At 41.1% G+C, this 72,089-nt stretch overlaps 1 long non-coding RNA gene across 1 annotated transcript; it reads right to left on the bottom strand.

The window, feature by feature from the left end:
* Positions 1–33,142: 33,142 nt before the first annotated feature.
* On the bottom strand, positions 33,143–37,710 carry LOC118914188 (uncharacterized). Its single transcript, XR_008994308.1, has 4 exons — positions 37,396–37,710; positions 35,183–35,312; positions 34,457–34,543; positions 33,143–33,255 (listed from the first exon to the last, which is right to left on the bottom strand). It is a non-coding gene; the product is annotated as an uncharacterized LOC118914188 (long non-coding RNA).
* Positions 37,711–72,089: the final 34,379 nt, after the last annotated feature.

The following is a 72,089-nucleotide window of genomic DNA, read 5'->3' as shown; positions in this document are numbered from 1 at the left end:
GTCTGATAGAACAGAAAATGTAACCATAAAAAAAAAAAACCCAGAATAGAAATCATCTGACTGCTGAGTACCCTGCCGGGCTGCCTGAGGCAATTACACATTTCCATTGAGTTATTTTATGATCAGGCCAGTATGTTATTGAAATATTATCTCTTTAGCCTTTCTCATTCTGATAAGAAATGACAGGCTCTCAGAACAGTAATACATACAGGGCACAAAATAGGGAGCTGTGAACAAAATTCAGCTTGGGTAAAGCACATTGGCTTTGGAGAATTTGCATTAAAAGCGACCATCCTTGGGTTGTATTTTCAAATCAGGCACAGGACACATTCTGATGTCCACTTTAATGGTGGTGAGAATGTGGAGCCTCTGTTGATGATTTAGTTTAGACCAATTATGGAACAACATTAAAGCAAAGTCTTTGTTGTTTTTAGCAACGTCATTTAAGATACAATTTCTTTAGCAAATAATGAAATGCTGTAACATTTCAAATGCACAGGTAACAGTTACAATCAAGTTTGAAGGGCCATTCATGGAAAGGGAGTAGGGAGACATAACTAAGGATACAACATTTCAAGTGAAATATTGGGGAGGTAGTCTGATTTAGAAATATCTTGGAGATGATATGCAATATACTTAGGTTTGTTACCTTAGTTACAAAGCTTTCACAGGACGTGAGGTGATCTTATCAGGGTTTATCTATTGATTCTTTATTGTTGTTTAACATGTAAGCTGTTTCATCCATACAATATCGGAATGTACATATTTATAGATATGTAAGGTAGAGTGTGGCTCTTGCTCTGGGTGCCAGGAGAACTGGGTTCTATTCTCCATTCTGCATTGATTAGCCATGCTACCTTGAATAAGCTGGGACTCTAGGGGTCTCAGCCTTGAACCCTATTAAATAAGGAAGTTGAACAATGTAATTTCTAGTGTTCTTTCCTATGCATCTTTCATTCTCTATCAGTAACATTTTCCCTCTATGTTCTCTTCTGCCATCTAGATACATATAATCACATTTTTGGTATGCTATTATATGTGATTTTGCATAATTGCCACTTCATTTATTTTAAGACATTTTGAACTTCTGACAAATGACATTTAAGGGGACGTAAATTTAGGTTCTCAATTATTATCATCATTTTGGGGTTGTATATACTGACCTTCCACAAATCGGAAGTTAGCATTGTCCTCTGTTCAGGCTAGGCACTGGGAACTTAGGGGATTCATGACTGTTTTGCTTTCTCTTCTTTTCACTTATTCTTTCTTTCTTTTATTTTTTTCAGAGCATTAATGTAGAAGCAGATGTTGTCTCCCTCCTCACAAATGCTGCACAGTGAATCATCTTAGCCTCTCTGTAAAATTTTAACTTAATGGAGTCCTGGCATTTCTGATGAGATGAGGAACTTAATTTTATAGAACAACCTATTGAACAAGCTGTTCTTGGACATTCCCATCTCAACTAAATGTTAAAAGTATTAAAATTCACATTAGCACAAGAGGAAATTTTGCATGGGTAATCCTTTAATACAGTGTTTTATGGCTCTATTAGCTGCACAGCAGCTGGTGACATGATGAATTTAATCCATTAAAAAATTCAGTAAGAGGTTTAAAAGTCAGCTTTTTAAAACATTATCTTGCTGCAAGGAAAGAGAACTTCTCCTCAGGGCCGGAATTGGGGTGGCTTCACACTGTGGCAGGTATGGGAAATGCACCTGCATGCCCAGTTTTCATCTGCACAAGATTAGCACCCAGAGAGGATTAGAGTGGTAGGAACTCAGGAAGGATCTGGGACTCTTGACTGCGGCTGACTCACATTTTCCACTTTCACCTTGCTTTTCAGAGAAGGTTTTACATGGATAGTAAATGAGGCTGTTGTTTTTAAATGGGTTAAGTATTTTTGTGTCCGTGGATGTATTAACATGAAATCAGAAATACCATGAGCCTTAAATAGAGAATCTGTGGCATCTTACTACACTGACGGACAGTGACTGCAATGGGGTGTGGGTGGGGACTTGATAATATAGGTAAATGTAGTAAACACATTGTTTTCATGTGAAACCTTCATAAGAGTGTGCATCAGTAATACCTTAAAAAAAAAAGAAATACCATGTGCCTTTAGTTATGTAATTATTTACCTAAAGAGGTAAGTAAGAAAAGATTTCAGACCTTTGATATAAATTAGCTTCTCCGAAGTCATTTGGGTACCAAAGCTTTGGTACCTGAGGGAACTATCACCTTGAAGAAAGGTTCCGGGTCTGCCTGTCAGTGGAGCACTGGGAAGGGTCCTGGGCCCCGGGCAGCGAGGTTGCCTCCCATTCCGTCTGGAATGGCCTGATGGTGCTTGCTGTCCTGTCTGAACCACTCCCCTGAACACTCTTCATTTTTCTTTCCAAATTGTGACTTGTTTTCCCTAAAGGAAAAACATCCCTGACATCGTCCACCCCCACCAACCGAGTTTGTGCCTTACTCTGTTGAAGTAATTATTCTCAAAGTCAGGAGAAATTCTTTGTGACAAATACGTATTTCTGAGCAGAGACCATAACAGATCACCTTGGATTGAACTGCCTACCATCTGTGAAATAGTTTGTTACTATATTCAACCCTCATGCATTGAAAACTGGTAGCTTAGCTTAGGAGCAGTTTTTACCTAAACAACTCATTTCTAAAATTCCCAGGTTCACATAAATAACTCATTTATATAAGTGCCAGGTTCGTGTTTATCCCCTCAGGTTTTCCTCTCACTTAGCAGCGTTTGCTGTAGGAGGGGACTTGCTAGTTCTTGCGGCACAGCTACTTTGGATCATAACCACAGACCTCAAATCCACATCATCCTTCCTGCACGAGATCCCTAATGGTCCCTGCGGTTTAAACAAACCTCTAGGTTGAAAATGGCAACAGCTATTGTATTCTTGAGTATGAACATTGGTTTGTTTTTCTTCCAACATGAAAGGCTTTATCTTTCTCAAAGTGCATTGGTTAGGTTGACATGAAAGGCTCTTCCTTCTGTTCCATGGGAGGAGGCCTGGGCATTCTGAGACGGTTATTTTCCATACCTTTCCCTCCCCACTCCCAAATGCTACCCAGAATTTACTTTTTAATGGGAAGTTCAATGTATTTAGAGAACAGTTGAACTTGAGAGCTGATTGCTGTTAGCTTGAGTGAAATCTGCTTTGATAATATCTAATCCTGTGTTGGAGGTTCACCCAGTGCCTTTACAAAGGCGCCTTTCACCCGTGTGCAGTAATGGGTTCCATTTTCCGATCTACATGGTTCCTTATGAGTGATCCTGTTGTGAGAAGGGTTGTGCATCTGAGTGCTTGACTAATGATACTGCCTTTTTTTTCTTTTAATAAAACACAAACTGCACTGAAATGATTTCCTTATTGAAAAAAAAATGCACAACTGAAATCCAGTCACTAGCCATTATTAAACCATGCACATTTCCATGTATATACTATTTCCACAAGCAAGAGAAATGCTGGGTGACGTTTCAGATTTTATAGTCAAGGATGAAGCAAAAGCTGAATAATCAGACCTTCTCAGCCAGCATAAGTATTTGGATGGGATTTGGGAGGTTGATACCATTTCCAGAGAATTTAAAAATGGGATCAATTTGTGTCTGATGGTTTGATCAACTCCAAGGATAGTTGAACAGCCACTGCAGGATAATACAGCTTTGGTCAAAATGGGCTACTTGATGTGTAATTGGCTGATCCTAGCTTCTGAGAAAAAGCCCTCAGCCAGTCCTGTGTTTTCTCCACTTTGCAGTGGAAAGCTGTGCATGGAGCCATCTCTTCCCTGGGCATATGAAAGAGCTGCAGACAGCCTTTGTTTTGTCTCATAGGTTGCTTATTTCTTCCCTATTAGCTTAAAAATCCATCAATACCGAACTCAAAATTTTACACAGCAATTACTAAAAAAATAGCCCAAACCAGCAAATTTTAGTCATTTAGAGACTGCCTGCTTTGCATACCCAGTGCAACCTCAGCCTCATCCAACAGTTGTGAACTACCGATAAGACAGGGCCTTAAAGTTATGCTCAAGCCGCTCTGCCCACTGAGCCCTCTCCCCGCAGAGTCGCTGAGTGTCCTCCCCGAGACAGGCCGGCCCATGTTCTCCCAGGAACCCCCTGTTCTCAGCCCCTTCCGAGCGGGGACCCCCATGCTGTGAGGCTCTTCCCAGCATGCGACCCCACCCAAGCACCACCTTTAGAAATCCACGTGTTACTGCCTCCCGTGGTCGTGTCGTTTTCCTTGATCAGCCCTCAGATTCCTCAGATCCCTGACCTCCTCTCGTCTCTCTTCCTCTTCGTCTTCTTTCTCCTTCACAATCAAGGAAGCATCCTTGTTAGCTGTGAGCTGAGAGGAGGAAGAAGAACGGCTGCCAGAGTCTACACAACCTGGACGCTGTTGTTGAACACATGCCCACTGGTCCTCTCTGGACAGGTTGCCAAAGGGAGCTCCTTCTGGGTAAGACATGGTCTCGTCACCTGCAAGCTTCAGTCTCTCTGGGTAGAAAAGAGAACAAATTCGTGGCTCCTCCTCCTGACCCATGTTCCTATAATTCAGAAGCTGGTTTCTTTTTCTGCTCCCTATCTGCTAACATCCACTCCCTTATTCTTTAGTTTTGTGGATTCTGATTGACTCCCTCCGGCAGGGCACCACTGTGGGCACTGGGACGCAGCAGAGAATAAAGCAAAGATCGGAACTAGACTGACATGTAGGGGACCTTCCAACCAGACAGGAAGGGAGCTGAGGGAAATCCCGCTTTTTCAAGCACCAGTAAATTGCAGGGAAGGGGAGAAGAGAGAGTCAGGAGGAGCGTGCAGGGGGTCGGAGGCAAGGCCCCTTCTTCCCGCCACTCTCTGGCCTGAGATGGGGGGCAGAGGGCCCTGCAGAGCCACCAGTTCTCTCGGGAGAAGTCTGAGGAAGCGGGGCCTCGTGGCCTGCTCCTTCAGGGGGGTGTGGGAGAGCCTGCAGTTCCCTACGGACATATGACGGCAATCCTCAGCTGAATTCCCAGTGATTTCAGAAAGTGTTCAGGGTTAAAATAGGGCTCTGTGGACACACTGTTTAGAAAGCCCTGCACACTGCACAATCCTCTAAGATAACACTTACCGAAGTTTCTGCACTCAGATCAACTGCACATCCTGTGGAAATGGGGGCCTGCGTGGGGCCTGTTCTGCATTTCTAACCAGCACCCAAGGGACATGGGGCTGCTGGCTTGTGAACCATGTTTTGGGAAACGAAGCTTATGAGGTCCTTTCTGCCTATTAGTTTATTAAAGGCACTAAAAAATTCCCCACTAATTCACTCAATTGGATTTGACTAACATGGTCATGTACAGAATCATCCCGTTACAGAGGACCTGTGAGAGCTTTTGGAGTGCAGTTTAGGAGACATCACCTATTAGCCTCATGGAATTTCACTGCATTATCAATCAAGAATCCTATTTACTGTATGTGAGTGTGTGTGCATTGGAGTGTGTAAGTGAGCCATGAGTCTGTGTGGCAGGTTGCAGTTTGCACAGATATCCACAGCGTTATTTCCCATCCTCCATGGGAACCTCTCAGAACCTTGTGACTCCTCTTCAAGAGGCAGAGTCCGTGTTTCCTCCTCTCCAATGGAACCTGTGCCTGTGTGACGGTCCCGATGAGGAGCGCTTGGCAGGAGTGTGCTTGTGAGGTCATAAGAAGTGATACAGCTTCTCCCTGCTCTCTCTGAGGACTTTTGCTTGGAGCCTTCCGACACCATTGAGAAGTCTGGTTGCCCTGAGGCCAACTGGGGCAGAGTCCCTATGGAGAGATGAGAAAGAGGGAGAGAGAGGGAGGGACAGAGAGATGCCAAGGGCCCCAGCTGTTCCAGCACCCAGCTGTTTGAAGCTCCTCAGCCCAGGCACTAAACGTGAGTCAAAGGTTCTAAGATGACTCAGTCAGACCTCAGTTCCAGCCACAGATTGATTGCAACTGTACGCAAGACCTCAAAGTCAAGCTGAGCTCAGGTAGCGCCCCAGATTTGTAAGCAAACAAGTGATTGTTAGTGTTTTAGCTACTGTTTTGGAGTGGTTTCATGTAGCCATAGATGTCTGTAAGAGTCGGAATAATAAAAATGAATCAAAAGGAGGACTTCTTATTTTAGAGTCACTTAGGGCCAAAGAAAAACTTGATACAATCTTTGAGCTGAGATTAAAAAATAAATGAACCATTAGAATTTTCCTTCTATGGTGTTCTCACTGTCTGTAGTTAGTATCCGAAATTCGAGCACCCTGTCTCCTCACACCCTCCCAGGGATAAGGGTGCATTCCATAATGCCAGATGACACTTCTGAGAAATAAGCAGACACCCATTACAATGAATGACTGTCACAACTTTTCATGCTTATTTGTTATTAACGACAGAGAATGCGAAGGTGCAATTCAAATAGTTTGTTATTGTTATACGTTTGTAGCAATATATTACAGTTTACGCTTTGGCTTGGAAGTTGATTACAAGTTTTATGAGATTGAGTGCCTGTTATTGGCAATCTTGATGTTTTCTTTTTCCCTGTAACATGTCACAGACAATTGATTTATATGTAGTCAATGATTTTTTTTATATTATATCATTTCAATAAAAAAATTAAAGAAGAAAGCATGTGATATGGAGTAGGGAAAGGATAATGAAGGTTGCATCAGTCATTTGGAGGGATTTTAAAGTACATTAATAATATATGTGTTCTCTATGGAATCCTTTCTAAGAACACTTTATATTCCTTGCAGGAGACAAAACAACAAGTCATCAGAGGCTTTTTATAAACACAGGTGGTGCTTATTAACTGAGAAATAAAAATTTTACATTCCTGATGATTAGCCTAGACAAGTTTTCATGCTCCTGCACTTTTGGAAAATGGCTTTTATTTTCTTTCCTAGTTTTCTTCTCAATTCTGATTACTTTCATTCTATATGAACAGCTTGAGCTAGTAGTGGTGCAGTGATACCTAAAATATCTCTGATAGATTTTTGGGAGAAGGCGTTAGCAATCTACTTTACAAGGATCATCATAATAAACTATGGGACTATACAAATTTTAACAGACGTGGCCGTGAAACTTCCATGCACATAAAGACTTCACATGGGAACAGAGACTCAGTATTTACATCTACAAATAATTGGCTAAAAAGGGAAAAATCCAATTGCCTCTCTTATCTGTTGTTGCTGTATATTGTTGATGTGATTATTCTTAAAACTGCCTGACTTGGCTGGTTATTTTGTAATTGTTTCAAAACTATCGGATCACAGACTCAAAAAAGATACAAAAGCAAAATTAAGAAGATTCTGTGAAACAGCAGGGACAAATGAAAAAGGAGACTGTGGCAGAAGTTTTTTAAAGAAGAGACAATGGATCTCAGAAAAATTGAAGATGTAAAATCTGTAGTGTGAGAAGTTGTGAATTCAAACTTCTGCAGGACAGGAGAGGTAATTAGGACAATTAACTGGAGCAATTAGAGGGTATTTGGTTTGAAGATCTGTGACATTAGAGCAGCTTGGAGCAGAGGTTAAGCAACCTTAACACACGTCACAGAGATGATTTATGGAATGATCTTGGGATGCAGGAGCCCCTGTCTATGAACAAATTGCAACTCACAATTCATTGTATCAATTCAGTTTCTAGCTCAGAGTGCTGTAGAGATATATGAGCATGGATTGGTGAGTATGAGGTGAGCAGATTAACAAAAATTATTTAGATAAGTATGTAAGAGTGAGTCTTTGATCTATCGATCTATATCTATCATCTCTCTCTCTCTCTTTCTCTCATCTATCTATCCATCCATCCCATCTGTAATTTAACACTATAAACAACCTAAGATGATGGCATAGAAGAGAGTAATCTGAAGCCATTAATTATTAATTGTGAGATGAGATGGTAGCTAGAGGAAAATGAACCAATAAAAAAGTAAATGTATGCATCAAAGCAGACAGAGTGCAAATAAATGAGAGGCAGAAGACTTGATTATTGGTCCTGGCCACCAGAGGACATCTGCTAGGGTGGGATGCTTCACAGGCAGATGAGAAGAAAGGAACCTCCACTCACTGCAAAGAATTTAGCAACAGATACCAAAGAAGAAGCTTCTGGAAAGTTATCACTTCCTGCACTATGGTTGTATATAATGGACTGGACTCTCCCAAATGAGGGGTTCAAAACACAGCATAAGTGAATCCAATCTGGACAGATCTCAGACCCCTTTCACCTGAGCATTCCTTGAGGAGCACCCCTACCGTCTGCTCGTCTGCTCCCTTGCCTGGAAGCTGGTTAGACCTCCTACCAGCTGTGTGTGAGCCTTCCTTGCCTGATGCTAAGTGAGCCAAGAACTGGGGAACAGTAAAGGAAGGAACAATAAATGCCCACTGAGGAAGCCCTGGGCCTCCTGGTTTTTAGTTTCTTATCAACTGTATTTGGGACTTAAATAGTTACTCAAAGGAAAGTTAATGAAACTTAATTTGGGTTTTTAGATTTAGAAACAAGGCAATGCAGAATGTTTAAATAAGACAATTTTACCTCTTAGTGAAAGAGTTCTGGCTGAAGTGGTGGCCCAGGAAAGTAAATGTATCAGAGCATAATGATGGGTAGGACTTCTTCTTTCCTCTGAGTATTTACTGAGCACATACTGTATGTCCAGCACCTGTTAGTCTTGCTCTGGGAATGAAGAAGAATGCAAGTACTATTCTGAAAAACAAAACTAAACAAAAAAAAAACAGGCAGCAGTAGTTGATGATATTGGCTATATGCTTGTACTCAGCAGGTGGAATGGTAAATATTAGTATAAAGTGCCTCAAAATTAACACCTAGGATTTATTTGTTTTTTTTTTGAGAACAAAGGTTGGAATGCCTGTCTATTTGAGATGAGTGTGAACAGGCACTGAGGAATATAGAAAAAAGAAAGAACAAGGAGTGGAATGTGGTGAGGAAGAAGAAAAGAAAAAAAGGTATATCTATTACACAAACAGACAGATGAGTGTCTCAAAATGTCCTCTGCAGACTTCTGATAGTCCCTGGTGGTTCACAAGATGCCCACAGGCAAATGGCAGTTTCAAGCAAAAAGTGATTAAATTATTTTATTCATATTCTTTACCCAAATTGGAAAGACTGTCATAATCACATAAATCCCATTACATTCTAAATAATTGCTACATTATTAAAGGCAGCATATGCTTTAAAGGGCTGTGTTGGTTGGGTATTCATGTAAAAGAAGAGTTTTTTGGGGGGGGTTATATATTTTCATATTACTTGAATCTTTGTCTTCAGTAAAATGCCCACCTTCATTGGGACCATTAAGTTGCATGACATCCCCAATTTATAAATACCACACCCACAAAAATGTTCAAAAGTTATTAATTGGGTAATGGTAGAGTAGTTCCTATCAGATCAGTCCTTCCACAAATAATGACTATAATCTTGGGGCAAAATATAAAAAGCAACTACTTGAAGGCACTGGAGACCAAATGAAAGCAGGCCAATAGTATTAGAAGCTAGATCAAGAGATGATGCCGAATGTCTCATTAAGGCTTTAGCTTGGCGGCAAATCCCAGTCTGTGCAGTGTGGGGTTATGAAAACTATCATCTTTTTGGTGTAAGGAGCCATAGGACAAAATTTCAGGTCCAGAGCACCTGGAAACTGAGGTGGGAAATCTCTGAAAGAATGGAGCCAGAGAAGAGGGGGGTGGGGCTCAAAATCAGGGTAAAATCTCTATCCACATCTCTAGATAACTCCTGAACAGCACATCTGAAGTGTAGACTTTGAGCAGCCCAATCAAAGCTAAAAGAACCAACCCAAGGTTTCAAAGTGTTGGCATTTGAATTCAGCTAGGTTAACTATCTGCTTAAAAATATGTATTTTAGAGAAATGAACAGCATTTATATTTTCTATAATATAGCATTCTTAATGTTCAGGATGCAATCTAAAACAGCTAGGTGAAGAAAAATGAAATGAAATTTATAAGCAACAAAGGAATCAATGGACAGTGATCTTGAAATGTTCCAGATGCTGTTATTAGGAGACAAAAATTTTGAAACAGTATAATTGTACTCGAAGGTGTAGAGGAAAATATGATCAAGATGAGTGAAAATGTAGGAAATTTCAGCAGAAAATTACAAACTATAAAAAAGAGAACCAAATGGGAATTCTATAACTTAAAAGCACAATGTCCAAAATTTAAAAAATTCTGGATATGACACAAAAGTTCATGACCTTGAGGACTGAGCTACTGAAATTATTCAGTTTGTAGGACAGAGGTAACAATTTAAACAGAAATGAATAGAACCATACAAAACTGTGAAAAATATCAAAATGTCTAATAGACATGCCATTTGAGTCCCAGAAGGAAAGAAGAAGGAGAATTGGCATAAAAAGTATTCTCAGTTGTCACAATATAAAGCAGAAATATCTAAGCCAGCCAGAGAAAAATGACACTTTACATACAAGGGAACAATATTCTGGATAATCACTGATTTTTCATCAGAAACTCTGGAGGCCGGAGGGAATGGAATAACTTCTTCAACGGGCTGAAAGAAAAGCAAAAACTATCAACCCCAAGTTCTATATTCAGTGAAAATATCTTTTTAAATGAAGGCAAAGGAAAAACATTTTCAAATGAAAAACAATCAAGGGAATTTGTCAATAGCAGACATGCACTAGAAACGGTCATGGAGTTCTTCTGACTCAAAGGAAATAATACCAGATGGAAACTCTTGTTTTTAGGAAAGAATGGAAAGCTTTAGAGATGGTGAATATCAGGGTGAATATGAAATAAATTTTCCTTCCTTATTTTCTTTTAAACCATATAGATCTATTTAGGGCAATTATTATCACACTGGCTTGTGAGGGGTATATATTGCATCTAAGTGTAATACATATGTCAACTGTAGTATAGAAATGGACAGAGGTACAGTATTAATTGTAAAAAGACTGTGAAAAATTAAGAGTGTATTATGATCCCTTTATCACCCACTAAAAATAATGCAAATTAGTAAATGTTAAAAGCCAATAGATAGATTAAAATATTCAAAGAATCCAAAATAAGCCAGAGAAAATTGGGACCCTAAAATAAAGAAGACAAACAGAAAATAAATAATGAAATGCTAGACCTATTCAATCATATCAACAAATACACTAAATATTAATGGACTGAAGACTTTAATTAAAAGGCAGAGATGATCAGACTGGATAATAAGCAAGACTTAACTATGTGGCATAAAAAAAAATGTGCTATAAATATAAAGACATAGACAGGTCAAAAGTAAATGGATAGAAAAATATATCCTATACAAATAGCAACCATAAAAAAAAAAGGAGTGGAATTAATACCAGATAAAACAGAATTCAAGACAAAGAACATTAGCAGTGATGAAGACATTTTATAATGATAAAGGAACCTGTTTGGAAGTGACAATGATCATAAATGTGTGTAAGCCTAACAACAGTATCAAAATACATATTATATTAACTAAGTATTAACAAAATATATTAATAAAAGTGGATACAATTAAAAGGAACAAATAGTCAATGCCACAACTATAGCTTGATATTTTAATATGCCTTTCTTAGAAATTGATTGAGTAAACAAAAAAAATAAATAGAGACATAAAGTATCAGAACAACACTATCAACCATCCTGACCTAAATGATATTAGAGAATACTACACCTAACAAGTGCAGAATACTCATTATTTTTGAGTACATGATATGTTCACCAATATCACATAAAGGTCAGCGTATGCTGTGCAATACAAATCTCAATATATTTAAAAGGACTGGAACCAGACACAGTACATTCTGTGATCACAGAATGAAATTACATTAAAAATACATTTTAATTACACTAAAAATAAAAAGCCCAAGATATCTATGAAAACTCTGAATATATGGAAATTAACTCACTTCTAAATAATTTAAGGGTCAAAGAAGAAATTAGAAAATATTTTGAAGTGAATAATAAAGTACAACGCATCAAAATTTGTCAGCTACAATTAAAGCAGGTTTAGAGGAAAATTTAGAGCTTTAAATAGTTGTGTTAAACTTTCTATGAAAGTCAAAGGAACCAAAAGCCAAAATAATTTTTTGAAAGAAAAAAAACCTGGAAGACTTTACTTTCTGACTTTAAGACTTACCATAAAGCTACAATAATTAAGACAACATGATATTTGCAAAAGGAGAGACAAATATCTGAATGGAACAGAATGGGATCCAGAAACAGACCCATGCATCTAGCTGGAGTTCATAAAGGAGCTCTCTGTGGTATTTCATATGTCCTCAAGTACAAAATTATGTTAGGGTAAAAAATTTAAAGATAGGATAAAAAAGTTGAATCATCTGAATAATAACATGCTAGAATAGATATATTGCATGGGTGGAAGAAGTCTACAAAACAGCTATCTAAACAATGTATTTGTTTTGAAATGTAAATTTTCCTAAAGATTAATCTGCAATACTTTCTTTAAGAAAACCCTAGATATTACAACTGAGAATACATCTTTTAATGTGTGATGAGTATGCATTTAACTTCTAAAATCATATGAATACACATTTAAAAAATTAAGACCCAACAAATCACTTGGGAAATGCATTCCTAAATAAAACTGAAAGCAAGTCTATAACTATATGTTGTTGTAGATTCTGCTGATGTGCACCCCTAGCCCCTTGGCCCTGGTCTACATTCACTTGCAGCTGAGGTGAACAATATCCATGGATAGTGAACGTTTCCTACCTTGAACTATTATGGCTTTGTATTTTTTTGCTTGAAGGATTTCTCCATTGTGCTTATCTCACAGGCTGGAATTACTGAGGATTTATTACCCCTAGGAGTTTCTGTGGATACATGCCCCAGTTTCCTCTTTTCTTAGTGAGAAATTACCAGGATGTGTTATAAACACTTGTTCAGAGATGGAGCTCCAGTTGTCCATAGCACTAAACCACTTACTAACTTGCTCATTATTGATCTTTCTCTTACCCAAATCTTATTCAGTACTTATCCAAGTATTCAAGGTTATTCAGGTTATTTAGGGTCTGCTTTCCAGGAAATCGAAACTATAACACACACTGTCTTAATATAAAGGAGACCAGTACATTTCAAAAGTTACAGGAGGTGACTAATACATTCTGAACAAATTATTAAAAAAATACATGATGAACAAAATTTTCAAAAAACAAAGGAAAATATAAGAATTAAGTAATTCATTTAAAAAGTTAGAAAATAACTAACATACCTAAAAAATATAGAGATGAGAAAGTTAAACAGATAAAAACACATGCATAAAATAAAATTTGTTAGAAAGTAAATGAATAAAATTAATTAGTCTAGGAGTATAGTGTTCTTTGGAAAAAATAAAAACGCAGAAAATGTCTAGAAATTCTGATAAATAATAACAACAAAACAAAATGAGAAAATACAAAGAGAATGATTACTACATCATATGAGGAAAAAAAATAATTTAAAGAGAATGCTGTGTACATTCATGCTAACAATTTGAAAATCTTGGCAAAATGAATGATTTTTAAGGAAAATATGGATGATAACAATTAACTCAAGAAATAGCTGAATGTAATCATGGAAGGAATTAAAAATGTTTTTGAAGAATCACTTTAAAAATGCTCTAGGGCCAGATTACTTTGACACAATTTTTTTCAAAGTTTTTCAAACTTTCAAAACATGGCTCATTCCTGTGTTACACAAGTCATTTCTAAGCATAGATAGGAAGCTTTACAATTCCTTTCATACAAAGAGTGTAAATTTGATGGCAAACTTGAAAAAGATTAAAAAAAGAGAAAAACCACGGAATAATTTTTCTTCTGAATATTCCTAAGATAATGAAAAATATCTACAATCAAAAGGCAATAGTTTACTAGGCAGTAAAGAGCTAGAGGCATTGTCACTAAAATTAAGAACAGAACATGGATGTATGCTATTACCGCTATCAATTGATGCTGTCTTGAAAGTTACAGCTATTAAGAATGAGACAAAAAAAAAAGTGTACAATAGGTAATATGTTTGTTACTGAGAAAAAAAAAACCCACACTATTGTCTGTAGATGGCATGGCTATCTTTCTAGAAATTGCAAGACATCAGTTGAAAAACTGTTAAGACTAATAAGGTTAGACGGTTGATTAATTAGATTAATGGCTCTGGTAACAAAGAGACTTAATATAATAATATAATAGATTAAATAAAATAGAACTTCCTTCTCTTCTCTCACAGTAGTCCAGAGATTATTGGTCAAGAAGATTAGAACTGCTCTGCTCTTTGTGGTGATTAACAGACCCAGGTTTCTTCTGTCCTGCTGTCCAATAGTCCTCTGAAACAGGTGTTGGCAAACATTTCCTGTAATGGGCCAGAAGACATATGATTTAGGTTTTGAAGGCACATGGAGTATCTGTGATACTTTTCTCTTCCCTCCCTTCCTTCCTTCCTCCCTCCCTCCCTCCCTCCCTCCCTCCTTCCCTCCTTCCCTCCTTCCCTCCTTCCCTCCTTCCCTCCTTCCCTCCTTCCCTCCTTCCCTCCTTCCCTCCTTCCCTCCTTCCCTCCTTCCTTCCTTCCTTCCTTCCTTCCTTCCTTCCTTCCTTCCTTCCTTCCTTCCTTCCTTCCCAGCCATTAAAAAATTTAAAACCACTCTCAGCTCAAGGGCCATACAAAATCAGGCCACAGGTCAGATTTGCTTTACAGGCCATGGCTTGCCAACTCCTGCTTTGTAACATTGTTCACTTCTTCATGGTTAAAGACAAGTCATCTCAAATTTGTGTTCAGGAGAAAAATACAAAGATATTTTGGAGATAACATGGATGTTGCACATATCACTTGCAATCATATTCCACTGGCCAAAGCTTGTCATCTGCCCACACACAGCTGCAAGGGAGGATGGGAAATCTGGTAGCCATGTGGCCAAGAAAAAGAGAAGAATATATTTGGATGGGACAACATAAGTTTGACACACTGTTAAAGTAAGAACTTAAAAAAAAAAATCAATATTTCCTGAATATTAGTAATCACCAATTAGAAAATATAATAGAAAATGCATCTTAATAGCAAAATGTCTTTTTTGCTACCTAGAAAATTTGAACTAAAAATGTTCAGGATCTTCCTAAAGAGGATTAAAAATATATATATACTGAAGAGAGTAAAATTTTATGAATCAAAGGAAAGCTGAAACTCGGATTTAATAATCTGAGCATCAATTTTATTATAAAGCGAAGCCAATAGTATGTACTTTGTAAGGGTTTATTAAGGTCAGAATTTGTCTGGCACTACTTCTCTACTGTTCTACAAACTCTTGGAGTAAAAGACTTCATCTAACAAGCGATGTTACAGCCAACGTTCCTAGGATGGGCATGTCACTTGCGATTGTAGCACATGCTGCCTGCGGTTACTGAGATGGTGTAGGGCACAAGGAGAACAGGTAAGTTGTCAGGACCTTCTCTTGCTGTGCTACAGAATTTCATGCAGCAGTTTATCTAAGAGACAGCTGTCAGTTTGGCGGAAAGCTGTTCTTAATTTTAGTTTATTTGTAGCTACATAACATTGGGAACAGTACTTAATTTCTCTGTGCCTCTATTTTCTTATCGGTAATAATTGAGATAATGTTGATGATAACATATAATAATCAGCAAGGAGCTCATGATACATTAAATCATTTAACTCTTCACACAAACCTTAGAGGAAGGTACCAGCATCATCCTCACCATCGTCATCTTCATGGTTATTAATTGCATTTTGTAGATGAGAAAATAAAGAGGAAAAGATTTCCATAACTTGCCAAAAGTCACAAGTTATTTGATGTGGACATCAGGACCAGTATTCAGGACACCCTTCACACTCACAGTACTATTTACATAAGGGTATGCAGTCAAAAAACAACTGCTACAGCTGGATTAGAATAGATGGATAGGTATATGGGTGCTCACATTACAGAGGCAGTAAATAAAAGCTGGACATTATGATCTAGGTGGCGAGTCTTGTACAACCTTTATTTAAATAAAGGGTTGTTTAAAGGCCCGATGCATTCTTGAGGTTAGGGGCTATGTTTTGTTTGCAAAGCACTTAGAACAGTGCTTGACATGTGGTAAACATGTAATAAAGGAGGCTGTAGTGTACTAGTTCACATTGTAACTGAAGGGTTACAACGTTACAGAGTGCCTAACTCGTTATCAGCCACTCAATAAATATTTATTGAGTGACTGAATGCTTCGATAAAACCTCTGATCTTCAAATGTCTTTATATTCCTGGGTTTTCCTGGAATTATGATTTTAAGACAGTGAAAGATACTCCATAGGGAAAAGTCTGGTCGCAATAAATCGGTGTTTGTCTATTACACAATCTTTCCTACTTAAATTTGGTTTAGAACTGATGAGTTGGTAAGGGAATGGTAACAGCCTGGAATAGAGGAAGTGAAACCCTAATTCACTTTGAAATCAACAAACATTGGTTGAGTGTTTAGAAGCAGTAACGAATTATTTTCCAGAATTCTGGTTAGTGTGTTTTAGTACAGATGAGCATGGGAACCAGTTTTACACAATCCAGTGAAATTGCTTTACTTTGTTTTATTGAGGGAGACAAAATTATTTGCTGGGCAAAAATAAAACCACTGAAGACAACAGACATGTTTATAGATGGTGCTTTCCTGCAGCATTTTGTTTGATAGTATACATGGTGCCTGGATTTCAGGGAATTTGGACTGATTTTCAGCAGTTTGCTGTACCATTTAAGGTGCTCTTATTTATAGTTATATATAGTTTACTAATCATTTGGAAATGGGGTGTACATGAAAGAGAGAAGTCATCCTACTTTATCAGCTCTTGGAGAGATGAATGCTTTAAGATAAGAGAAATAATAGTGGGGGGAGCAGGGGCTGGGAAAACAATCTTGCACTTTCCATATTAGCTGCCAGTATCATCCCCAAATAGCTATTTGAGACCTCAATTTATTGAACCTAATGGAGATGAGAAATGGAATGGTGAGACTGATAATGATTATAATATGGAGTGTTGCCGAGGTCATGTGCATGGTTAATTCCCTTCCAAAGGGACAGAAGAAAGAAGGAGAGCGAGAAGGGTGGGTGCAGCCACCCAGACCCTCACTTTCATGCTAACTGGGAACTGTTTCTAATGAATGTCCCTGCCTCCATCAAGGGCATTTCTTCCATTTAACTAGCACGCGGGAAGCAGACATTGCTCAAGTACAAGGGTTCAGTTTGCAGTGAGCCACAAATCACATTTCATTTATCAGGCCCTACAGATGACAGGATATCATCGAATCCCTGGAGAGCCATATTCATTAAAAAGAAATCTTAAGTAATTACAACAATTAATTGGCTTGAAACAGTTTCTGGTGGATAAGGTTTACATAATTCATTTGCCAGACAAAACAAGCTTGATCAAGTCCAGGAACATGCTATTTCGGAGCGTCCCTCTATCCGAGGCTGTGCGGTCTCCAAAAGGGGCTTATCAACAGGAGCTTTTTCTCCTCCATGTTTTTCTTTTTTTGGAAATGAAAGAGTAATTTACAAATTATAAAATGGGAAACTGAAAGGATCTGACACACTCTATTTTGGGTCAGTAGCACTTTATGCACCATTGTTACTAAAGTGATGAGTGAAAATGAAAATGGGTTGTTTTAATTAAGAACTCTCTGAGTTTGTAGTTTTGAGAAGGAATAGCTGGAAGGCAAGAGCTTCCAAAAATCTAAGCAATCATTTAGACAAGACAAGGCCCATCTTAGAACTCCATTATCCTCAAAGTAACTTGCATGCAAAATTATTCTTGTCAAATTAATATCTGGTCAACATTTTCAGTGATTCGGTCATAAATTCTTTACTCTTAAGTTTTTAAAATGTGGGGATTGTGGTTGAATTTGGAAAGGGTTATCCCTGGAGACCTAGCAAATAACTTCTTGTATGTGCTGTGAAATATGATTTCCCAACCACCTAGTAACACCTGGTAACATAATATAACCGTATTAGCAGGTTTTTCCTCAATCAGTACCTATTTTTGGAGAAATGATTTAGAGAAATGCACATAACAAGAAGCCACCCTCTAATACAGTTCTGATATACCTCGGGGTGGTAGGAGAAGGGATGATACTAACTCTTAGGAAAACAAGGAAAAACCATATGCAGTAGAATTTTTGAGATTGCTCTAGTTTATATCATGGCCCCAGGGAGTTACTGAGGCTCTCAGGACTTACAGGGGCGAAAGGTGGGGCAGGTACATCAAGAGTGATAAGGTTTGGTTCTCCCAAATCAAGCTGCAGATTGGCTGCCGCAGTATGCTTTGGGAAACTTCTTGAGCGTAATAAATACAGGGTGCAGGACTGACATGCAGAATCAGAACCTCTGGGGGTGAGGCCTGGGCCTCTGCTGTTTTTACAGGCATCCCAAACATGATGACTATTGGTGAGATTCAGAATATTGAAAAACCTGTAGAATGAATTGATTTACTGGCATGTTTTGAAATTATTCTCCCTTCTGTGTAAGTCAGTGTTCTCCCCAAAAAACAGAACCGACAGTCTATATATCTATATCTATACTGACATAGACGTATTTCTTTCTCATGAGGAACCAAGGCTGAGAAGTTCCATGATCTGCCATCTGCAAACTGGAGACCCAGAGAAGCCAGTGGTATAATTATAATTCCGTCCAAATCGGAAAGCCTGAGAACCAGGGGAGCCACTGGTATAAATCCCAGGTCAGGATCAGGAGAAGATGAGATGAGTTGCCCCTATTCAGTGATGCCAAACAAAAACACCAGGGATAAATTCCCTCCGCTTTTTGTTCTGCTGAAGCCCTCAAGACACTGGGTGATGCCCACTTACACTGGGCAGGGCAATCTTTACTGAGTCCAGTGATTCAAATGGTCTCTTTTGGAAACATGCTTCCAGACACGCCCGGAAACAACGTTTAATCTGGCCCCGGAAGCCAGTCAGGCTGACACAGAAAACCACCCATCGTACTCTCCGGCATTTGCCTTCCCTTCCTTACTCACGCCACTTGTGGGGAGTCACGCATTTCTGGGTCCTAGCATTTGGGAGAGAAGTTGCAATGTTATGTATTTCATCTGCCCGCCAAGCCTTATCGAACACTGGATACCGCCTATAAACTGTTCCCAGAGCTGCAGCTGCAAAATGAATGATCTTTCCCAAAATGTGTATTTTCTTGGATTTCTTCACGGATGGATAGATTTTTATTTTGTTCCTGTATTTTTTAGGTCTGTAATTTTCATTTGCTTAAAAAGACACTTCTATTTCTTTGTTGAGATTTTCTTTTTTGTTTGTTTTAACAGAATTTCTAAGTGATTGCTGAAGTGTTTTTAGGATGGCTGATTTACAATCCCTTCCAGATCCTTCCAACATTGGGTTCATCTGACGCTGGTGTTGGTTGGTATCTTTTCTCATTTACGTTGTGACTTCTTGGTATGACAGGTAATTTGCTATTGTCTCCCGGGCACTTCGGCTCTTCCAGTAAGGGCTTCTGAGCCTCACTGAAATCTTGCAGGTTAGCAGGCAGCCATCCTTCTGGTCAGTTGCTAAGTCCGGCCCTGATTTGGTAGGCTCTACTTCCAATGGCTGTTTCATTTCCTGAGCCATTGCGGCGTTTTTTGTTTGCTTGGTTCATCCTCTGCCAAGGGGGCGCTCGTTGGTCCCTGCTGGTGCTGCCTGAGGGCTGAAGGGGTTTCCCAAGGTGGGTCTTCTCCCGCAGCTCCAGCCTCCGGAAGGGAGGGGAGTCCCTGCGGGCAGGGGGGGAGCCGTCCCTCTGTCGGCAGCTGGTACTTCTCAGCAGGGAGAGGCATCTCCAGCCCCACCTGGAAGGTGAACACACCTTCTGGTGGCTCAGCCTCCTTGCCATGGTGCTGATTTTCCTCTTGCTCTTGGAGGGGATGCCTGCTCATTTCAGGGGGAGGAATGAGCCTACCTGGCTTCTCTTTTTTGGGTCTGAGAAACACTGGGCCTCAGATGCCTTCTTCTGCTGTGGGACATAGGACACCCTGACCTGATGCCCTCCAGATCCCGGGTCCCAAACCGGGTGGTTTCCATCTCACTACTTGTTGGAGCTCTCCGTTGCTTGCCTCTTGTGCTATTTCCAGAATTTATAGTTGTACTCGGCCTGGAGGAGCAGGGAGAAATGGGTCTGTGTTATGAATAGGTTTTAAAAAATAATATCCCATGGAAATAACCATGAATAGAATTCTAAAAACAATTTCAAGTCAAAGTTTTTTGTTAAGTCCCCAAAAAGTCATTTTAGATAATTTTCTGTGCTGCCATTTAAATGACATAAGATGTATTGATAAATTCATGATTTGTTAATTACATTTCTATTTGAAATCATATAGCAGAAATACCACAGGGTTTGCAGACCTCTATAATCTGGAAAGAGGAAACAGAAAAAGAAATACAGTGCTCTGTTTTCAATTTCAGATTATATATCAGACAAAATTAATGCTCTCATTTAGTACCTTTTCCCCTTTTGTTATCTTTGAATGGATAATTGAGACAGAGGCAATTTTCATAGTTCAATGTCAAAAGTTATCCAGAAGGCCTAGGCCAGGGGTTCAACCAAAGCTGGCTGATCAACAGAATTGTCTAGAGAGTTCTAAAAAGTCCCAGACTCCAGTCCCACTCCCTGAAAAGTTTAAGTCAGTGGGATGAAGCTCTTGAATGTATATATTTTTCTAAGTTCCCAAGTAACTACAGGTGATTGGCCATATTTTGTAACTATATCTAACTAAGAAATTGGTACATTACCAAAATGTGATAGAATCTAGAAAATAAGGCCCTTTACCCAGGGTAACACTTTGTGCAGGGGAGTCAAAAATAAAACTGAAATATTAGCTTTGCAATGATTTTGGCCAGCACATTTTAAAAGGGAAAAACCAGAACCTATTGAGGAGCATGACAGGGTTACTTTACATAAGGTGTAAGATATCTAGCATGTGAGAAGAATGACTGAAATGGCATAATTGACTTGGTGAAGTAGAGCCTTGGAGACAATGTGATAATTGCCTCCAAATATTTAAAGGACTGTTGTGAAGAGGAATTAGACTTACAGTGTTTTGGATTAGGAACCTGTCTCTTCAGTAGACAACCCAGATGACTCTGAGGGAGACCATCCCTGAGCAGGAGCCATGGCAGCACTCCTGGCCATGGGAAGGACCACCAGGCCTTTATGAAATGGTCTAGGTGCTTGAGGATGAAGAGCTGCAGGGACGAATTCAACAAGGAGCCACCCAGGATGGAAAAGGAAGGAAGGGACAGAGGGAGGGAGTGAGGGAAGGATGGAAGGACAGAGGCTGGAAGGGAAGGGTAGAGAAGGACAGAAGGAGGGGCAAGGCAGGGATGCTTTGGGTCTGGAGGGCCCATTTCTGATTAAATGCTATTGTATGACTTTCTGCTATAAAGCTCAGCAATCTGAGAAACAAAGCAGAGAAAATGAAATTACATGAACTTGAAATCGCAAAAGAGTGAAGCAGATAGAGTCAAGAGTCAAGGGGTAGAGGAAATTTTGGCTGTTGCTAAGAGCAGGTTAAAATGTAGGATCTTGGCAAAACAGGAGGCAGGTGGACTCAGGAGACCAACAGACCTGGAAAAGGGAGTAAGACCAGTGGTCTAGAGGTACCGACAAGGTGGGGGGAAGGATAGAAATGGTGAGGAGGTAGAGCAGATTCTAGATCTGGAGCATTACCACTCTTCGTGGTCTATGAGCTGAGCAGAAAGCAGCGTCCACATTTGGAGCCAGCAGGGGAGCAGGTGCTTTGCCTATAGCAATGGTTCTCAAACAGGAGTCTGTGTCAGAACCACCCGCAGGGCCTGTTGAAACCCAGGGTGCTGGTCCCCATTCCCAGAGTCTGGTTGGGTCGGTCTGGGAGGGACCCAGGGTTTGTTTCTCTATGAGTCCAGGGGTGAGGCTAATGTTCCGGTCCTGGGGCCACACTTTGAGAGACACTGACCTAGGAAAAGCCAACCTGAATGAGCTGGGCTGCCATAAATTTAATACCCTTGGAGAGGTGAGGATATGAGGAACTCATCCACCGTGGAGGGTTCCAGAGGGTGGAGTAAACATGGCTGGACTGACTGGGAGCCTGCACTGTGATAAGCTGCACCCAGGTAAGATTTGGGGCTCTGCTATATGCCCCGGCCGGCGGGGAGTTCAACAAGGGCTCGAGGGGAAGTTAACCTGGATGAGAGACAAACCAGACACAAAGAAGGAGACCAAGTCGAAAGTCTGATCAAGGTCTCAAAGTTTATTCTTACAAGGTAGATTATATAGGAGCTAGGAGGGGGAAACAGCCCCAGCTGAAGTGGCAAGGATTATCTGGGTTGCTAGGATACCTAACTGAAGAATGTTCTCTGGAAAAGATCACCGGTGGGGGATTACTGAGAAAAGACAGAATGTTTTACTAAGGAGGAGATGTTATCACGGCAGCTGCTTAATCTCTATCCCAGCGGTCTAATCGCAAGCTGGGTCAATTGATCTTTCGTAAACGGGGCAGGCTTGAGAAACTAGAGGCCTAGGCGAAAAGGGCGGGACCATTGTTTCTATGGCCCACGGCTCCCGGCACCTATATGGTTGGGGGTGAGCTGGAGGGTTTCCAGAGAGCTTTCAATGTCCACACAGGCACTTCACACTTACTCATCACTCAGTGACTTCTCTTCATGCACATCTAACTTTGTTGATGCCAGGGGCAGCTTATTTCACTGTGTCTGAAAGGGATTTTGGTTCATATCCATATCGAGTACAATTGGCGTCCTCACAAAGAATAGACAGTTTGGCAGCAGAGGGCGTTAGTCTCAAACCTGATGGTATTGAGAACATTACAGACTTCCTTAAAGGCTTTCGGTGATTTCCCGTAGCCCATAGGGAAAATCCAGAGTTCATAATATTACATCTGAGGCTCTTCACAACGGCTTTGGAGCACCTTCTCCATGAGCGTCTTCTTCCTCATTCTCTAGAATTTTGTCCCAAAAGATGTGTCTGATTCTCTTGCATGCTTTGTGCCTTCTCCAGCATCAACACATGCTCTTGGGTTTTTTGGAAAGTTTTTCCTCTTGCTTTATTAGCTACCTTCTAGTATCTTAATTCTCTTAATATTCACTTCAATATTTCTTCTGGATAAACTTTCCTGATCATCAAACTGGAGCACCTTTCTCCTCCCTTCTCTCAGTTGTAATTCCTTGTTCAGTATCTGTTTTCCATTTTCTACCAGCAACTCCAGAATGGCAGAGGGTTGACCCACTTGCCTAGGCTGCTCTGGAGTTTTCTAACTCCAAATCCCTTGTCCCAGGAACAACTCAGGATGGTTGTCCCCAAGCCCTGTTCACACCAAACTACCGGATCCAGCATTGTGACCGGCACTTATTATGTGCTCAAAATATTTGCATGAAACTGAATTTGAGTAAGGGCTTAATATGGGCACAAGGGGGGATCATCCTTCACTTTCAATAGCCTTACCTTAACAAACATTAGTTGAGGAAGGAGAAAAGACAGTTGAAAGTCACTGTTCAAAATGATTCTTAACTTTCACTCTGATAATCAGTAGGTGGATTTAAGATTATAATGTGTGAGGCTGGCCTGCTGAATGCGGGAGGGTTCATCCATGCATTCATTCATGTGGCAGACCGTATCTCTTTTTTATGCCTACCCTCAAATACTCCCACCTCTCTACCAGGTTCACTGGTAAATTATATTATATTATATTTAAATTAATTATATTGTATTAATTAATTATATTATATATATATATCTGTTAGCTACTAATCTGAAGTGGGAAAGGCAGATTAGCACTGAGCGCCAGGGTGAAGAGCTGTAGACATGAGGACTTCTAGGGTGGCCTGGCTTAGGCTGTGATGATATCTTATTTCTGTTTCGATATCCCTTTTTCCTCCATAATCCCCAGGGACAGGAGTCTCTCTCTCTCTCTCTCTCTCTCTCTCTCTCTCTCTCTAAGTAAATGTATAATCCGTGCCCTTGAAGAAATAAAGTGGTTTACAAGGAACAAAATATCCTGAGTCACGCTCAAGTAAACAAACTCTGTAACTCATCTCTGAAGTCTTTTGTAATTTTAAACAGACTCTGCAATGCTTTGAACGGTTGAGGAGTATTTACTAACAGTGTGTTTAAGAGCCAGCATCAAGGATTTCAGTCTTCCAAACAAGAAAATTAGAAAGCATGTCTTGTTCCCACTGAGACAGAGCAAGGGCAAAGGCTATTAGGACATCTCATCTGGATTATTGAAAACACCCTAACAGGCTTCTGCAGGTCAGAAGAAGGGGGGCCACTGCAGCTTGGCGTGGGAACAGCTGGGTGGCGGCAGCTCGCAGACAGGTACGTGGTGATCTTGTCACTGCTCAGGAGGAAGGGGATGAAAGTGAATAAAAAAGGAAATGGAAATTCTTCTTCTCAGACCCACAATTCCTGCTTTACTCTCAATGCATGTCTCTTTTAAACTTTGAGGGGAAAAATGGAGAAAAGAAGGTGGAAAGAGAGTCTGGAGAAGAAATGGGGTAAGATGCTCAAGAGTGAGTTTCACCTGCTTCGCACCAAATCCTTATAGAGTAGGAGCATATTTCCCATTATGTCTCTCATCTCCAAGGGTGATGATGAGGGAAGCTGGGGTGATCCTCGAAACGTTCTTGACCCTGACAGTCATCTCAAGATAGGTGTTTCTGCACCAGATGAACTGGAGGTGGAGAGTGGAATCCATCAACCTAAATCCATCAGTACTTATTCTGGTTTACCTGTTGCTGTGGCACAAATGACCCTAAACTTTAGTTGCTTAAAACAACAACCACTTCATTAACTCTCATGATTTTGTGGGTCAGGAATTCTGGCAGGGTTCAGTTGGATGATTCTTCCGTCCAGCAAGGCATCAACTGGTTACTTGGTGATGTGTTTCAGTTGCCAGGTGGGCTGATCCAGAGGATCCCAGACAGTTTCATTCACAGGTCTGGTGCATTGGTGGGTGTAGTGGGCTAAATAATGGTCCCCCAAAGATTCAGGTCCTAATCCCTGGAACCTGTGAATATCACCTTATATGGCAAAAGTCACTTTGTGCAGATGTTATTAAATTAAGAATCTTGAGATAGAGAGATTATGTAGGTGAGCCCGAAATGTAATCAGAAAGGTCCTTATTTGACAACAGAAAGAAGTCTATGTGATGACTGAAGCTACAACTTGCATTGCTGGCTTTGAAGCTGGAGAAAGGGGGCCCTGAATCAAAGAACACATTCAACGTGGCTCTAGAATCTGGAGAAGGCAGGGAAACATTCTCTTCCAGAGCCACCAGAGGGAATGAGGACCTCCTGACACCTCGATTTTAGCCCTGTGAAAGTGATTTTGGATCTGACCTCCAGAATTGTAAGAAAATGAATGTGTGTTGCCTTCAGCTGCCACGTTCGGTACAGCAGCCGTAGGACCTAACACAGCGGGTGTGGTTGGAAGCCTGGACGGAACCCAGATGTTGAAAAATGCCTGCTGCATGGGAGCTGGGCACCAGACTTCTAACCGGGAAGTGCAGGGCTCTCAGAAAGAGGGTTGCAAGAGAGGATGGAAGCTTCCAGGCTCTTAAGCCTTGGGCAAAGCTATCATAGAGCCTGCCCTATCACAGAGCCTGCCCAGATTCAAGGGGAGGAGACCTAGACCCACCTCTCCATGGGAGGAGCATCAGAGACTGTGACGATCTTTTTACTTGAAGAAAGAATAATTTGAAGACTCATGTCCTGCTGATTGTGGATCAACAACATCACATTCTTATGCTTATTCAATCTGCTATCAAAATCCTAGTTCTGTGATGGAAAAACCATTTATCAGTTTGATACAAAAAAAGCGATAGAAGTTCTTTTATATTCCTTATGGGATCTGAATCACATTTGCTTGTCTTCCTAAAAGAGGTCAAGAAAGCAAGTGGGCTTTTCACATGACATTCATTCATTCATTTATAGTCTTTCTGCATAATCTGCTTGAGCAACTGTGACTAATAATGTAGAAGGTGCTGTGGAAAAACTGACAAATCTTCATTGAAGAACTGGTTTCAATGAGAAGAGCTTGGAATTCTCTCTTCTCTGATCTGAGCATAAGGGCTTTGAAGAACCATACAGAATATACAGCAGCTTCTCAGAAAATATTACTGTCACCTCCACTTCCGACCCAGGCTGTCATATGGACAAATGTTCAGAGTACTCCAGGCATTTTGCCATATGTGATTTCTTTTGATTTTCCTACTATCTTATCTCTCAGCTTATTATTTCCAACAATAGGAAACTGAGGCTGAGAAGACTTGCCTAGCTAAGTAAATGCTTAAGCCAAGATGCTGGGCTGGCATTCTCCTTTCTTGCAGCTGAGAGAAGGTTCCTGGGGATGAGCGCATGATACAAGTGGACAGGGAGGTGGGTTCCTCACATACTTCTTCTGCCATTTTCTCACCACTGCAAAAGCATGCTGATCTCATACAACTGGCCACCTTGATAGGTGTTCATGCGTTTGAGCACATCTGGAGTAAAGATAGATCTGAGCTGGGGTCTTTGCATCAGCTCCATGAAAAGCACTCTGGCTGATGTCTTGAGGCTCTTTGGAGGACCCGTCTGTATTTGCTGCTGCAGTGGGGAACAATTCAGACAGGACAATAGGGACCCGGATTTAGGCCGTTAATCCAAGCTGGCTGGACTCCCCGTGCAGGTAGAAGCTCCTTTGCCTTCCAGGGTATATCTGGGTACAAACAGAAGCCCATGAAAAGTGCTATAATTAGCACCTCTCTACACAATCTTGAGGCTTTTAAGAAATCATAAACAATAAGAGCAGTAATAAAGATGAAACTCCTCACACGACACATAGAGACCTCTGGGGTAAAGGACTATTTGGGTCACAAACTTATGAGACTACTTTTCTCATACGGGAATGATGGCTGGACATCCAGGACTCTTAACCAAGTTCAAGCTCACTTTGTAGTGGGACGGGTTCCCAGGGTCCTGGCTGGCTTTTATAGTCACAATCCACTTCTACTTTTCATTAAGAACACTTCTACTGTTCTCAGCCCTTTATTTATAGTCTTTTTTTTTTTTTTACTTAAAAGATGTATTTCCTCCAATGACCCTTCCAAGGAAAGGGTCACAAAATTCTCCTCCCTCTAATGACCCACGTTACAGATGGCTGCTGAGCACTGAAGACAAAATGAGAGAAGTTTTGTACAAATCAGGTGGAGTCTGAGTTATCCTCATCATAGTTTAGCATCAGTTTTATTACTATAACTTAAGATTCAGGAACAACTCGGGTGTTAAAGTTCAAACTCCAATGTTATGGACTTCATAAAGCAACATGGCAAACAGACTACAGGGTGGTATTTTGGTCTTGCCCCCAAACCAAGAAAATGGAAGAGAAGATATATTTTGAAAGTTACTAGATGCGGGAAACATTGTCCCCAGAGGGGGACTGGAAAAGACCATGTATTCACTTGGATTGGGTTCAGTTGCATGTGACAGAAAACTCAAAATGGTGGTGTCTTATACAAGAGAGTTGTTACTTTTTCTCTCTCCTTGAAGAAGTCAGGACACCTTGGGAATGCAGCTCCATAATTGTCAGGGATCCAGCTTGTGCATTCACATTGAACCACCATCCTTGGTCTGATGTCCCCTTGCTATAGGAGTGCTTCCTGAATCCAGCCAATGTGGCTGCATTTTGTCCACCAGGAGGGATAAGGAAGAAGGACAAAAGCACAAAGGATGTGAATCAGCTCTTTTAAGGGGCTTCCTAGAAGTTTTTACACGTACCACCACTTCCATGTGTAGCAAAAGAACTTCATCTGGGTGAGTCTCTACTCTGGGTGAACATGTGCCCAGATGAAACTCAGCGTCTCCATTACTAAGGAAGACAGGGAAAACCAGTGGGTAGAATACTGGCAGTGGTGGCACATGCCACATCTCTAAGGGATAAAAACATGAAGATCACAAAATGAGAATGTCCTGATTTCCAGTTGGATTTCAGTGTATGATACAAACACATTCACTTCCTTGTGTCATGGCCTCCCTTTCCAAAATCACATTAAAATCAATTTCAATACCTGTATCATGAAACTGCTTTTCCCAAAAGTCTTTCTCTGGAAACATTAAGATGGATCTTATGTTCATTCACGTCTTTTATTCAGGCAAAGATGGTAAATATCTTATTGATAGTACCTCAGTCCTGTGAAGTACATAATATCCTCATGGTTCAGAAAGGTTAGGTAGCTTGTTGAGGCCCAGAGACAGGTTTGAAATCCTATTTGGCCTCAAAACCCATGTTCTCACTGTTTCAAAATATTTCATGCTTCCTCAAAACATACCAAACTTTTGGGATTTAGGAAATAAAATAACCTTGATGCATGGGCCTTTTTCCATGTCTCCTGTACAAGAACACTGTTCAGTGGTAGACAGAAGTAATTGAAAACTGAGGAAGATGGTGTTTTTGAAGTATAAAGAAAAATTGCAGTGACATGCTGGCCCAGGCTGTCCTGGTCAGAGACTTCCATAATGTGACATAATGAAAGCAGTAACTAAGTCTCCCGGGTCCTTCCAGCAGCACTGTGTTCCTTTCACAACAGTCACATGCCAGGTCCCAGCTAAATTTGTGATATGGCCTGGTGGACAGCCAGTGTAAACTATCCAAACAGAATTTCTGTGCATCCAAACACTACAGCAGATTTCTAAACGCAGAAGAGATGTGAGAAGTAAACTTGGACCATTTATATCTGTTGTAAACTGAAGGGGAAACAGTCTCCCAGTAGCAACAGTTTGATTTGGCATTAGAAGAACGGGGTTTTTAAAGATGATACTTGAAGAAATAGGGCAAAGGTGGTTAAGGACAGTGTTGGAATCCAAAAGTCTCCTAGAAACAAGTGTCATCTTTTATTAGCATCCTAATTTAATCAGATATCCAAATGGATAAGCCTTAAATTCAGGGGATGCCTAACAGCATTTTGCTTCCAGATTTCATCTCAAGAGTAGAGTTGAGTATTGTCATGACAGCTAGGTCTTCTGGAGCTATCTCTAGACACCCGAATAACTCTCTGGCACACAGCCATTTCTGTTGGCGGGGATGGAGGCTTCACAACAGGTTGTAGGTTTGAGCTGAAAATGGTGGTGTGGTTTAAAAGATTGAGGTCTTGAACTTCATGGTTTTAGTAGAAGTGCAGTCAAAGTCAATGCTACTTTCTACCACAGAAGAGAAGAAAGTCAGTTGCATCCAGGTATATTGTGGGAAAATGGATAAAGCCATCAGTGTCCCACTAAAGTCTGAACACTGGGTGAAATTAACCTCTGACTCCTGTAAGGCAGAGAAAGATAGAGAAATCATCTCTTCTCACATCAGTGATTTATTCTCATTAATACTTTGGGACTTGCTGTCAGGTATAATCATAGGACATACAAAATACATCTCCTGCATATTATGGAGTTTAACATTTAAATAGATTTGAATACCGGTTTCTGAATCACAGTCAAGAATCATTAAGCATTTATTGCTGCTTATTTCCTGTTTCTTGAGCTATGATGTTGGATGATTTTCCACTGAGGAAGGATGCTTCCTTTTTCCTTCAGCTTTATTGAGGTATGATTTGATTGACAAATAAAAATTGCATACATATAAAGGGTACAATGCGAGGATTTGGTATACATACACATTGTGAAGTTATGGCCGCAATCAGCTAATGAACATACCCATCACCTGGCATAGTGAAGTTTTTTTCTTTTTGTGGTGAGAATGCTTGAAATCTATTCTTTTAGCAATTTCACCTATATTTTTTCTGTAATAATTGTGTAAGTCAGGGTTCCTCAGGGAAAAAGAACCACTAGGGTACACACACATATACACAGGATACATATACTCATATACAGATATATATATATATATATATATGAGGAGATGTGTTATGAGAAGTTGGCTCATGCACTCATGGAGATGTCTCACAATATGCCATCTGCAAACTGGAGAACTGGAAACTGGTGGTATACTTTGGCCCATGTCTGACGGCCTGAGAACCAGTGGGTATCTGGAATAAGTACCAGAGTAGGAAGGCCAAGAACCAGGAGCCCTGGTGGCCAGGGGCAGGAGAAAATAGATATCCCAGCTCAAAAAGGGAGTGAATTCACCTTTCCTCCACCCTTCTGTTCCATTCTGGCCCCCAGAGGATTGGATGATGTCCACCCACATTGGGGAGAGTGATCTCTTCACTCAGTCTACAGAATCAAATGCTCATCTCTTCCACAAACACTTTCACAGACACATCCAGAAATAATGTTTTGCCCATTACCTGGACATCCCTTAGGTCAGTCAAGTACACACATAAAATTATAGTCACCATACTGTACATCAGGTTTCCAGAACTTATTTCTCTTATAACTGAAAGTTTGTAGCCTTTGACCAACATCTCTCCCTTTCTCCCATCCCAGCGCCTGGTAATCACCATTCTACTCTGTTTCTTTGAATTCAGTGTTTTAAGATTTCACATGTAAATGAGACTGTACAGTATTTGTCTTTCTGTGTTTGGCTGATTTCACTTAGCATGATGTCCTCCAGGTTCATCCATGTTGTCACAAATAGCAGGATTTCCTTTTTTAAGGCTGAGTAGTATTCTATATATATATATCACATTTTCTTTATCCATTTATCTGTCAATGGACACCTAGGCTGTTTCCATATCTCCATTACATTGAAAGATACTGTCATAAACACGACAGTGCAGACATCGCTTTGGGATAGTGATTTCCTTTCCTTTGGGTATAGCCAGAAATGGGAATGCTGAATCATATGGTGGCTCTAGTTTTAATATTTGAGGAAACTCCACACTGTTTTCCATAGAGGCTACACCAATGTACATTTTAACCAGGAGTGCAAAAGAGTCATAATGGGAATTTCTTAACCACAGAGTCGAGGAAATAGTTTCTCAACTCACTTTAAGTCTTACTGCATGTGATCTCCAAGGCTGGAGAAGCACAAACTTCTGTAGGAAAGTTCTTTCTGGACTTACACAAGTTTGAGAGTTTTCAAGCTTCTTCATTGAATGCATGTCAGATTCCTTCCTTCCTTCCTATTTTGTGTTTTCTTTGTGTTCATTCATTCATTTATCTTTTCATTCAGTGCCTTTTGGAATGCATTCTATGGGCAGCTACTATGCTAGTCATGAGGGTTACAAGGAGAGAGAAAATAATATAGAGAAAAGATAGAGGGAAAAAAAACATAAAAATCCCCCTGCTGCTTATAGCCTAAATGAGTATGGAGACATGAATAAAAGGACCTAAGCTCTGGGCTCCAGAAGAGCCGGTCAGGGTCACATGGGAGGGGACAGCAGGGTGTTTGACTGAGGGCGGGTGGCACAGGGTTCCACAAGGAAGGTAAGATGAGAGGAGAGTGGGAAGGAGGGAGAAGAAAGTGAGTGGGAAGGGGATATTGAGGAGACAGAATAATCTGTGCAAACCCCAAGATGTGGGGCATGAGATGGGAAGAGGCCCCTCGTGCTGCAGGAGTGAAGGCAGGGAGCCGAGACGGAGAGACCCTCCCGGGAGAGGAGTGGCGTTTCCGTGCCCCTTGCCCTTCCCGTGTCTCACAGGGTCATAGGTGGCTCCAGATGAAATTAGGAGGCTGGAGCCTGCCCATCTAGTGGGGTTTCATTTCTTATTTTTAACTGCATTTCCCCTTTTTTTTTGCATATTACTTTACAGTTTATGAATACCAAAAAGCTTATGATTAAATCCAGTAGTCATGACAGAAATACCCTCACCCAACCCGTAACCTTTTACCTACCTCCCACACTCCCCAGTCCCACACTCCGCCCATTTCAGGCCCATCCATTTCTGTCCTGTTTACGTAGAGGGAGACTTCACTCTTTTAAGCAGCTTTTCACACCCCACTCTCCCTATCTCCCCAACATGTTCTCATCACCAATTTTTAAATTGTTCATGATCAGGATCTCTGTGAGTATTCACAGTGACTACTATAACTGTGATTGTGGCTTTTTTTTTTCTTGCACAGTTTTTGGCTTTCCTTGAATTAATACTTTACCTCATTTCTTTTTTGGCTTTTCTTTCTTTATCACTAATATTTTTCTATCAAATCTGAAAAATTCCTACCCCAACAAGAGCAAAACTCTTGTACTGAGAGTACATGTGCAGCCACCAGCATTTTGGGAACAGAGAGAAAGGGGACTTAGGGGGCTGTCTTGCCAATGGGTTTCAGCCCCAGGCAAGTTCACTATGGATGCAGTGTGACCAAAGAGATGACAGTAGAACGTTCTTAGGGTGAAAGGGTTATACCCAACTTTATTTCCAAGTGGCAGGACAATCACTAAAATCTCATTTACTCAGAGTGAGTCCGCATGCAGCAAGCCGTCTCTGCCTCTGGGCCTCTCTGCCTGCACAGCCGTCCTCTGGGCCTCTGTCCTCGCTGCTGCCACCACTACAGCCTCTGCTCTGCTCTCCTGCAGCCTTGCAGTCATGCCACCGTGTCACCCACAGCACTGGGCAGAGCTCTTTATATAGAGTCAATAGCAACATACTGCCCACATGTGTGTAGTGAGCTAGTCGACCAGGGCCAGGTGAGAATCCTGGCCACAGGACCTTTCATTTCATCCACAGGGCATTACTCACTCCATAGACTTTCCATTATCTTCCCGCTTTTAGGATGATGTCACCCACCCTCCACCAGGCCAGGTGTCTGGAGCCTCTCTAGGTGAATTTATTCAGCCACTAAATCCAGATGAAATTAGGTTTTCTGTTGTGGGGAGTCTCTTGCAGGGTTCCTGTTGCAAAGCAGTTTCCTCTGCTCTGCTATGTCAGTTACTAGCCTTCCATTGTCTTTCTAGCTTCCAAAAGACCTGGTTAAACTTGCTCATCTGCTGGTGTATCCTCTTCTATTTTTTTTTGTGCCATGCATTTATGCTTATTTGATTCAATTTCTCTTATTTAGGTGGTGTTTCAGAAGAGAGCAGGGAGTAAGCATGGGACCGGAGCGTCGTGTCACCAGGAGTCCCCTGTGGTTTCTGCTCGGTTGTTCTCTTGGCTCCTGCTCTGTGCCTGATTCAGACCTGAGACCAGAGGGATCTCACTAGGGAAGTAGGGGATGTCTCTGGTGCTAAACACCAGCTTCCTGGACTTCCTGCTGATCTGCTTTCTGCTGTGGATTGCTGGGCCACACACCAAAGTCTGGAGATGTCTCAAGAAGGATCACACAGAAGATTCTTACTCATATGTGGTTTCATGGGGTTACATACTCTGTGGGGCTGGAACAGGAATGGGATGGAAAGATAATAAGAATGTTTTTTTATGCCTCTTTAAATGGAACTTTAATAATAGAAAGCCCCTCTCTCCTTTGTATCTCTTTCTCTGTATACAACTTAATTGAATTGGGCATCTGGATTATAGATGCTTACCGAAAATCTCAAAATAACAGGGTCAGCCCTGCTGCCTCCTGGGCAGGTTCCCCTGCTGACCCTACAGGGAGGGCATCTGTCTTCTGTGATCTCAGTCCTCATTGCCTTCTGGACGAAGACCTGCCTGCCCATGGTGGAGAAGGGTCCTTGAAATGTGGAGGCTTCTGCATTCCAAAGTGAGTGGAGAAAAACAAAAGAGAACATTTTGGAAACATTTCTCCAGGAAAGGTCAATGAGAGAAGAATCAAAATAAAATACAAACGGGAGTGTGCCTGATGCTTCAGCAGGTGAGAACCAGCCCCATGACACGGAGATATCCGCATGCCTCCTAGTTACTCAGCAACAGAGAATGTGAATAATACCATGGAGTTACATCCATCTTTTCAGAGGCTGCTCTCCTGGGTTAGGGTCTGCCATGCCACAGGGCAGCTGGGAGTGAATCTTTGCAGCTGCCGAAAACAGGGATTTGTAATGGCAATACTGACAGACACTTAACGCGGCAGCGCCAGCAAGAGCTGTGATAATATAGTAAATAAGGGGAATGGGCTCGGCTTATCTCATTTCACAGCTGAGCTGTGTATGGCCAGATAAATCAAATCAGGCTAAACGGCTTCATCTAATAAACTGGGTCAACATATAATGTATTTGTTCAGGTTCGCACTTTCATTGATTCTCATTTGATTTAAGAAGAGATATTTCAGCACATGTTAGAACGCTTTTAGTATTCATCCCTCCTTCTGGTGAGGGGAGGCTGAGAGAACACAGAGCTGGGATTTTTCTTTTTCTTTTAAATAAATTAAGTTTTCTGATTCCTGGAAGTTCTGCTCCCCATCTTTCTGCGGGGAAGTGGGGGAGGGGCGCCCCACGGGCCCCGTGGGGCGAACGCCAAGAAGCAGCAGGAAAAAGAACGCCGCCGCTTCATCTGCATTTCCCAATAATGTTTTCGCGATGTTTGCTAATGTATCATTCATTAACCATCAGCCACTATGAAAAACATAATCCATCTCGCAAAGTGGACATTATTATCGCATTAAATCATTTCACAATATACCTGAACGGTTCCACATGAGAGGCCTGGCCTGGCCAAGCTCGATGCCTCCGGGGCAAGTCTTCAGCAGTAATGAGATACGAGGTCTGTCTGTGATGAATACGATATTACTCGTGTCAGTGGTTGCGGACGGCACCCAGAATATTTCTTCTTACAGGTTTTTTTTTTTTTTTCCATAGCGAAGGAACTCAGGCAAAGCACTATTAACCCAGTAAATGAAGCTCTAAAGATCACAGAGTGTGTCCATTAGGAGACAAGACGGTGACTAATCCAATTTTTCTTGCAGGGAGAGATCCTGATTTTTTGGTAACATCTGGGGACGGCGGGCCCTGCATTACAGATGAGGCTCTCTGTTCTGTCCTCTCTGTCACTTCCTTCTCTGCTTTTGTCTAAGAACAATTATGCACCGTGCCCTCCTCTCCACTGGAACTCCTCTTGCCAAAAGCCTCTTTGAGGGTGATTAAAATAATGTCCAGGGCTAGTGGGAGACATTGCAATGGATAACGGTAGGGGGACGGGAGAAAGAGCCAAATGCGAAGCCTCCCAGGTCTCATTTATAGGACTGCCTGCTGAGGCTTCGGGTCTGTGAGGGAGACAGGCTGGCATCTGCAGAAGGGTGAGGTAAGGGGTACCAGGGACCATTTACTCTCTGCTCCTGTTAAAAGCCCATTGAACAGTCTTGTTTCTTGGGAAGTAATCCCCATTTTCATCTCTCATAAAGGCACTCACTTGTTTCTTTTATTGCTTGAAACTCTGTCTGCAGTCATTTGTTTAAAATGTTGGTGCATGGAAACAAGATTCTCGATGCCCTTAGCCTGGACAGCCTGCAGGAGAGCTGTGGGAGGTCTGTCTGGGGTTCCTCGACAACAGAAACAAAGTGGCAACTCCCTCTCTCCCCTTACTTTGAATCTTCCTCCCCTTCCTTCTCTTCAGCAAATATTTGTTATGTGTCCACTTTATGCTGTATCCTGTGCAGGACACTCACAGTGCACGGTGTCCTTCCTCCAGCTAACAAATACAAAACAAATAAACAAAAAGCCACGCCCACCCACCTTTAAAATAGCCGCAAGGAGCTGCATTGATGACCCAATTAGAATTGGGTTTCAGTGGCAACTGTCACATATAACTAAATATGATATCTGATGTTTTTAATGACAACCCTACATCATCGCTTCCTAAGAGAACATAAAAAATACATTGCCCTGAAGAGTAGCCTAGAGAGGCAGAAATACGTCCTTCTCCCCCCACAGATTTATTTTCTGCATTTAATCAATTCAGAAGAATTGGCTTAATTTTCCACACTGCAAAACGCAGGTTGAAACACCCCCTTTGAAAGTCAAATTTATATTATTTCACATTACTCTGGTGTATCAGCTCAGGTGATGTGGAAAATGTAATTTTGAAAACATTTTGGCTTACTGTGGTCTTTGGAAAGGACAGCATAGTATAAGCCAAGGTTTTGTATCTAAATGGATATACTCTCAACTTCCCTTCTTATGCTGAAATAATTTTATAGATGTTATTATTTTCAGCAAGATTATTTATTTTGGATGAATGAACCAATCTCTCCCTGTACCCATCCCCTCTGTTCCCTTGACCCTCCTATTTCTCTTTCTTTTTTTCTTTTTCATTTGACTACAAACCAGCTAATAGGGCATTTTTACTGCCAATGTCCATATTATTCTTACAATGTTAAGAAAATATTTGTTTCCATGTTTTTTCAGAAAGTGTATCTAGGTGAGTTTTTTTTTTTATTTATCTAACTTTTCTTCAATTTGTAGGGCTTACTGTGAGTTTTTTTAAAAAAATAAATGATCTGCACAATACAACAGACTCTAGAAATTTAGAGGAGGTCAAATATTTAGTAGAGCACTATTTGGCCAATTTTAAGATGGTTATTTTATTTCATTAGAGATGTTATTTCATTTTAACTATAGAACATATTGCCCACATCATTGGCTCAGAGCTAACAGATAAAAATAAATAGCTCCGTCTTTCTTCTCAAAACTTTTGCTCTAATGTGATTATTCCTTCATGACTACCTTCTCTCTCCATTTGCCCAAATATCTATTACACATTGATTCATTTACCCCCATTGATTTGTCTAGAAAATGTTTATTGATACTGATTAGAGTATTCCCAGGTTTTGCGATTGGTTGTATTTCCCACAGCTCCTGGAAAAGTGGTTGGCACTGAGGAGGCACTAATAAAACAAAATTTGTTGAATTGAATTAACTGTAATTGTTTTCCAGTTAGCTGTCCAGATTCTACCTTTAGTTGGTCCAGGAATGCCTTAGACAGGGCAGCTAAAGGCATCTTTATTTAAATTCTCCAGGCTGCCATTCATGGCATCCCATTGTCTGCCCTGAAGATCATGTAATACAGCCCCCCGCCCCCCCAGGCCAACACACGCCCAGCATGCTCCTTGTTTTCTCCATGCCTTAGGCTGGGCTTCCTGACAGTAACTCCCCTTCCCAAATTTGTTCCTATTAGGGTCTTACCCACTTTTTCAAGGCCCTTTGCAAGCTCTACCTCCCAGAATTCCTCTCTGATAACTGCAGTCCACATGATTTTTCTTTCTTACACTCACCTCTAAGGTAAATAGAGTTACCCTATTTCCATATAAGTAAGTTAAAGCTCAAAGATGTCGTGATCTGCCCAAGCTTTTAGAGCTAATACAGGGAAAATGGAGAATTCAAACCCAGCTCTGATTAATTTTAAATCTTCCTCATTTCAAATTTTCTATGCCAGCGTCCAAGGGAGAGTCCGGAGGCATGCCACAAATAGCTTCTCTGAAACTGACCTCTGTTAAACAGCGGGCCCTAGCGGCACATGAAAATTAGATGGAAACTTTCTAAAAATCCCATGGCCTGGACCCCTTCCTGAGAAGTTTACACTTCTAATGTGTAGGCAGGGTTGAGAAACAAATAGACTACACTGACCTTGTTTAACGAGCTCTGACTCTACAGGATGCGCTGTCACCAAGTCTTCCTTTCCTGTCCGCACTAGCTGCTTCCCTGCATTCAGGATGAATGAATGTCTGTGAAATCACTTCTGATCCCCAGGCCGCCAACTCAACCACATAGAAAATAAGATTATTTGGCGTGACTTTACCTTAGTGAACTCACATTTGCCTTTTTATTGTTATACACAGAACTGAAAATTTACCATTTTCGCCATTTTTAAGTGTACAGTTCTGAGGCATCGAGTGTCTTCCCACTGCTACACAGCCGCCATTCCCATCCGTCTCCACAGCTCTCTCCTCTTCCCAAACAGAAACTCTGTCCCCATTAAACACTGACCCCCCATTCCACCCTCCCCCAGTCCCTGGAAACCACCATTCTACTTTCTGTCTCTATGAATTTGACAGCTCTAGGAACTTCACATAAGAAGAATAACACAGTATTTGTCCTTTTGTGACTGGCTTACTTCATTTGGTACAGTGTCTTCAGGTTCATCAGGTCTTAGCACATACTTGTTTTTAACAACATGTCTATTTTCATATGTGATCATTAACTTCAGGGTTGGTGATCATTTAGGCACTGTTTTACACAAATTAGGTGCCCCTAAAACTACTTATTGAATTCAATTAAATGAAACTGAGTAATGTTAACATTGCCAGCCTCTGTGGTTTCTGAAATACATTCTTTCCCTTGATAGAAAAAACAGCCTTTTCTTGGCCTCTGCATCTTTGTCCCGCTTATCACAACTGTCCATAAATTATCTGTAGAAGTTCTGTCAGTTTCTTTCAACATTATTTAAAGTCATTTGTCCATCCTGGAGTCCTGTGCCTGCTCTTCAGTTTCAATTTCCTTGCACCTCTCTGACTTTCACAGGCATGGTCTGGCCTTGTTGTCCCCATTTATCCAGGGCCTTAGGACTTTCAGTTTTAAAATGGGACAGTCCTGGATGAACTGGGATGAACTGGTCACCTTACTGGCCTGTCTTGCTCTTACTGACACCAAGCTGTTCTGATGGTGCCCCCGTAATGAAGTGAGAAAGGTCTTTTCTTTTTAAAAATTACTTTTATTCTTTTACTTTTTTTTGGTATTATTAATATACAATCACATGAGCAACATTGAGGATATCAGACTCCCCCCATTATCAAGTCCCCACCACATACCCCATTATAGTCACTGTCCATCAGCGTAGTAAGATGCTATAGAGTCACTACTTGTCTTCTCTGTGCTATACTGCCTTCCCCGTGAGGTCTTGTATTCTTGACAGGCCCAGGCATTCATGTATGAATTTTGGTGTGAAATCGCTGAATCTGCCATTTGGTTTCTTCAGCTAAGCATAGTAGTCGCTTTCGTTTTTGTCACTCTGAAAGTTCCATTTGTGAGTCCCAAGGGAAAAGAAATATGGTTATTCAATTTCTTTTTCTAGGCTACTTAAAACATTCAGAAAAGAGTGGAATACAGATGTTCTACTTCCTTTTTCTTTTTGAATTTAAATTAAGGGTTTATTACAAAAGGTAAAATGTTAGTCTCTCATTGCCAGTGTTTCTAGAAAACAAGGCGGTGGGTGCAGCTGGGGCCAGAGCACAGGCCTGGGGCCGACGGGCACCGCCCCATGGCCTCCAGCAGGGACGCGCAGGTCCGTCCTGGGAGGCGGGTGAAAGGAGGGAGACGCTGACCCTGACGGACAGGCCAGCAGGGCGGGCGCGCTGCAGTGCGGGTGGTGGGCGTGCAGGCCGCGGCCGCGGTGCCCCGGGTGGCTCACCTGAACGCGCACCTGCTCTACCCGCTCAGTTCCTCTGGCGTCAGCGGATGCTCGGGGTCATGGATGCGTGGAACCAGATCTAGGATGGGATGGTGCGGGTCGGTGCCGCCAAGCCTGCCGGTCTGTGCTCCTCGCTGGTGGTCTGGGGCTGCTCCCCCCAGCGCGGGTGAGCGAGGGTCGTGCTGCCTGGGGGCCGCCGCAGCCCCCAGGCTGCCCACGCGGTGGGCGTGCACTGCCTCTATTTCCTTACACACAGGTAACTTGTTTATCTTTCCTGAGACACTGTGGATGTACCTCTTACTTTTCATTTTTTTTTTTTCTTCTGACAGTCAGCTGTTTGCCTTTAAATCTTTTTCTCCTTCGCTGGGAGATTGTGCTGCAGAGAAATGCCTGTTAATGGAGTTTTGTGGATTACATTTAATATGGTGATAATGTCCTCTATACCAGGTGAATTTAAGTCCGGGCATCGTCGCCACTGCTGTGCACAGCTGCTCATGCTCCCTCCCGAGCACCTCCTGGGACTCAGGAGGGTGGTAAGGGCACTTAGTACACGGTGGTACCCCAGTCAGATGGCTAACGCGTTCTTTCATTGCCCTCCTTACCTCTTTCCAGGGGCTTCGGCTCTCACCAAATCCCCCGTGGTCTCATCTGAAGGAATTACACAAAAACTACATAATGGAAAATGAATGAAATGTTGCATGAGCATTGAGGGCCATCTCCCCAAGTCCTTTCCAGCCCTCTTCCTCTTGATTTGATTTAGTTGTTCACTGCCCCCCCCCCCACGTGACTCACTCAGCTCCAGACACTCTGAGGCAATCAGTCCCATTTCTTACATCATCTGTTGGCTCAGGCCGGTGAAACACGTGCGCACTTGAAGAAGGATTTCTTGCTTTTCTAGAAGAACCAACGGGGAAACATGGCTTCTTGTGGAGCTGTCATTTCTGGAAGTGAACTGTGCTGTCTGGCACTGTCCAGCCACCAGGAAACTGTGTGGGGAGCGAGCTGGGGACAAAGCAAGCAGGCCAAGCGTGGCAGTGTTTAAAGACGGAAGAAACCTAGGTCCCTGAAGACGTGGCGGAACCTCAGAATATAGCAGTCTTGGAGCACTCCTAACTCTCACTTCTAATTTTCCAAAGTAGAAACCTGCAGATTTCTGTAATGCCAGCCAAGCATTTGCATTTATTTTAAGGAATGTCTCTGAGTGTGGCCCATGCACAATCTCCAAACAGTATCTCCTGGAATACTTGTTAAAAATCAGGTTCATCTCCAGATGTATATAGGTGGGTTCTGTGGATGGGGCCTAGGCACTGCCATTTTTAATTAATTCCACTGTTTACTCCTATGTTCACTCAGGATTCAGAATATGTATTTTCAGAAAAAGAATGATATTTACTGGAAAGGACCCACTATCCTGTAAGAATATCACCCTTTTAAAGAACAACCTTGCAATCAACTATATTTTCTTATGTTGACCCTGAACTCCTGTGGGACATCTCAAAATCTGAAGATCACAGCACTCCAATGAGACTTGAGTCTAAAGTCCAGGGATATGAAACAGATCAGAAGTGATAAAAGGATAAAAAACATGTACTAGGACAATTAGAAGAAGAAGAAATGCTGAAATCCAAGAGGACAGGAATATTTCAGTGAGCAAATGGGTTTCCTCAAATGTATATTCAGGAGGCAGATGGTAAAGTGGAAAGTTGGCCCATTAAGAAATAATTATAGTAGGTTATGGGAGATTGGGGAAAAAGAAGTAAGAGATTTATTAAATAGCTTCGACTCATTTATGCAGAAAGGTGGCTGATCTTTGGATTGTATGTGCATGTGAGTGTGTGTTTGTGAGAGCAAGTGGGCCTTGGAAAAAAGCAGCAGAGTTTAAAGACTGCCCATGGACTGCAAGAGTGCATCCGAGGGTCTTATGGCCTGAAAGAGGGACGGCCACACTCTCAGTGCCTCACAGGCCATCAGGTGAGTTGGGTCGCCCATGTTCTTAAATGGCAGTTGTAAAAACGATAGCTCTGTAATGTCTGATAATCAAAGGCTATTTAGATTTATTTGTTGAAAGGCACACACACACACACACACACACACACACACACGTGTGTGCCCCTCTCCCCACTTAAACCTCTTAAACACCTTGACTTCCTTTTCACAAGCTTTCAATAACTTCCAATCACTGAAGCCATAAATGCCCTATTTTACAAAATAATACTCTTGAGGCCTGCCTGTTTGCCTCACTTACTACCTAGAAAAGACTAAGGCTTTAGTTAGGGCAGTAATTGAGATTATATTTAGTTTGGAACTTCATTCTTATGGCCCTGGAGAGCAGATATTGGTGTTTGTGCACATCCATGGGTGGTCTTTTCTCTTAAGAATTAAGGGCTGGCAAGCCTAGCTTTAATGCAGGGTTATGAGAATTCTTGCAGCTGCACACAGGAACATTTCACCAACTTCCTGCTGTCAAACACGACTCAATGTACATCCTTATTGATCACATCCCTCTTCTTGCTTGTTAAAATAGAAATTATATCCCTTGTGTACATCCAATTTCTTCACAGGAACCTCTACTCTGTTCCTTTCCACCTTCCAGCAACCTGATAGTACCCCTTCCCTCTATTTTGTATTCAACCTCTCCTCTAAAAATTTTAAAATTGAGTTTATTTTTAGGGTAGTTTTAGGTTCCCAGCAAAACTGAGCAGAAAGTGCAGAGAGTTCCCATTTACCTCCTCCCCAAAGAAACCCCCTGTGTGGTACATTTGTTATAACCCACATACCTCTATCAACACATTGTTATCATCCGAAGCCCATAGTTTAAATTTGGGTTCACTCTTGGTGTTGTACATCTTGTTGTTCTAGATATGCATTAATGACACACAGCTACCATTATAGTATCATATAGGAAAATTTCACTGCCCTAAGACTCCTCTGTGTGCTGTCTATTCATGCCTCCCTCCCTGCTAACCTGGGCATTCATCGATCCTTTGTCTCCATAATTTTGCCTTTTCCAGATTGTCATATAGTAAGAATCAAACAGTATATAGCCATTCCAGATTGACTTCTTTCACTTAGCTATATGCATTTGAGGTTCTTCTATGTCTTTTTATGGCTTAGTGGCTCATTTTGTAGGGCTGAATAATATTCCCTTGTCTAGATGTACCACCGTTTATTTATCCATTCACCTCCTGAGAGATATCTTGGTTGCTTCCTAGTTTTGGCTGTCATGCATTAAGCTGCTCTAAACACTTGTGTGCAGGTTTTTGTGTGGGCATAAATTCTTACATCCTTTGGGTAAATACCAAGGAACATGATTACTTGACTGTACGGTAAGACTGTTTAATTTTGTAAGAAATTGCCAACCGTCTTCCAAAGTGTTTCTTCTAATTTTCATCACTAGGAGTGAATGAGGGTTCCTGTTGTTCCACGTCCTGTTGTCAGTGTTTTGTATTTTGGCCATTCTAACAGATGTATAATGGTATCTTATTGTTGTTTTAATATGAAATTGCCTATGACATATGATGTGGAGCATCTTTTCATATGCTTACTTACCATTTCTATATCTTCTTTGGTGAGGTGCCTTTTAAGGTCTTAGGCCTATTTTTAATTAGGTTGTTCATGTTCTTATTATTGAACTTCAGGGGTTCTTTGCATATTTTGAACAACAGATATGCCCCTTATCAGATGTGTCTTTTGCAAATATTTTCTCCCAGTTTGTAGCTTGTCTTCTCATTCTTTTGACCATCTTTGTAGGACAGAAGCTTTTAATTTTAATGCAGTCTATCTTATCAATTGTTTCTTTCATTAATGTCCTTTGGTGTGGTGCCTAAAAGGTCATTGCCATACCCAAGGTCATCTGAATTTTCTCCTATAGTTTGTTAGGAGTTTTATAGTTTGTATTTTAATTTAGGTCTACGATTCATTTTGAGTTAATTTTTGAAGGGTGTAAGGCCTGTGATGAGATTCATTTTTGGAATTGTTCCAGCACCGTAGGTTGAAAGACTATGTTTGTTTTTGTATTGTTCTGCTTTTGTTTTTTGTCAAAGATCAGTTGACTATATTTGTGTGTGTCTACTTCTGGGCTGTCTCTTTTGTTCCACTGATCTTCTTGCTCTTTCACCAGTACCACACTGCTGGTGACTGTAGCTTTGTAGAGAGTCTTGGAGTCTGGTAGTGTCAGTCCTCCAAACTTGTTCTTTTCTTTCAATATTGGGTTTTTGCCTTTTCATATAAACTCTTGAATCAGTTTGTTGATTCTGCTCTCAATTTTGATTCTTTCCTCTTATATTTAAGATCCGCTCGTAACTCTTTATTCAAAACAAAACAAAAGCAACAACAAACTCAAACACCTTTCTCAACTCTATGCTCTCTCTAATTTCTGCTCTCACTCCTCTCTTCGCAACACACCTTCTTGGATAAATGGGTTGTACCACCTCCATTTCCTTGCCTCTCACTTCCAGCTCCTCTGCCTCCCGTCTGGTTTGCACCCTCTTCTATTCCACCAAGACAGCTTGTGGTGATGGTGATTCCCGTAGTGAGTCCCCTGCAGCTGAGTCCTCTGATATTTAGGTCTTCTCTTATTTGACCTCTGAGAAGCATTCAACACTAATGACTCCTGCCTGCTCTTCACTCTCCTTGGCAGCCTTACCTTCCATAACCTGGACATCAGGTGTTAGAGTCCTCAGATCTCTCCCCGGCTTTCTGATGGCCTCACTGTTCTCTTCCTGCGTGGTTCTGTCCACGCACTTCAGTCACCTCTTTAGCTTATTCTGCTATTGACTGGCAGAATTCACTGATATCCATGGATTTCCTAGGTGACATTTCTTTGCAGTAATGCCTGCAGTTTGTGATTATATATGCAATCATTTATTTATCTTCCTCCTTGGGCTATTAGTGCTGTGAGACCAAGGACCGGTCCATTCTTGTTCTGCAGTGTCCCTGGAGCTTAGCACTTAGCTGACACATAGTGGCTGCTACTCAATTGTTGAATGAAGGACTGGTGGTGGGAAACTTGGTGAACATACTGTCTGTTCATGAGTGCTTCTGAAGTCCTCCAGGTAGAATAGTCATTTAGCTTATATTTATTTTTGTCCTTACTTCTCCATGGAAACTACACTTGCTAAATTGATCAACAGCTTTTTCCTTGTCAAGTGTTTTGGCCTCTCTGCTCTCAACTTTCTGAGATTTATTTAAGTGGCCTACATATACTCTCACTGGTGGTCTTCCTCCTCTTCTTCCAGTTCATTATGCAGTTTGTTGCATGTATGGAATATTACCTGTCTCTGTTGATTTCTGTTCTCTCATCTCTTTAATAACTCAGGTAAGATTTTGGCACAATTTGTTTTTTTTTTCCTTTGAATACAGCCTACAGAATTTAGACAATACTACATTTCACGCTGAGATCAACCACCACTTAACATAAACCTTAGAGAAAATTACCTTTTGAAATGGATCTCCCATTCTTTGCAGTATATTCTTGGTATTTTATATGGACTTAAGAACTTAATTTTGATCTAAATCTAAATAGTAATATAATAAGTATATATAACTTAATGAGACTAAATATTCTTAAGGAATCATTATTCTTTTCCCACTTTCTCCCATATTCCCGTGACCCCTAGGCCTCAAGCTTGGCACCAGTCTATTCTTTTCTGTCCTTCTGTCATTTTTATCTGGCCTTGCCTGGCTAGGAGGCCAGACGTCACCTCTACCAGCTGAACACACAGTAAAAAACCATTGCTAACACCCTTCTCCTACAGCCCATGTTCTGAGCCCTCCATCTCAACATTTTCTCTTCTATTTTGTGATTTTCTTCAAGTCCTGGGCTCTGGAGCCCTGTTTCTACTTTAAAAAAAAAAAAAAGCTTTATTGAGATATAATTGACACAATAATAAACTACACATATTTAAAGTGTAAACAGTTTGATGAATTTTGGCACACATACATCTACACCCATGAAATCAACACCACAATACAGTGAATGTGTCCATTGGCCCCCAAAATTTCCTTTTGCCACTTACAGTTCCTCCCTATGTCCCCAGTCCACAAAACCACTGATCTACTTTCTGTCACTGTAGATTAGTTTGCATTTTTTGGAGCTTTATATAAATGGAATCATACAGAATGTATTCTGTTTTGTCTGGCTTCTCAGCATCATCATTTCGAGCTCCATCCATGTTGGTGCTTTCATCAATAATGCATTCCTTTTGAGTGCTAGGTAGTATTGTACTGTATGTACACATAGCAGTTTGTTTGATCATGTCCCCTGTAGATGGACATTTAAATTGTTTCCAGTTTTTGGCTATTAAAAATAAAACTTCTATGAATATTCTTGTATAACTCTGTATGGTTGTATTTTACTTTCTCTAGCATAAATGCCTAGGACCAGAACAACTGGATCATATGGTAGAAGGATGCTTAACTTTTTAGGAAACTGCCAAACTATTTTTCAGAGTGGTTGTGTCATTTTACATCCCCACCATCTCCAGTGCTTAACAGCTGCAACGCCTCTATATTCTCACCCTTGCCTTGCTCAGTCTTTTTAATTGTAGCCATTCTAATAGATATATAGTAGTATCTCACTGTGACTTTAATTAGCATGATCCTAATAATTAATGACATTAAAGATATTTTCATGTGCTCATTTGCTAGCTACATTTTTTTTTTTTTGGTTGAGTGTGTGTTCAAGTTGTTTGCCCATATCTTAATTGGGTTGTTTTCTTCTTGTTGAGTTTTGAGAGTTCTTTATATATTCTAGATATAAACCTTTTGTCAGATATATGCATTGCAAAGATTTTCATCCATTCTGTGGTTTGTCTTTTCATTCTTTTTGGCAGTATCTTTTGATAAGCAGACTTTTTAGTTTTAATGAGATACCATGTATCAATTTGTTTTTTATGGACTGTGCATTTGGTGTCATGTATAAAAATGTTTGCCTAACTCAAGGCCACAGATGTTTTCCCCTATGTTTCCTTCTAGAAGTTTTATACTCTTAGGCTCTACATTTAGGTCTATGATCTTTTTTGGGTTAATTTTTGTATATAATACAAAATATGGATCCAAGCTCACTTTTTTCTATTGGGTGGTGCTTGCCTCTTATTTTTTAGCTTCACACTTACATCTTAGGCTTGACACTTGGGACTTATCCTTGATGACCATTTGCACCCATAAATTGGACACATAATGAACACACACTATTATTACACCTGCTCTGGTCAGTGTTCAGCCAAGTAGAGTTTAGCCTCAGGATTAAACTTCTTGATGATGTTTAGGGCCAGTCTCTGCCTTGGTAAGCCTCAGCCCCATGGACAGGCACCACAAAGATCTCATTTTTTGAGCCTAATGGATCATTTCTTTACTGTGTCCACCTCTTGATCTACCTTCTTGTTCTTTAACTGCTCACGTCACATCTCTGGGTTAATTACAGTGGGTGGTAGCTTCCAGTACCTCTTCTTTTTCATCTAATACGTGGATCATTAGAGCTTTTTCTCTATTCACACCCAGATTCTCACCTCAAATACCAAATCAAGGTCATTTAGTTCATTCAGTTTGTTCAGCCAATGCTGAATGGACCTTACAGTGGGTCATACTGAGTGCAACATATATGGCTGATGACATCCTTGGTCTCACGAGGCTTATAGTGTAATGGTAGATACAGATGAATAAATAAGTTTTATTCATGTGCAGTGAAATGGGTGCTAAAATGGTGGAAATTACAGGAGATTCCATCAAGCCTCCTTTTTCTAAATTGTTTCCACCTTCAGTTGCAACTGGGCTGCTTTTTCTAAAGAAGCACATATGTCATGGTTTCTCTCTCTGCCCAATCAGTCAGCCAGTATATTTTGATATTTCAGATGAGCAACATACCATTTCCACTATTAAAATCTCTGTAAGAGTTTAAAAAACGTTGGTTCTGAATTGTCTAATTATTTGTCACTGCCCTTGATTTTGGCTGTGAGCAAGTAGCCTAATCAGGAGCTGCAATTTGTATAATTCCAGTAGGAATTCCTTTGTTTCTGCCTCCGAGGGCTTTCTCAATGGGTTGCATGTAGAGGTACGCCTACCTTAGCCTTGTAAGACCCCAGTTCATGTCCTTGTCCATGTTTTGTAACCTATAGCTATTCTTTCTGTGCTTCAGTTTTTTATTGTATAAAATTGAGAATTTGGGGTTCTTTTGATTCTACAATGCTAGGATGGTTCATTTTCAAAATCATTTAAAATTTACTTCCTAATTCAATATTCCAAGACCATCTGTGGCTAGTCCTATAATTCCGTTTTTATGTAATTAACTACTTTATGTAATTAACATAATTATACATAGCCACGTGCCTATTATAAACATTTCTCTTTCACGTGTTTGATGTCTGGTTATATGAAAATGATACTTGATATTTTCCCCAAGATTTTAAATAGATGAAGTCAGTAGCATTTCCTTTTTTTTTTTTAAAAAAAATTCGAGGTATCTCTGTAACCCGGCACATTGCATTAGTAAAGTGTTAACTAAATGAGTTTGTACTGATGGGTTTATATACATATGCAAGAATTCCTCTGTAGTTCGACAAGTTTGGGCATTTCCGGTAAGCAAGGTGCAATTTCGGTCCACGTAACTGACTTTCATTAGACAGGCAGGTTGAGGGCCTGATGTGTCTAACTGAGTCACTTGTCCCCTTTGGTTTTGCTTGCATGGAAAGAGCCTCACCTCCAAGTTCCCACTTGGCTAGTTCCAGCGAAGTCCCACTGGGAGCATGGCAAGAGCATTAATGCTGGTGGTGACCGCGCCATTACCCAGAACATGCAGGTTAATGTGGAGAGAGGCAGGGAACTGCGGGAAGCAGCAAGGCAAACCCAGGAACACCTATTAGAAAGAACGGTCATGCAGCACACGGATCAGGAAGAAGCGGTAAGGGTCAGAGGGTCGGAGGAGCTCCCCCCACTCCCTAATCAAAGAAAACATGCCAGGGACGGGGAGTAAAGAAACAGCAACAGAATGAGTGCAGAATCAATTCACGTGGACTTGGCCCTCACATAGTGCCCAGGTCCACAGTCACCCCTGAATCTGAGTCCCTGCAGGACAAACAACCCACGTGGATGGGAAGGCTGTGATCATGTGGCAGGACACAGATGTATTGTCACTCTTCCTAGTAGGTTTTGGGTCAGATTCATGTAAACCATCAACCTGGCAAATGCAAATAACTCTATTAGGAAGCAGAATTAGAGAGACACAGATAAAATTATGTGATAATTCAAAGAAGAGAAAATTCAATTCTATTCAAGGTTTCATGAAGATGTGGAATTTGAGATCGGCCTTATAAAACTGGAAGATTTTGTCAAGCCAATATTATGGGGGTAAGACAGAAATAGCAAAAGCAAATGGAAGGGGAACTAGGAATGAAGAAGGCGTTGGAGAATATTACCCGTTCAGTTTGCTTGAAGGATGAGAAAGGATAGGGGGCAGAAAGAAATGAGGTTGTAATGGTAGGTTGAGGGCGAACCCTGAAGACCCTGGATGCCTCCCGTGACTTTGTTTCTCCATTTGTTCCCACTTTTTCAAAGGTGGCTCATTGCAGGCCTTTATCTGGGGCCTAAAGTCAGATCTAATCTTGTGGGAATACGTGAAAGCCTTCCTCATCCATTTGTGTTTGGATGTACATCATATTCCCCATAGTTTGAATCCAGAAGTCCAGTCCCACTGGTGGCCACTTACACATCCATGCTCTGTCTTCCCCATCCCTCCTCTGCTGCCGTATGGAAATCCCAGGGCCCAGGGCCCCAGAGTCTACCCTGGTTATGGTGCCCACCCAGGTTCCAGATCGAAGGACTCCCTACTTTATCCAGCCCCGTGGCCACCAAACTGAGCTTCTACTTGCTGCCTTTTCCACAGTCTGCCCAGTTGCTGTGCCTAGTACTACAGTTGTCCCCTCAAATGAATCCTAGCATACCTAATCTGGGGCCTGGAATACTGCACAGTTTTTAACACTTGTGTCACCTCCTCCCCACCCAGGCTGGGTCTCACTACCTGCCACACCTGTGTAGCTTCCTGGCTGGATTTGTACTTGCTTTGTGCTGAATTGCTAATTAGATGTTTCAGTATTAATCACTATAGAATTAGGACTAAAACTAATGTTATCCGTCCTGAGACATTGGCCCTCCACATGCTAGTGGCCACTTCAATTTATCAGTGCTCTTGGCCATGTTCCTCTCTAAAATACAGATCTCTGTCCAGCTTTGGCTTATCTTTTACACCTGCCAATCACGCTTAGTTCCAACACCTACCTGAGATGCTGCACCAGGACAAGGAGTTTGGACTTCATTAGGTCACAGCAAAGTGGTTTCGGTTGTCAACCACCCTATTGTATGTATTGCAATTTATTTATTATTTATTACACAAATACTGTTTGTGTTCCAAGGAGAGTTGATCTCCTATCTTCCATCATTTTTATAGAGGAAAACATCAACTTCAAGGATGAACACAATGTATCTTACAGAATCGATATAGGCTATATCACAGAATTTGTTGAGGGTACGCATCCGAACTTGAACCTGGGGAATTTTAAGCAAAGGCCATATATTGCAAGAATGTCAGAAAGTCACAACAGTAATGGGGAGCTAGAGAAATAGGGTTAACAATGGGAGGAACAAGCCAGTTCCACAGGGTTAGGAAGCCAAAATGGCAGAGCTGGGCTTGTGGCTGGAACTGGAGCTTGCTGTGGGGTGCCTCCACTGGCACCCATGTGACTGCCATTTTTACCGACCTTGTGTTACTCTCTGAAGATTCAAAGGTACAGGAAGAGTGTCTTCTGTGTAACCACCCTCTGCATGCAGTGTCTGGGAGGAAGGATTTGTCCAGCTAACTTCCACAGTGCTAAGCAAGTATATGTATCATCCTACAAAGATGCCACACGATGGGGAAGAAGGAATTTTTTTAAAAAAGAATCAAGATGCTATTAGGAAAGGGAAATGGATATAATGTTGATATAAACTTACAAATAGCCATAAATATTCCATTCTTCAGGGTCTTCTATTAACATTCCAGACTCCACACATTTTAAATCTTGAAAAGCCACTTTGCTGTAGGGTGATAAAAGCAGTTGCTAACAATTTTTTCTGACTCTATCTCTGCTTCTCTGCAGAAGCTCCAAATGACCAAGCCCCTCCCAAACGGTTCCAGGAGCGCCCCCGTGGGGTCTTGTCTGTTCTGAGAACTGGTTCCCCTCTACAGGGGCTTTATCTCTGGATTTGGAGAGGAAATTTGGGTTTCCTTGTCTCCAAGTTCTGGTTCTGTGCTTGTATGTTGAGAGAATACTGGTATCGGAAGCAGACATTCTGCCATTGATAGTAGCACAGCCTTATTCATTGCTGCCTCCAGCGCCCGAGGGCTTTGACTGTGGCCATCACCCTTATGGTCACCAACAGTGCTTCCGGTGCCATGACCCACGGAGATGTGGAGAAATACCCCTTTTGGCTTTTAATTCCTTTTCCATTGTTACCACGCTGCATATGTCTCAGACACAATCCTGTGGGCTGATCAGTGGAAAATCTGAGTGGTGTGTGCGCCTCTCAGAATCCCTCCTATCTCTCTAAAGTTAAGCCAATCCACTGTCTTTGAACCAAATTCCTGAGCCTTATGATGAGTTACTTACCCAGAGGATCCCAAGCACCTGTACCATCCCGTGGTTCACACCGTGGCAGCTCCGAGGCGAGACTGCTATACCTGTACTTCGTGTGGTGACCCACACCAGCTGTGCAGTCCCCTACCTCTGTCCCTTGTCTTTCTCTTCTCTTTTTCTGGAACATCATTCCCAGACAGTATTCACCTGTACAACTCAGACTAATCTTACAATCTCACCTGCCCCAGCTCTATAGCTGATTGCAACAAATCCACGCTCTATCCCATAGAACGCAGGGCATTATATTGAAATTATCTGTTGTTTCTGTCTCCCCACCTCAACTATGGGCTCTGGGAGGACAGGACCTGTGGTATTTTTCATTTCTCTCTCTCTTGAGCATGTTGCTTGCTTCCTGACACAAAAAGACACTGGACACACTTACTCATTCAGTTTTGAAATTTAAGGTTAAAAGATCTCTCATTAAAACTCTTAAACTGCTCTGTTCAAAGAGGAGTATATGTAAAAGGAAATGATAAATACCATATACATAATTTTTTAATTATATAGCTTTATTTTTATAAAATGGATACATGATCACAGTATAAAAATTTCTGTAAGATGTTTGTAAAAAATTTGCAAAAAAATCTATATGTAAAATTTTTTATGTAAAATGTAAAAATTTTTGTAAAATTACATGTATGTGTATAGATGCAGAAAGAAATAACTGAAAATATGTCACTAGGACAGCTCACATGGGGATGTTGAAATTTCATCTAAACTTCACATTTTTATTTGTACCTTTGTATAATATGAGAGCTTATTTTTGTTGTAATACCATGTGCTTTAAATCAGGTAGTTTAAAGACCATTAATTTAGGTAAGTGTGCCAAGAAAATAAAAAGAAGATTCTATTAAATATTAGTCTTTTGGGTGAGCTCATGTTTCAAGATACTGTGTAATTAAGTTCTGCAGTTCATCTTTCAATATCTTTTCTTCCTGGTTTTTCTTACAGCTAAAAGTATCATTTCTAACTAATTTTTTTCTGTATACTCTTTGGTGTATTTATTTCATGAAAATACATATTTTTTTTCCTGCAACTGTAACAAATAAAATAATGGGAATGGTATCAAAATTGAGGTAGGAATGACTGTTTACTTCTCTCCCTATGACAATTTTCAGGCATTATCTTCGGTGTGAAGCAGAAGAAACTTAATTAAAGATGTAATTTTGTGGAAAGTCTAAGGCATCAAAAGAACTAAGTGTGGATGCGGTGGCTCTAGGGAGACCAGGAAAACGGAACTTGGCACCAGCAAGTGTAACTTACGAATGCTGAGAGCTTTATACACAGTATGGGCTTAAAGTGAAGAGGGTGAAATAGAGAAGAGATAACAGGTATCACTATTGTTTTTTGAGATTTTTATTATCAGAAAATGCTCCCAAGTTAGAGTCGGGGTAGGTCTGTATCGCAGTCTGGCTTTGCCTCTTTTGTGTGAAGAAGATACTCAGCATCTCCATTATGTGTTATGTGGTATCACATATGCTTTACATGCTGTAAAGCAGGGCTGTAAGGCATTTCAACTTATGTTTTACCATCTTCTATTATTTACCATGTGCCACTGCCACTCTGTCCAGGAAACCATGATAACAAGGATAATCGATTTCCAGATTGGAAGGGCCTTTAAAATTTGTTGTCCCAAATGATCTGTCCGATGCATAAAATCCTTCTACTATGTCCTCCAAAAGTGAGCGTAAGACCTCTTCCTGAACAGCATCAGCTCAAGCAGGTCATTCCAAGCAGTCTCTTCAACTTGGGGTGAGGCAAGGGTTCAAAGATTTTCCTATCGTTGAGTTAAAATCTTCTTCTGTTTAAATTCCACCTGTTGTTTCCAGCAAGGCTCTCGAGTCATGAGGGAGTACAGGCCCTCTCGTAGATGACAACCCTGTAACTATTGACAGACTACTGTGGTGCTTCACAAAGGTGTATTATTTTTAGGATAGCATACATTATATTAGAGTGTACTTCCTCTCCAGAGAGGAAGTACACCTGTGAAGTAGCAGCAAGGCCGAGGTCCCTGGATCTAATCCCAGCTGTTTTATTTCCTAGTTATCTGGAAATGGATGCATCTCCTTATTTTGAGAACCAATTTATAGTAAGATTAAATAAAATACCAATTTCATGGGCTATTTTTAGAACTCATTAATTCAATAAGTATTTGTTGAATGTCCACTAGGCTGCAAATACAATAATGAGCAAAATAGACACACACTTCCAAGGGTGCTCTTGGAACTTAGATTCTGTGCGGTTGGGGGATAGAAAATAAGTAAACTAGAGAGAATGTTGGTTAGTGAAAATGCTATGAAGAAAAGCAAAGCAGAAAAGTGGGGATGGGGAATACCAAGTCGGGGGGTTGCAATTTTAGATAGGGATTAAATGACATAGTGCGTATGATTACATTTTGTAAACTATAGACAGCTATACAGATGGGAGGTGTTTCTGTGGCATAGGCTCTAACTCCCTCATGCTGGTCCCTTTTCTCTGCCATACTCATACTGTGTGGTGTGTCTGTCAATGGTTGGTGGCTGGAACCAAGCCTAGCATTGCAGTGTGACCTGACCAGCTCAGCATATCACATTGATTTTGCCCTACCTACTTTCAAAGGGTTTTTTTCATAGTTTATGATCAACTATACCCTAATGTCTTTATACCTAATTTCACACTTGAGCTTTTGTACAATACTTTTCCTGTCTGCCTACCCAGTGACAGGGCCGGAGAGCCATCTTTAGGAACAAGGGGGCAGCTTCCAACACTATCATTTCAGTGGTACACGTGTCCCTATCCCTATACCATCCATTTACCCAATCTTGAAGTTTTTCAAAGAGAAGAGCAAAAGTTTTCTTTCCACTTTCTAAATTTCCAAGAAATTGGGATCATTAAAAGCAAATAGATGAACTCTTGAGTAGGAAGAATTAATATTGTCAAAATGGCCATCCTGCCTAAAGCAATCTACATATTCAATGCAATCCCTATCAAAATACTGACAGCATTCTTCAAAGAACTGGAACAAATACTTCTAAAATTCATATGGAACCACAAAAGACCCCGAATAGCCAAAGCAATCCTGAGAAGGAAGCATAAAATGGCGGGAATTATGCTCCCTAACTTCAAGCTCTACTACAAAGCCACAGTAATCAAGACAATTTGATACTGGCACAAGAACAGACCCATAGACCAATGGAACAGAATAGAGAGCCAGATATAAACTCACACATATATGGCCAATTAATATATGATAAAGGAGCCAGGGACATACAATGGGGAAATGACAGCCTCTTCAACAGCTGGTGTTGGCAAAACTGGACAGATACATGCAAGAGAAGGAAACTGGATTACTGTCTAACCCCATACACAAAAGTAAACTTGAAATGGATCAAAGACCTGAATATAAGTCATGAAACCATAAAATTCTTAGAAGAAAACATAGGCAAAACTCTCTTGAATATAAACATGAGCAACTTTTTCATGAATATATCTCCTTGGGCAAGGGAAACAAAAGCAGAAATGGACAAGTGAGACTATTTCAAACTAAAAAGCTGTAGAGCAAAGGACACCATCAGTAAAACAAAATGGCATCCTACAATATGGGAGAATATATTAATAAATAATATATCCAATAAGGGGTTGACATCCAAAATATATAAAGAGCTCACATTCCTCAACAACCAAAAAGCAAATAACCCAATTAAAAAATGGGCAGAGGAGCTGAACAGACACTTCTCCAAAGAAGAAATTTAGATGGCCAACAGACACATGAAAAGATGTTCCAAATCACTAATCATCAGGGAAATGCAAATTAAAACCATGAGATATCACCTCATTCCAGTTAGGATGGCCAATATCCAAAAGACAAACAACAACAAATGTTGGCGAGGATATGGAGAAAGGGGAACCCTCCTACACTGCTGGTGGGAATGTTCAACCATTGTGGAAAGCAGTATGGAGGTTCCTCAAAAAAATAAAAATAAAAATACTATTTGACTCAGGAATTCCACTCCTAGGAATTTACCCAAAGAATACAAGTTCTCAGATTCAAAAAGACATATGTACCCCTATGTTTATCACAGCACTATTTACAATAGCCAAGAAATGGAAGCAACCTAAGTGTCCATCAGCAGATGAATGGATAAAGAAGAGGTGGTACATATATACAATGGAATATTATTTAGCCATAAGAAGAAAACAAATCCTACCATTTGCATCAACATTGATGGAGCTGGAGGGTATTATGCTCAGTGAAATAAGCCAGGCGGAGAAAGACAAGTACCAAATTATTTCACTCATCTGTGGAGTATAAGAACAAAGAAAAACTGAAGGAACAAAATAGTAGCAGACTCACAGAACCCAAGAATGGACTAACAGTTACCAAAGGGGAAGGGACTGGGGAGGATGGGTGGGAAGGGAGGGATAAGGGGATTAAGGGGCATGATGACTAGCACACATAATATAGGGGGGGGCACAAGGAGGAAATATAGCACAGAGAAGACAAGTAGTGACTCTATAGCATCTTACTACACTGATGGACAGTGACTGTAATGGGGTATGTGGTGGGGACTTGACAATAGGGGGAATGTAGTAATGACATGTAAGTCCAGGGAGAGGAAATCCCAGGGCAAAATACCTCTAAAAACCAAAATCAGTCAAGGGAAAAATAAAGTTTAAAACCCATTTATTGCTTACAAACTACAGTCCAGAGCTGTCTTTCTCCTCTGCTCCTGAAGCAAGCAAGCAAGGAGACAGCCCCTCTCTTTAAACTTTCAGGTTCAGACACACCCTCAGTTGCCCAGGTAATTATCCACTGACATGGAGATGAACTTCTCTCCACCCATGAGGATATGCAAATGCACCAAAGCCAGGTGAGATACTCTGGAAATGTTACAGTTTTACCCATAGGCCATCCCTCCAGAAATCTCACCTTACAATCTACACATTGCTCTTCTTCCACAGTGGTTCCTGGGCAAGAAAACTGGAGCACTGTGACCAGACTAAAGACCTAACAATAACAACAGCAATAAAATTATGACAATCCTCAAGCCAGAGGATTCAGCTGGGTTCAAAGTCTAAGGCACATTAAGTCCACAGCTTGTCCATTCCATAGGCAGGCAGTAGCTGAGGGTTCAGAGCAATCATCATGCGGTAGTTGCAGCCAGGGGGCACGTTCAGGCCACAGGGACTGTAGGAGAAAATAACCTTAAGGGTGATAAGATACATGTTTTAATGACACCAGCACAAGCAAATCTTGTCCATCACATAGGATACATGTGAGAGTGGTCTTGTGATAAAACAGTGGCAGGAATGGGATTTTGTCTGGTCTAGTATATGACACGTTCACCCCCCTCCCTGTGGGAGTTCCAGATGTGTTGATACAGGGCTATGGGAGGTACCTGCACTGGCCATGAAGATGAAACAACTTCCCCACATGCTGCTCTTACCTCCTGGAAGTTTTGGGTACACTACCATAACCTTTGGGGGCCTTTCAGCTGTTACTCCAGGAATGAACATGAGGCCAGCTTCCAGGCCTTTCCCCCAAGATGCCAGAAGGGCCAGCCATCGCTGGTCCATGTGTTGAAATGTCCAGGGCCAGGACCATGCAACTGTCTCCAGGGCTTAAGGCAACAGGGGCTGGCAGCAGGATGTTGCTCTGCTGGCCATATCCTGGCTTCAATAGCTCTTCTTTGGTTTGGATGTGCAATTGTATAGGAGAGGCAGCACGGTGCGTGAGCATATCCACAGGGTTCAAATCTCTTTTACATGGCTTTTCATTGAAATGCCACAGCACTGTCCATAGGCGAACTGACCAGCCCCATAGACTACTGGTGTCTAACTTCATGGCAGATTTCAACAAACTGTTGTACCTCTCTATCATACCTGCCTCAGTAGGATTATATGGTACATGAAATTTCCACTTTATTCCTAATTGCTGCACCTATTCTTGTAATGCATGTCCAGTAAAGTGGGTGCCTTGATCACTCTCAGTCACCTGCAGCTGGTCATAGGCTGTAAAGAGATGCTCTAGGCTCCTCTTGGTGGTTTGCTGATCTGCATGCCATGCAGGAAAAGCAACCAATAGTTCAGTAGCCATGTCCACACAAGTCATGGCATACTGATATCCTTCTGATATGGGCAGAGGCCCAATATAGTCTATCTGCCACCTGACAAGGGGTATTGGCCCCCTTACTATTGTCCCATGTTTCTGTGGGACTCAGTGGTGCCCCTCTTAGAGCACACAAGGCACTCCTTCCGGGCTCTGCTGGCTTCTTCAGAGGTCAATGGCAAGCCCCACTGATAGGCTACAGCCCACATTGCCCTATGCCCGAGTGCAACAAATGCTGGTGTAGCCTTTGGGCCACATCAGAGGCAGGCTTTCCTTCTAGCCAGCACACCTGGGCCAATGTGTCTGCTTCATCATTCCCTGGGGATGCCAAAGGCAAACGGCCAGTCACATGATATACAGTAGCAGTCTTAGTCTGACCAGAGGCCCATAGGTCTTGCCACAACTCTTGCCCCCAAAGGGGCTAGTGACCAATCATCCAGTTGGCATGGTACCATGTCAGTAGCCACAGAGTCAAGCCCCAATAGACCGCCCAGCTGTCAATGCAGACAACTACGGGGGAGGGCTCCTGGGTGATCATGAGCCATACTGCCTGCAACTCAGTCCATTGACTGATCTTCCCCTCTCCAGCCTCCATCCATATCATCTCAGTCTTAGGATGGAAAGCCCACTTCAGGGGCTGCCCACAACTGGAGCCATCTGTGTACCAAGCATCTTCAGGTATAGGGGCTTTTCTCTCCTGATAAGGAGTCTTGGCTACCAAGGACTGAAAAGCAAGTTCTTCCTGCTTTCCACTGGTAAAGGTCTCTGGCTCCAATAAGCACTGGAGTTCTCCACTTAAGAGTGCTGCGCTGCTGTAAGTATGCACCCCATTTGGCCAGTGTAGGTGTTTGTGCCACGCTACTCCGTGGCCTTTGAGTCCAGTCTTGCAACCACCCCGAGAAGGGATAGGTGGTTATTACCTTGGTTGGAGCTGTTCCAGCAATGGGCTCCATAGCCAGCAAGGCATGGTACACAGCAGCCAGTTGCTTCTCTATCAAGGTGTACCAGACCTCTGCTCCTTTCCATAGTTGTGACCAGAATCCAATAGGTTGGCATGTCCGTTCAAGCCGCTGCCGAAGGCCCAATGCATAACCTTCTTCAGCTATATGAACATCTAGCTCACAGGGCCTTGATAAGTCCATTACATTCAAGGCCTGTACGGCCTTGATTGCCTGCTTGGCAGCAGAAAAAGCAGCTACACATGTCTCATCCCAGTTCCACCCAATGCCCTTTTGTACCAACTGGTATAAAGGCTTCAGAATTTGTGGTAAGTGTGGGATAAACACTCTCTAGTAGCCAAAAAGACCCAAAAAGTCTTGTAATACTGCCGCAGTGGTAGGGGTGGGGAAAGCCCGGACCTTGTCTATAACTGCTTCAGGAACAACTTTAGTTTTACCCGAACAGACAACCCCCAAGGATTTCACAGACAAAACAAGTCCCTGAATCTTGGTGCTGTTCACAGCCCATCTGTTTTCCTATAGATGTTGCAACAGTCTAGGAACTGCCCCTTCTAAATGTGAAAGAGAATCAGATGTGAGCATAATATCATCAATATAGTGATACAACCATACTGTTTGTGCTCTCTTCCATGTGGCCAAATTGTGGGCTACAAGTCAGTGACAGATGGTGGGACTGTGGAGGTGTCCCTGTGGAAGGACAGTGAATGTCCACTGCTGGCCTTCCCACATGAAGGCAAACTGCTCCTGGCTTTCCTGTGCTGTGTTGATAGAGAAGAAAGCATCAGCAAGGTCTACATAATGATACGTTCCCAGCTCATGGCTGAGGGTGTCCAGAATGTCTGCTGTAGAGGGGGCAACAGCATGCAAAGGAGTGTGACTTTATTCAGTTCCCTTTAGTCTATAGTCATACGCCAGGAGCCGTCTGGCTTTCTCACCGGCCACACTGGGGAATTAAAAAGACTGTGAGTGGGCTTTATGATGCCGCCCTCTCCTACTCCTTTAGAGTTTCTCCAATTTCCTTGTGTCCCCCAGGCAATTTATACTGCTTAATATTTGTCACCTGCCGGGGTACAGGCAGAGCTACAGATGGGTGCTGAGCATGTCTCCTCAGAACTGCCTTTATCACATGTACCCTCACTCTGAACTCACCTGCAGTGGTCGGTAACCACAGGCCCTGCAGGATATCTACCCCCAAAATATATTCAGGGAAGGGAGAAATGTACACAGTATACTCCTTTGGGGGTTAACACCTTATCTCCAATGCGATTTGGGCTTTCTTCACTCTAATTGCCTTACCCCATAGCCATCTATCACAGCAGGGGTCCCGGGAAAATGCTCAGGGTTGCCATGATTCATAGAACACTCAGAAACTGTGTCCACCAGCACCAGGACATGTTGTACATTCACAGGGAAACAATGAATTACTAATTCTACCTGTGGCCTCTGGTCCCCACCATGTCCCCCAAGATGAGGACTTTGACCTCCACCCTCAGTTGAACAGTGATGCCCGATCATCCTCCTGTGGGGGTGAGGGCCCAGGCGAATCCTGAGTACTGTCTCCCATGGAGTTTTGCAGGGACACAGGCCGGGCATGAGGCCTTGACTCTGGTTTCCATGTCCTGGACCTCAGCAGCTGGAACTGCTGCTCTGGCTTTAATTGGTGCCACAGTTCTAACAATATTCTACTGGGCTGCCCATCAAGTTTTTCTTTCATTACTCCAGCCTTTATCAGATCAGCCCACATCTGGGTCCTCGAGACTTTCACAGGGCCTTTTGCACCTCTCCTTTCAGTCATGGCTCGTACTTCCCTCCATGCCCTTGCTGTTTCGACCTCCCCCAGATCTGCTAAAGTACGAGTAGCCCCCCTCTTGGGCTGCCTTAGGTGGGGGGCAAGAGTAGTCACTAGGGAGCCAAAGAGAGATGTGGGAGCTGTGTGCAGCACCAGGCTTCTCATTCCTACAGTGAACACCTCCTCATCAGGGCCCTGGGGGTCCATATTATAGATGATGTTTTTCATGCCCAATTCCCGCAGTACCTGTTGGAGCTCTGCATACATTTTCCAACTACTGGCAAAATATGGTAAATCACCCTGATTAGGGCAAACTACCCTGATGGAAGCTGTCAGCCATTCAAGGAGTGTCTGATTCTCTGAGGCATGAAGGGTGTTTTGCAACCACTGCCAGAGGGAAGGGTGAGTTGTCAGGGAAGCCAGTCTACCCATTTCAGAACCTGACATAACAATGTTTTCCACCCCCATATCCCAGAGACGTAAAAGCCATGTAGGCAGAGATTCCGATGGCTTCTGCCTATACCGAATGTTCACATCCACCAGCTCATCCCGGGTATAGGGGCGGAGCATGAAGTGCCCCACAACCTGGGTAGGGGGCTGCTCTTCCCCTTGAGGAGCCTGTGGTTGTTTCATGTTTATTTCTTAATTACAGCTGGGCGGGCCTTTAAAACAGGAGAAAATGGTACCTCCAGTGGTGGCCTGGGTAGCAGATCCGCCAATGGCCCCGCCTCCTCCTCTTCTCCTTCGGGCTCCTCCACCAACGGCTCCTCCTCCACCATCTCTGGGGCTGAAGGCACCACTTTTTCCTCCCCTCCCCCATGGCCTCTGGCAACGCAGCTTTTCCTGCCATCTGCTAAGGAATCTTCTAGGAGTGTGACCTGCCTTTTCAGTAACTGTCTCTCTTCTTTAACAGCATCCCATAGGTTATCGTCCAGCTCCTTCAAGCGATGCTGAAGTGTGTCTCTCTCCCACCTAAGTCCCTCGCTAATCCTCTCTTTCTCCTGTATAACATTTTCCACTATCTCAATGAAAAGAGACCCTACAATGCCAGCCACTACCCGGCCCCGTAAGGTCTCCAAGCAGTCTTCCAACTCACAGGGGACTAATTCTGCAGCTTCTGGTGTGTCCACACTTCCCCCATTCTGGGGAAGGCCCCACCCCTCTAGGAGGTACTTTACCCTAGACCAATTCCCCACTAGGGGTTCCCCCCCACAGCTGGGGGGATAATAACAGGTGAAGTGACATCCTCTGCCTCTGCATCCACTGGGGCCTCCCCACCATCCACAGGAGCAGCCCTCCCAAAGGTCGCACCCATTATGACAGATTTTGGGTTCAGTGGCACCCTGCCTACTGTCGCCAGATGTAAGTCTGTGGAGAGGAAATCTCAGATCAAAATACCTCTAAAAACCAAAATCAGTCAAAGGGAGAAATAAAGTTTAAAACCTGTTTATTGCTTACAAACTGCAGTCCAGGGCCGTCTCTCTCCTCTGCTCCTGAAGAAGCAAGCCAGCAAGCAAGCCAGCCCCTCCCCTTAACCTCTCAGGTTCAGACACACCCTTGGTTGCCCAGGTAATTACCCATTGACATGGAGATGAACTTCTCTCCACCCCTGAGGATATGCAAATGCACTAAAGTCGGGCAAGATACTCTGGAGATGTTACAATTTTACCTACACCATAATGTTGCTCATGTGTCACCTGAGCATAAAATTGTAAATCAATGATAACTTGATAATTAAAAAAAAGCAAATAGATGAAAGCAGACAAATATCTCATGCATCAGAATTCCAAATAATTTATATTTATGTAATTACTCCATCCTTAAGGAGGAGAATCATACCTTCCCACTCCTTAGGTGTGGATTTCACATAGTGACTTCCTTCCAAAGATGTGAGTTAGGAAAGGGGAAAACAGTAATTTTACAGTGGAGAAATCTATCTCAGGTGGCCAAGGTCAACATCAGCAGTCATAAATCTTACTTATACTTTACACCCTTGCTATGATGAGATAAAAATGGTAGTCTACTTCTGTGATCTACTTTCTAAAAATTCATGATCTCAGTGTAACCATGAGAAAAACATCAATGGTGAGGCATTCTAGTAATATACTTAACACCCTCAAAATTGTCAGGCTTTTCAAAAATAAGAAAAGTCTGAGAAAAAAAGAAGTCTGGGCACATGGAATCTCTGCAGTACTGTGATCACTAATTTCATGTCAGGTTTGTTGGGCCATGTGCTGCCCATTATTCTAGGTGTTGATGTGAGTGTGTTTTGGATGAGACGAAGATTTCAATCAGTGAACTTTGAGTAAAGCATATTACCCTTCCTAACATGGTGGGTGGGGTGCTCAGCCAATTGGTTGAAGGTCTGAATAGAACAAAAAGACTGGTCTTCCTAGAGCAAGAAAGAATTCTCCAGCCAGACTGTCTTTAAACTTCATTTGCAACACTGATTCTTCCTGGTTTGTAGCAGATGCTTTCTGACTCAAGCTGTAGCATGAACTCTCGTGGATCTTCAGCCTGCCAGCCCACCCTGCAGATTTTGAACTTCTCAGTCTCCGTAATTGGGTGAGACAATTCCTTCTTATCTATCTATCTATCTATCTATCTATCTATCTATCTATCTATCTATCTATCTATCTATCTATCTATCTATCATCTATCTATCATATCTATCATCTATCTATTGCCATCATCATCTACATCTATCTACCTATCATCTATCTATCTATTATCTATGTGTCATCTCTGTCATCATCTATATCTACCTATCACCTCTCTTGTTGTCTACCTATTTATCAGTTATTTATCCATCCACTTTTCCTATTGGTTCTGTTTTCTGGAGAACCCTGATTAATACAGCTACCTTCAAAACTTTCTGTAAGTCTAAATCTATTGTAAAATAGCTTATTTGAAAAATTTTTTTATTCTAACAAAGCAAGTAGTCTTGAGAGGGGCAACAGATAGATTTAGATTTATTCTGAGGAAAATTTACCCTGAATTCTGTTCCTTTCCTGGGAGATTAAGGATTAAGATGAAACCATCCCAAGGAAAAGCAGGAATTTATGTCAAGATAATACACTTCCTCTTATTTTCATTCCAAGTTCACAAGTCACTTTCTTATTAAGAAATTGGATTCCCAGCTATTCTGATACTTTATATTCCTACATAGAAGATATATACATACCGGAGACTGGAAAAATTCTCCACGGTGAATAATTACATGATGTTGGGCCACTGGGTCAAATTTCCAGAGGGAACATGTGGCTGTTCTTATTTGTGCTACACATTCTTCCTTATCCTCTATTCCCAGAGTGATCCTACAAACCCATTACTGTTTTTTTTGCAATATTCCAGCCTCAAGGCCAAGAGTCAAGGCATACAGAAGAGGGTGAGCCTGGAATATTGTGAGGAAAGCTGACTTGGGTCAGGAATCTGAGTCATTGCGTGGCTATGCCCTGGTCAGCTCTGTGACTTGGCAACTCATTCTGCCCTCCTCTGACATTCATTCATTCGTGCAAGTATGTAACGGGGGGAAAGGCATTTAACAACAGAACTGTAATCAGTGAAGTTGAGTAAAAAACCTGGAAAAAAAAAGTAGCTAAGCTTCTCTTTAATGAACTTTTCATTATTCTTAATAGTCAACAGAATCTTTCCAACTGGAGTTTTTCCAACTGGCAGGACAGTAATAAGAGATTAATTTTATTTGAAAAATGAGACCAGAAATGAAGCAGAAAGTCAGAGGAGTTTAAATTCTGTCTTCATTGTGTTCTTTAGCTCACACTAGAAAAAGGTTGGAGAAGGAACATGGAATGTGTGAAAAATAGAAGGCTGCAGAAAATAAAAATTTATGAGCTCAGTTTCTAGGGTTTCCTCTCTCTCTCTCTCTCTGACACACAGGTTCAAAAAATAAATACAGATAGGTGATAGTGTCACCTAATGGACACAGAACTGAAAGAAATGTTTATAATTCTGACCTCACTGACTTCATAAGATCAGTTCTTTAGTGTTTAATATTGTTTCAGAGTTTGTGCTGTTAAATCAAAAGGTTATCTATAATACATATGGTGATATTAATGCGAAAGATCAGGGGTATTCAAAAGACATTTATTCATTATTAATATAGACAATAAAGGATCATTTATGAGGCTTCAGATGAGATTTTTATCATCAAAAGCTTAAAAAGGGAAATTTATTTTTGCTTCAGGACAGCCATGAGAGGTGTCTGTAATGGGAAATGTTAGAATCAACACAAAACTGTCAGATTCACTCTGTTTCTGAAGAGGGCTGGCACTTTATAGCAACAGATTAAAATGAAAATAAAATTTTGTGCTTTAAATATCTATTGACAGGGACTTCTTGATTTATTCTTGGTTTGTCCTTTATCAAGATGTCTTGTTGATGTTCTCTTACATTTGTAGTCTTTGATGGCTTATGTAAGTTGAATCAGGGTGGGGGGTAGGAATTCAAACTCTACAAAATATTTGCGATTGCTGGCAAATAAACAAAAGACCAAGTTAACTCCAGAATATTTACATACTAATGAGATTACAAGTCTGGCTTTAGCCTTTATTGAACACAAGAAGTAATGAGAGAGGGTGCTTTGAAGATACACTATTTTGGAGGAAGGCAAACTTTGGGAGACTTGAAAGAGTTCTTAGATCTGGAGCATAGTATTGGGATTCCTGTTAGCTTACTCTGTTGGAGACGATCTACATGGAACTTAAATGGGTTTTTGATGGAGTTAACGGGATTTTCAGAATTTCTCTGACCTCAGTTTTTCAAATAAGCACCAACCAACCAAATCTCTAATCAAAGTTATGGTAGAAGACTTACTGGCCTTTGACTTTGGAATCCACACAGGTGAGAAATAGAAAACTAAGTAAGGTCTACACAGTATCAGCTACAGATCATGTGCTCAGGAAATGTTTGTTGAATAAGTGGAGCTGTCCTGTTAGGTCCAGGTGCCACAGTTGGTTATCTTGCACCAAAGGATGGTGGGCATATTTCAAAGGCATTCATTACTAATATACATAACTGAAAACCATGTATGTGGGATTTCAGATGAATTATCTTCATTAATGAATGAAAAAGGGAGATTTATGGACCTAATTCCCTGGATTATCCTGTTTTCAATATTAGCTAATAATTTCAGGACTAGAAATTAAGTTAAATTCAGTAAAATTACACATTGTTTCAAACCTGCTTCCTTAAGAGGATGAATGCTAAAAAGGAGACTTTTGAGTTGGATATAGGATTGGTTCTTAACATCCACTCCATCCTTTTCCTAATGATCCCAGGTGTACTGAGGGGCCTGGAAAAATAAAAAGTCCATTTCCTCAACATCTTTGCAGTCATGTTCCAAAGGAGAGTTATGTTTTGATAGTCAGGTAAAAACTTGCCAAACTTAGAAGATGCAAAACTACTTGTTGTGTTGTTTTTTCCTGGCAAACACAGTCACAGTAGCAATTTGGTTTCTCGGTAGTTCTCAGAGGCCCTGGCCCTCAATCATCAGCTTTGTTGGTTAAGAGAGCCAAGCAGCCAGCATCTCTTGGGGGCTGCAGATGACAGCCGGCAAGGCAAGGTTCTGGAACCACGAACGTAGCGTCAACTCTCTTCTCGTGCTGGTGCGCTTCTATCTTAGCAATGGAAGAGGCAGTAGTTCCCTTGCTGGGTACAAACTGTCCCTGAAAGTTCAATCTGTTTAATATGTTTTTTCAAGTCTCCCCATGACTGTGTAAGCCAATAACAAGAACAAGCCTTTCTTGTTCAATTTGGTTAAAGCAGTCTTCCTAATCTTTACCCTTCAAATGCCTTACAATAATTTCCAGATCTCAGGGAACCCCTGTGTTTAAAAATGATAGTCTCTCCAAACACACCAAGATATAACTAACCCTTTCTATTTACTACTGTTCATCAGAGTTTCAGAGCAGAAGTGTGGGGAAGACATAGGTCATTCTCTGCATGGTCCCCTCAGAGTTTCCAACCCTTGTTGTTATAAAACAAACAAACAAAATTGTATCACCAGTTCATGGAGTTATGAGCATGATCTGTAAATTGTAGATATAACAATAGAGTAATAATTGTCAATCTCTTATGACAATAATCTTTTTCTGTGGCCCTCTTTATTTTGGCTAGCTTATTAGTCTACTATTTTACATGATTCCCTTTCCCACAAAGTATATCAGCTCTGAATGCAAGTCTGCAGAACAGTTACAGGGAACTTCAAATTTGCCTTAAAATTCATCCTTTTTGACATTTTTACCATTCCCAAGTAGATCTAAGAGTCCTGTCAAAAATTTCTGATCTTCAGATGATAGTGAAATGTGGTATATGGTCTATGGCCTTGGCAAGGGTATTTTTCCCTCCATAAACTAAAAATGTAACTTGAATAAAAAGTTAATTAATCTTTCCTTTTCATAAAGGCAAAAAATAAATTTATGTTATGTAACTAGCTTAAACCAAAATGGAAATTAATTTTTTCAATGTTAGGCCTAATAGATTTAATTTAAATGAAAGTTATACATTGATTTTAACTAATGTTACTTACAATAAAAAAATTCATTGTTAATATTGAATAGTATACCTAAACTCAAAGCCAAAACAACATGAATAAAAATATGGCCTGAGATACACATTGGATTTTGAAAAACATTTTTTAAACAAATGACATGATCAGACTCAAATGTAGGTTTATACATCACAAAAATTTTATATATACACATTGATATCTTTTTTTTTTTTTTTTTTAATATATATATATTTTTTTATTGAAGGGTAGTTGATGCACAGTATTACATTACATTAGTTTCAAGTGTACAACACAGTGGTAGAACATTTATATACATAATTCTAGGTTCCAGCTATCACCCTACCAAGCTGTTACAATATCTTGACTATATTCCTTATGCTATACATTACATCCCGGTTACTTATTTATTTTACCATTGGAAGTCTGTCCTTTTTTTTTTTTTTTTTTTTTTTTTTGTGAGGGCATCTCTCATATTTATTGATCAAATGGTTGTTAACGACAATAAAATTCTGTATAGGGGAGTCAATGCTCAATGCACAATCATTAATCCACCCCAAGCCTAATTTTCGTCAGTCTCCAATCTTCTGACAAGTTCTTACATGTAGAACAAATTCTGACAAGCATAACAAACAAGTTCTTACATGTAGAACAAATTCTTACATAATGAATAAGTTACATAGTGAACAGTACAAGGGCAGTCATCACAGAAACTTTCGGTTTTGCTCATGCATTATGAACTCTAAACAGTCAGTTCAAATATGAATACTCATTTGGTTTTTATACTTGATTTATATGTGGATACCACATTTCTCTCTTTATTATTATTATTTTTAATAAAATGCTGAAGTGGTAGGTAGATATAAGATAAAGGTAGAAAACATAGTTTAGTGTTGTAAGAGAGCAAATGTAGATGATCAGGTGTGTGCCTGTAGACTATGTGTTAATCCAAGCTAGACCAGGGCAATAAAACATCCACGTATGCAGAAGATTTCTCTCAGAACAGGGGGGGTGAGGTTCTAAGCCTCACCTCTGTTGATCCCCAATTTCTCACCTGATGGCCCCCCTGCGACTGTGCCTGTCTTAGGTTGTTCCTCCCTTGAGGAACCTTACCCGTCTCTGGCTAACCAGTCATCTTCCGGGGCCATACAGGGAAATGTAGAGTTGGTAAGTGAGAGGGAAGCCTTATTGTTTGAAAAGGTTAGCTTTTTACTTCTTTGCATATTTATGCCCTGTGGCTTCTATGCCCAGCATTTGTCTTGAGGTATCTTTACCACTTGGAGGAGTTATGATACTAGGTAAATTTGATATGAGGCACGAATTCTATTTAAGGGTTGTAATTAGGAAGGAAGAAGAAAAGCTATAGAAGTAGCAGGCGGGAGAAAACCTGGGAAGATTGATTATTTCTTTGACATATCTTCTTGTAGAGTAACTTCAGCATATATAGGTTTTAAGCTACTACTTAAATTGCGCACACACATTAACATAATAGGAGTATAGTTACATAACCAAAGCATATCTGTAATTACCAGCCATCTCCAGTGAAACCAAGAAAACCATTAAGGCACCTTAGGCATTTGTGAAAACTTATCTATGATATGGTGGATATTGTCCAACTGAACTTGAACAGTCTGAGAGAAATCAGACAAATTAAAACAACCCATTCCTGGGGACTGTTCACATGCCATATGTTCTTTTAACAGTAAATAGTCTGTAGTTGTAAGAGTTTGGAGCGCTACAATTTGCACTTCTCCAAATTCTTGGTTGAGTTCCAACAGTATAGATCCAGTCAAATTTGTTGTTTTACTGTATGCACAGGCCAGCTTAGATATCTCCTTACTCATTCCCATGGCAAGTCCAGGAACGGGTGGGATGAGTGCATCTACAGCTGTAACAGTGCGTGGATCTTTGTTGGGGTTTTTTGATGATCATCTTCTGGCATGAGTCTTCCAGAGAGTGCAGATGTTGGAAGTTCTTTTTCATATCGTATCTTAGTTCATTTTCGGGGTAGCCCAATTAGGCTTTGATCCTCTGTATAAACACAAACAGACCCTTTGCCTACACTTTTATATGCCCTTTATACCCTTGTGTAGAACTCGTTGGAGGTTACCACACAGGAACTGCCCTTTTTTTTTTTTTCTTTGTTTTTGGTATCACTAATCTACACTTACATGACGAATATTATGTTTACTAGGCTCTCCCCTATACCAGGTCTCCCCTATAAAACCCTTTACAGTCACTGTCCATCAGCATAGCAAAATGTTGTAGAATCACTACTTGCCTTCTCTGTGTTGTACAGCCCTCCCTTTTCTCCTACCCCCCCATGTATGTTAATCTTAATACCCCCCTACTTCTACCCCCCCTTATCCCTCCCTACCCACCCATCCTCCCCAGTCCATTTCCCTTTGGTACCTGTTAGTCCATTCTTGAGTTCTGTGATTCTGCTGCTGTTCTGTTCCTTCAGTTTTTCCTTTGTTCTTATATTCCACAGATAAGTGAAATCATTTGGTATTTCTCTTTCTCCGCTTGGCTTGTTTCACTGAGCATAATACCCTCCAGCAACATCCATGTTGCTGTAAATGACTGGATTTTCCCTTTTCTTATGGCTGAGTAGTATTCCATTGTGTATATGTACCACATCTTCTTTATCCATTCATCTATTGATGGACATTTAGGTTGCTTCCAATTCTTGGCTATTGTAAATAGTGCTGCAATAAACATAGGGGTGCATCTGTCTTTCTCAAACTTGATTGCTGCGTTCTTAGGGTAAATTCCTAGGAGTGGAATTCCTGGGTCAAATGGTAAGTCTGTTTTGAGCATTTTGATATACCTCCATACTGCTTTCCACAATGGTTGAACTAACTTACATTCCCACCAGCAGTGTAGGAGGGTTCCCCTTTCTCCACAGCCTTGCCAACATTTGTTGTTGTTTGTCTTTTGGATGGCAGCCATCCTTACTGGTGTGAGGTGATACCTCATTGTAGTTTTAATTTGCATTTCTCTGATAATTAGTGATGTGGAGCACCTTTTCATGTGTCTGTTGGCCATCTGTATTTCTTTTTTGGAGACCTGTCTGTTCAGTTCCTCTGCCCATTTTTTAATTGGGTTATTTGTTTTTTGTTTGTTGAGGCGTGTGAGCTCCTTATATATTCTGGACGTCAAGCCTTTATCGGATGTGTCATTTTCAAATATATTCTCCCATACTGTAGGGATCCTTTTTGTTCTATTGATGGTGTCTTTTGCTGTACAGAAGCTTTTCAGCTTAATATAGTCCCACTTACTCATTTTTGCTGTTGTTTTCCTTGCCCGGGGAGATATGTTCAAGAAGAGGTCACTCATGTTTATGTCTAAGAGGTTTTCGCCTATGTTTTCTTCCAAGAGTTTAATGGTTTCATGGCTTACATTCAGGTCTTTGATCCATTTTGAGTTTACTTTTGTATATGGGGTTAGACAATGGTCCAGTTTCATTCTCCTACATGTAGCTGTCCAGTTTTGCCAGCACCACCTGTTGAAGAGACTATCATTTCGCCATTGTATGTCCATGACTCCTTTATCAAATATTAATTGACCATATATGTCTGGGTTAATGTCTGGATTCTCTAGTCTGTTCCATTGGTCTGTGGCTCTGCTCTTGTTCCAGTACCAAATTGTCTTGATTACTATGGCTTTATAGTAGAGCTTGAAGTTGGGGAGTGAGATCCCCCGTACTTTATTCTTCTTTCTCAGGATTGCTTTGGCTATTCGGGGTCTTTGGTGTTTCCATATGAATTTTTGAATTATTTGTTCCAGTTCATTGAAGAATGTTGCTGGTAGTTTCATAGGGATTGCATCAAATCTGTATATTGCTTTGGGCAGGATGGCCATTTTAACGATATTAATTCTCCCTAGCCATGAGCATGGGATGAGTTTCCATCTGTTAGTGTCCCCTTTAATTTCTCTTAAGAGTGACTTGTAGTTTTCAGAGTATAAGTCTTTCACTTCTTTGGTTAGGTTTATTCCTAGGTATTTTATTTTTTTTGATGCAATTGTGAATGGAGTTGTTTTCCTGATTTCTCTTTCTGTTGGTTCATTGTTAGTATATAGGAAAGCCACAGATTTCTGTGTGTTGATTTTGTATCCTGCAACTTTGCTGTATTCTGATATCAGTTCTAGTAGTTTTGGGGTGGACTCTTTAGGGTTTTTTATGTACAGTATCATGTCATCTGCAAACAGTGACAGTTTAACTTCTTCTTTACCAATCTGGATTCCTTGTATTTCTTTATTTTGTCTGATTGCCGTGGCTAGGACCTCCAGTACTATGTTAAATAACAGTGGAGAGAGTGGGCATCCCTGTCTAGTTCCCAATCTCAGCGGAAATGCTTTCAGCTTCTCGCTGTTCAATATAATGTTGGCTGTGGGTTTATCATAGATGGCCTTTATTATGTTGAGGTACTTGCCCTCTATTCCCATTTTGCTGAGAGTTTTTAACATGAATGGATGTTGAACTTTGTCAAATGCTTTTTCAGCATCTATGGAGATGATCATGTGGTTTTTGTCTTTCTTTTTGTTGATGTGGTGGATGATGTTGATGGACTTTCGAATGTTGTACCATCCTTGCATCCCTGGGATGAATCCCACTTGGTCATGGTGTATGATCCTTTTGATGTATTTTTGAATTCGGTTTGCTAATATTTTGTTGAGTATTTTTGCATCTACGTTCATCAGGGATATTGGTCTGTAGTTTTCTTTTTTGGTGGGGTCTTTGCCTGGTTTTGGTATTAGGGTGATGTTAGCTTCATAGAATGAGTTTGGGAGTATCCCCTCCTCCTCTATTTTTTGGAAAACTTTAAGGAGAATGGGTATTATGTCTTCCCTGTATGTCTGATAAAATTCCGAGGTAAATCCATCTGGCCCGGGGGTTTTGTTCTTTGGTAGTTTTTGGATTACCGCTTCAATTTCGTTGCTGGTAATTGGTCTGTTTAGATTTTCTGTTTCTTCCTGGGTCAATCTTGGAAGGTTATATTTTTCTAGGAAGTTGTCCATTTCTCCTAGGTTTCCCAGCTTGTTAGCATATAGGTTTTCATAGTATTCTCCAATAATTCTTTGCATTTCCGTGGGGTCCGTCGTGATTTTTCCTTTCTCATTTCTGATACTGTTGATTTGTGTTGACTCTCTTTTCTTCTTAATAAGTCTGGCTAGAGGCTTATCTATTTTGTTTATTTTCTCAAAGAACCAGCTCTTGGTTTCATTGATTTTTGCAATTGTTTTATTCTTCTCAATTTTATTTATTTCTTCTCTGATCTTTATTATGTCCCTCCTTCTGCTGACCTTAGGCCTCATCTGTTCTTCTTTTTCCAATTTCGATAATTGTGACATTAGACCATTCATTTGGGATTGCTCTTCCTTTTTTAAATATGCTTGTATTGCTATATACTTTCCTCTTAAGACTGCTTTTGCTGTGTCCCACAGAAGTTGGGGCTTAGTGTTGTTGTTGTCATTTGTTTCCATATATTGCTGGATCTCCATTTTGATTTGGTCATTGATCCATTGATTATTTAGGAGCGTGTTGTTAAGCCTCCATGTGTTTGTGAGCCTCTTTGCTTTCTTTGTACAGTTTATTTCTAGTTTTATTCCTTTGTGGTCTGAAAAGTTGGTTGGTAGGATTTCATTCTTTTGGAATTTTCTGAGGCTCTTTTTGTGGCCTAGTATGTGGTCTACTCTGGAGAATGTTCCATGTGCACTTGAGAAGAATGTATATCCCGCTGCTTTTTTATGTAGAGTTCTATAGATGTCTATTAGGTCCATCTGCTCTACTGTGTTGTTCAGTGCTTCCGTGTCCTTACTTATTTTCTGCCCAGTGGATCTATCCTTTGTGGTGAGTGGTGTGTTGAAGTCTCCTAGAATGAATGC

The sequence above is a fragment of the Manis pentadactyla genome, chromosome 16 (genome assembly GCF_030020395.1).
Source record: "Manis pentadactyla isolate mManPen7 chromosome 16, mManPen7.hap1, whole genome shotgun sequence".
Classification (NCBI taxonomy): Eukaryota; Metazoa; Chordata; class Mammalia; order Pholidota; family Manidae; genus Manis; species Manis pentadactyla.
The sequence above is the reverse complement of the archived record's forward strand: the minus strand, read 5'-3'. Positions and strand labels throughout refer to the sequence as shown.